Below are 72,089 nucleotides of genomic sequence, written 5' to 3'. Positions count from 1 at the left end.
TTCAAGATTAATTAAGCAATTTGTCCAAGTTCATTCAGCTCAAAAGTGGTACAACTGAGATTTGAACTCTGTGAGTCTGATATTTACATCTTCACCTACTATCTTAACCACGACGCTTTCCTACAACTTTTCAGGCTCATGAAAGCGTAATTGACCATACCCTCCTTTGTGCCAAGTCTATCTTAATGCAGCTGTGTTATAGCTCTATTAATCACTTTTTCACATGTCTCACTCCTCCACAACACTGTGAGGTCTTGAGAGCAGATATTTACCTGATACCTATCTCCAGTGCCTAGAACTACTACCATCACACACTAGAAAATCAGTAAGTGTTTGTGAATGTATTAATAAATGGATTAGTGGAGGATATTTGTAGAGGATCCACTATTTGAAACTCCACATAAGTCACTGTCAGGTACATTGTCTGAGAATGAACTATGAAGGTTCATGTTATACCCAGGCAACAAGGGTATGTGTCAACTGGCACCCATGGTGGCTAGGAGGGAATTGGGCAAAAAAGTGGACATGCTTCAATGTAAAGCCTACAGCACCACTCTGCTGGAGAGGGATGATCCTGGCATCACTTGCTTATTCTACCAAACCCACTCTGCCCCCTCATCCCTGGCTAGGAGATATCCAGGGCTGTCAGAAAAGGACCTGCCCTTTTCCTAATGTCTCCCCAACAAAGAGAAAGAGAGAGGGGTGGGAAGAGAGAGAGAAAAAGAGGACACTTATGTCCACACTGGAATATCCTGGCATTACTAGTTGTCTACAGTCAGTTGCCCTCCCAAAATCTAATCCTCACTCACATGTCTGTATTTTTAACCCAGGTCCTTCCACCCAGGCATTCCAAATCCCTGTAAAGAAATGGAAGCAGGTAAAAAACAAACAGAAAAAAAAATGCTTATTGCTCCTGCAGTGCTCTCTTCAGAGACATTTCTGTTCTGGGTTATGGGTGCTCTGTCTTTCTGCTGGTATTTTCCTGCTTTAATTTAGAGCTCAGGGTTCTGATTGGATTAACGGCCAGGGTACTTTGGAAGAGCTCTTGCTCAGCAATATGTGTCTGCCACTTGCAGGGACATTGTCCCCATATAGCATGTCCTCTCCTGAGCTATCTATTCCTTCACATTTTATACTCTGCACTAAAATTGGTCTTCAGTTCCCACACATCATTTTGCAGTACCTGTTGCATTAATAACTAGAAAACTCAGTTCAGCCCAGGGCCAGACATTCACCGAACATTGTTCTCATGCAGTAAATAATCAGGTAGCAAGGAGTTATCTTTGCAGATTTCACTTCCTGATATTAACTCCCAAATAGAGAGAATGTCTGTGAAAATATACTTTATCTGTACATAACAATAGAATGGCATTGCTTCATTGAAACAATTATACTGCACCTATCCTATAACACAAAAAGAGAAAAAGTATATTTAACAAACCTAGCAGAACATGGCAATCTGTTTGAAAGATGGCATGGAATTCTGCCTTGTCTTTCAATGACAAGACATTTTATAAGGACAAGAAGAAAAGTCTCTTCAAGTCCCAATTTGTTTTACTCTAGATAGTGTCAGGCACTATCTAGAATAGCTTTGAAATCAGATGCATCTGAGTTTAAATCCTGGCTCTGCCATTTAGCAGTAGTGTGAATCTTGACCAAATGACTTCACCTCTCTGAGTTCAGTTTCTTCATCTGTGAAATAAAGTTATCACTGACTAACTTATAGTATTGTGAAGGAATGATGAAGATAAGACACACAAAGTACATAGTAGCATTCCTGGCACAAGGAAGGTGTTCAGTAAATGGCAACTCTTTTACAAAGGAGATCACATGTAGGAAAGACCCCAGTTACTCTGTTTATCAGTTACTCTTCCTGCTATTCTGCTTTCCACCCCCCAACCTTTTTCCCTCTCAACAACCCCGTAGCAGTGGAAACATTACCCCCTTCCTTCTACTGACATACCAAAATATCAACTCAAATGCAAATTTTACCACAAATGAAGTTTTGCTTATCTTAGAATACACTCAGGCTTAGATTTGCTAACAATCTCTGGCCACTGAGGCAGTCAAAAGATACCACAGGTGTATTGCAACCCTTAAAAGGAGACTTTTAATACACCTTCTCCCTTCATTTTTCCAGTTCAAAATCCTGATTAAATTTCACCTCCATGCATAATCCTTGAGTTTGGGTAATTTTTCATTTCTCTATAAATTGCCACCTACCACACAATCCAGCCTTTATTTTTACTATCCAATGCCATATTTTTACTTCTTACATATAATTAGGACAGATTAAAAGTTATTAAACTTGTGAGTTTTCTCAACACTGTGCCACTAATGAGAACTTTGACTTGGACTCCTTCAAACTCTTCCTTGTTCTCTCCCTCCAAGAAGCAGATCAGCCTTTAAGTCTTTTAGGATGAACAATCAGAAAGAAAGAGGAGAGATAAGGAGACATTCAAGAAAAATGTAGAGAGACCTTTTGAGTGGCTGGAGGAGATTTTCAGGGGTGTTGAAGAAATGGAAGTGGGATCAGTTATTATATGAAGGGAGCAAAATGAAGGGAATTTTAAGGAGTATTTCTAGAGTGTCTGGGTGTACTAGACAGTATTCAAGAAATATAAGGAGACAACTTGAGTTATTTTTAAATTCATGTTGATGGCAAAAATTTTGTTCTTTAGAGCTCAGCTTTGTACTCAAATTGAACTATATGGGTTATGGCATTACAAGTCTTATTTCCCCAACTTGATTACCAGATTCACAAATGCAGGGATTTATCTTTATTTTATTGTATTCTCTAAGAACTAAGCTTTATGCAGCATATGGTTCAAACTCTTAAAAACACTTCGTTCTCTGATCTTGATTCACTTTGATATTGACCATCAAAACCAAACAGGACCTCAACTACAGTTTGTGCTAGTCAATTTTATATTTCTTTCTCAAATAGATGACAGATGTATTCTTAAATACAGTTGAGGAGATTAAAAGGTGCTACTTCAAATGAATCTTAGCCTCATAGTCCAGGAGTGTGTCTCTATGCCTTCAGAGAACTTGCAGATCTGGCTAAATCACTGTCAGTGAACTTGAGGAACCCCACTGTAGAAAATTGCTCCTGGAAAATTGGATACAGGCAAGTGTCATTTGGATTTATAAAAAGAGAAAGAATGTGTATTTGTGAACTACAGAGCACTGAGCTTAACATCGATCTGGGGCAAGATTCTAGAACAATTTTTTTAAACAATGCCTTTTGAGCAGTTAGAAAAGGGAGTGGTAAACTCAGCATGAGCCCACTAAGAATAGTCCTGTCAGACTAACCTTATTTCCTACTGGCAAGAGTTACTACACTGGGAGATCAGAGAAATAGAGTAGAAATAGCATATCTAGATTTTAGAAAAGCTTTTGACAGGTTCTCTCATGATACCCTTGAGGGCGAGATATGGGGAAAGCAAACTGAATGATATTACAATTGCACAGACTCATAGCCAATGGAATATTAGTACCGAAAGGAATTAATGAGTCATAAATTCAACAAAATGCTTTAATTCCATTAACAATTTTTTTCCAACCTCTATGCTAACGACTATGTTAAGGGCTAGTACTTCAATTGTATAGATAGAAAATTGAGGAAACCAGACTTGGCAGCAGCAACCTTCAAATGATCCATTTGTGTAATTTGATTTTCAAAAGTGTCAGTGTGAACCCGAATTTATATCAGACAAGTCAAGTGTCTAAAATGATGGAGGCAACACTTCCGCTCTCCTCTATGCAGACTGTGTTCACTTCGAGATCCATACACTAACTGGCACTCTGGATCATAGCTTGAAAAGAAAAAAAAAATGAATAAAATTACATTGAGAAGACAGAATAAAATGTTGAAAGGAGAGAACCTGCAGCTACCTCGATGCCTTCCAAGAAGTAGAAGTGGAACAGAATGGAATTCCACATGGGCTACTTGAAAGAGGCTAGGTTTTCTATAAATGGAGTTGCTTAAGTGTAGACTGGAACATAAATATGGAATGAGTGGTTAGAAACCCTAACTGGTAATCTTAAGTTTCTTTCTTTATCATGGATTCACCCAAAGCAAGGATCCGACAACCTCCATTGGTTATCTATCCCATGATTTCACTGTAAGCTACTATATTTTTTTTCAATTTATTTTACATCAGGAACTATATCGAACATATTTTTCAAAATAAAGAGAAAACTAGAACCAACACTCGTATACTCACTACCCAAGTTTATCTTATCGAACATTTTGCCATTTGGACTTCAAATTATTTTTTAAGAAATAAATCATTATAAATATAGTTGTGTTTTCTTCTTCCCCATCCAGAAATAGCTTATCTTAAAGATAGTGTGTGTATGTACCTTGCCCACATGTTTTATTTATATGCCATGTGAGTATACCCATAAATAATTTGGAATATTATAAGGAAACAAATTTGAAGGAGCCCAGTTTACTGGAGGAGGTAGAAAACCTTCACAAAAGGTACAATGCCTAGTGTTGAATGATGAGTATGAATTATCCGGGCTTTCTAGGGGAGGGGGTGGGGCATACCAGATAGAGGAAACAACAGCCTCTATCTCATAGAAGCAGGAAAAGTTCAAAAAAACTACAAATGAGTTTCCATGACTTTAGAAAAGAGGTAAGTTGGGACTGTGAGAAGATGAATATTGAGAAATCAACAAAGATCCAATTGTGAAAGGCTTTATCCCAGAGAAGGCCACTTCAGCATTTTTATTATGGGAATAATATGACTTATATGCATGTTAGAGAGATAAATCTGGTAGTGATGTTGTTGGAATGGAGTGGGGGGTATAAAGACAGAAAACTGGGAGTCAAGTTAGCAATTATATAGAAGTCCAAGAAAGAGATGATGGAAATTTAAAATAAATAAGGATTAGGAAGACAGATTAAGAATATATTTAATATTGTATATACAAGGGCATATTTTTAATAATGACGAGAGATATTTTAATAACTTAGAGACCCACTAGATTTGTAATTCTATTTCAGTGAGTGATTTGTAACATGATGTATCTAAATTATTATGATAATATGTTGGAATATTAACAACATTATTAAGTAAAATATAAAATAATATAGCATAATGTTTATGAAAATTATGAAAAACTCTCACATTACCATTGTACAATAAACAACTTTTGAGTTTTGTTTTTTAACATACTTATTTAATTTTCAAAGAATTCTTTATAAAGCAATTTACTAGTAGTTCTATATAAAAATAAGTATTTATTCTTATAAAAAATTATACCAAGTTTTACTTATAATGTAGAATTATAATTAAAAACATCACCTAATTAGTCCAGCTCTTATTGTTTAGTTGATTTCCTTTTCTCCCATTTGCCTTCATTCCCGTGGAGAAAAGGATATGGGGTAAGATGATAATAAATTCTACTCTTATTCCATAAGGATAAGAATGGAAAATTGGCTGCTCCATCTGCTCCCAGAAATAGTTCAGAAGAGTGCTCCAAAATATTGGGCACTAGGCACAGATGTTCTCACATTCACAAACCAAATGAAATTTCTAAAAACACTCATTTGATTAATTTGGTCAATCCAATCTATTTAGTTTTCAAAAGAAACGGGCTGTTATTGCTGTTGTTGTTAATGATATTGTTTTGCACTGTGTAACTCTACAGTAATTAGTTATTTGCCTTTTACCTTTAAACCATTTAAATGTGTGCTGGCTAGACAAAGGATAAGTAAGCAACATTTGTTAAAAATGGAAGCTATTTTGGGGGGGGCGGTTTAGAGATAAATAGAACAATGAGAGATCTTAGATGACTTAATTATCAAGAGGTATCAATTATGTAACTGAGCCTGCTGGTAAATAAAGCATCTTTTCTTTACAAAGTTGTTGCTTCTTCTGACACAGTGGTTATTAACTTGTGCATGTATCAGAATCACCTAGAAGGCTTGTCACAAAACAGACAGAAGACCCACTCCTAGAAGTTTTCATTTAGTAGGTCTGGAATAGGCCCTGAGAATTTGCATTTCTAATAAGTTCCCAGGTGATGATGCTGCTGCGGACCAGAGACCACACTTGGAGAACACACTGCTCTAGGGAGACCTCTCTGACTCCCAGGACTGGGTGCTTTGGTCTTCTATGAGCCTCCCTTCCCCTCTGTGTTGACTCCTCTCCTAGGATCATCATTCTGAAGTATGATGGCTGATTAACCTATCTAGCTCCTCTATCAGACTGTGTAACAAGCACATGTCTAATTTAGTACTGCATCATCCAGCACAGAGCCTAGCTAGTGAAGACTAGTGAATGGTTAATAATTATGTTGGATGATACTTGATTAATCACTAAATAAGTGAAAATGTAAGTCTGAGGAAGAAACAGAATGCGTGTGTGTGTGTGTGTGTGTGTGTGTATGTGATTTAAAGTACTCAGAACAGCGTATTTAAGGAAGAAAAGAACATTAAAGAGGAAAGATGTGTCCAACCAAAGGAAAAAAAAATAAGAAATTAGAATCTGAAATTCACTTTAGCTACTAAAGTATACAATGGGAATAAAATATTTTAGAAAGATCACAGTAATAAAAATGTACAAATGGTTTCATCTTTGTCAGATATATTCTTTGGCCTATGGACGCTTTTTAATACTCCATCCTGTGTAGCTGGTAAAACTGAGAATCACCTCAATTTACTTGCAGTATAACCAAGGGCACACCAAAGATTACAGAGGTCACCCACATTCTAAACAGAAAAAGGGAATTATAAGAAGAAAAAAAAGTGAAAAAGACCTAGCGGTTCATTCAGTCTTAGTCTCTGGAGTAGTGGAAGATTAAATAAAGTAACATAGAAAAAATTATGGAAATATACTCAAGAAAACTTAAGACTCTCTGATCCTCTAATAATTTTTAGTGCCTCCTGAAGTTCAAAGGTTTATTGTCAACTCATTGCTTAAACCCCTAGTCATCAAAAGAAAAATATTTCCTATAATCTGCATTAGAAATGGAAAAGAGAAAGGCAATGCAAAAAGTTGATTTTTGCAGCATTAAATGACTTGCTCTTTTCTTGTGTTCATGAATTTCTGGTTTGTAACTCTACTTATCCAAAATATTAAAATGACCTTCAGGCCAACCCCTTTACTTACAACTGAAGGGAGAAGAGAAAATTACTAGAAGTTGACCATTACGGAAATTACTTGCAAGGCATTTTTCTTTGATAGCTGCAGTTTCACTCATATTATCATCTTTTTCTGTTGACAAGTCTCCAAGATTTTAATCTTGGATTGGAAATGTTACCCTATCAGAAAAGGCTTATATTGTCAGGAGCGGTGCTGTCGTGGAATGCAGAATCATGTACGAGAGTGCTTGTTGTATTGAAAAATATACTATTGGTAGGAAAGGCATTTAAATGTTTAGTCAGCTTGCTCATAAATCACTTTCAATGTGCTCAAGTTCTTAGACAACATATTGAAAGCTTTCTTATTTCTTTTATTATAGCAGTGTCATTTGCATTGCTGAACTTGGGGTTATGTTGGCAATTCCAGATAAACCCATGCTTGCAGGGTTTATAACTTCGATTAAATTTCACCCTGGCTTGGAATTCAAAAGCACAATTTTTGTGAGTTATTTTTTTTAACCTAAAGTGTATCTCATATTTTAGAAAATGGTCAGATTGACAATTTGGGTTTACAAAAGGAAACAAGTAGCCTAAAGCACACAAAACTAATGTAGGCATTATGTGACCTGGGCATGTTTATCTAAATTCACAGATCTGCTTGGTTGTTTTTGAAACATATATTTAAGGCATTTTTTAAATTTCTATTAACTTTACTAAAAATTGTTATTGCTCTTTTTTTCTTTTCTTTTTCATTCTTTTAGAATTATATGGACAGCTTTTCTATTCCTTCTTAGTCAAAATATTTGAAACTCACTTAAATATTTAACCTTGAGCATACAAACACTCAGTGCTTTCATTTTTGTTGCCTTATACAAAGCTAACACCAGTATCACTGTCTTTTACCTACCACCTGGAGTTCTAGGAATGAAACAAAATATTAATTAGCTAAGATTGAAAAAAAGGAAGTTAAGTTAGAATACATTAACAGGAGGCCTTTGAATTGAGGATGAAACTAAGTTAGAAATATAAAGGATTTCTGAGAAGCAGAATTGGAAGAAAATTCAGAATAACAAAACAAAAAAAAAGATTAAACAAATTTTACTGAGTTTGAAAAATAATTCTTGTCTTCTTTTAGACTGGATAATGGGAGTAGGGAGCCTTAAGGCTAGCTAAGGAGAGATGTTCTTTTAAAACTTTCTAAGAGTTATCCTCCAATTAGCTCTACCTTTGTGAAAAACAGAAGTAACAGACAATACAGACTTACTTGTTTTGAAGAGAAATAGGTTAGCAGCAATAAACCTAAATAGTATTCTATAGCTAAGGGGAGAAATAATTCTTGCACAAAAGGAGATGTCTCTGTACAGAGGAGGAGAAATGTCGTTTCTGAGGACACTCAGCTCCGTGTGTTGGCTCACACACATAAGAAATGTAGGTATCAACAGATTGGCTTAAATTTCTACAATTGAATGCAAGGACGAAGATTTGAAGAGTAGTGAAGACCTGCCAATACCAGGCCATGCATGTGCAGGCCTGTGAAAACCACAAGGCAACCCAGGAATCCCAGTGGACACGGGGATTACTAGAGAGGATTGAGATGTGCCCAGCAACTTTCTCCAGCAGAGAGTACAGATGCTGACATCAGATGTCAGTTGAGGGAGGAGATACCAATCTCCAGTAATAGCTCTACCCCAGAGATTTAAAAAGACTTCTAATGTGATCTGATTTACATTTTGGAAAGAGCACTCCTGGAGGCAGTATGCACCTTTGGAGGCCCAGTGCAGATCTACTGGAAAGAGGGAGATCAGTTAGGAAGCTGTTGTAGAAATTCAAGAGACACAATGAGAGCCTATGTAAGAGTGTTGGAGTAGAAGTGAAAAAAAGGTATAATTTGAGACATATATGGGGAAAGAATTGACAGGAGCTGGTGACTGACAAGATGTAGAATGGGAATAAGAGAAAAGAGAAAATTAAGGAAAACTCTAACCCTAAGATATTAAAGAATCAAGGTAAATCAATTAGGGCAAACAGACAAAATAAGGTTGCACAAGTAAAGTATCAATCATCTCATAGCATGAGATGCGTAGACTGGTGAAAACAAGGTTGCAAGTGTTCATCGAGAAAACGGGATACCAAAATGAATACAGGGGCATAACAGTCTCGCTAATACACATAACCAAACTTCTCTTAGATAACTCCGCTCTCTGCACATAGAAGGAAATCGAGTATGGATCAAACAAACAGGCTGTGCCAATATTTGTTAACAAAGGTAGTAGGAAGCAAAATTACAAGGAGGATAAAAGGAATGGGAGGATCTTTAGAGTTCAAGGCTTAATCTGGCTTCTACAATGAGCTATGGTCAAAATGATTGTGCCAAGTGGAAAAAAACAAACACACTGTGCTGCACCTTTACAATGGCAATCTGCTCTCAAGAACCCCTAGAGAAATGATCTGTATGTGAAAAAGATGTTCTATTACTAACATAAGGTGTCTAGTTTAATGTCTGGCTAGACAGTGGTACCCCAAAACAAAGAAGAGAAGACAGGAAGAGAAGCAGGATCAGATGGAGATGAGTTTGGTTTGGAACATCTCTAATTACATAGTGATGTCCATCGGGTGAGTGAAAGTACAGGATTAGAGGTTGAGAGAGTAAGGAGGTCTGAGATCAGAGAAATAACTCTTTTGCTCATATTGAGAATCTCACAAATCATAAGCATCATTTTGATATATCATATATTTACAAAAATCTCCATCTCTTTACTGTCTATAAAAAGCCAGACTTCTTCTCCCACCTGGGGGAATAAAAAGAGCAATGAAGAGCAAGGTGACTTGGTCTTCACCGCACTGAAAAGCCAAGGAGAAAGCATTCTGAAAAGGAACAAGGAGCTTATGTTTCCAACAGATTCTCAGACTAGATGCCCTCATGGACTCTGACACTGGAGAAAAAAAAAAGAATGCTGGACACAATATAGCGTGTCCCAATGAGCTGGCAAAAAAATTAAGAATTTCTCAGGGGCCACAGGTTAAGTGAAAGAGAGAATGCAGGTAAGCAGAGCTCTGAGACAGCTCTCACCCCATGGGTGTGATAAATAATAGAAAGGTATTTGTTTTGTATTACTCTTTATATTTTACAGTTATTTTGTAAATATGCATTTACATATGTTTGCTCTGCTGGATATTTTCAGTGTATCACTTCAGCTAACCTCTATATATTTCTCAGCTATGCCCTGCGCCCTGGAGCAGTTAGTCTTTAGGGACTGCCTCAAACCATTGCCTTTCCTATAGCTTCTAATTGAGTATGGCCATGGCAGTAAGTAGAGGATCAAGGGAGGGGAATGAGGTTAGAGTATATAGGCCCCCTAGGTCTTTCTTCACCAGGTAGTCAGGGATTAGCCAAATTCCTTTGCCAAAGGCTACAACCCATATCAGGAGACCTTTTCTTACAGCTATACAACTTCTAATAAATGCTCCTCCCTGCCCCTTAAGCCCTGGTGTGGTGGAGGACAGTTAATTGTTTGAGCTTCACCATCCTTTGTTGTTTTCTCTTAACCCTGCTCACAGCTTTGTAAAGAGTCTCCCATTTAGTTACCCTACTTGACAGTGCCATCTGTTTCCTTGCAGGCCCCTAACCAATGTAGCTATGCAATATTTTATGGAGAAAATTATCCTTAAAAAGAGCAAGAAGAGTGATTCAAAGAGCACAAACTAGAGACTGTGTAAGTTTGGAGCTAAGAAAAAAAATAGCGCACGTGGCAATAAACAGTAACTGGTGACCTTGATAAGTAGGAGAAGTTTTTGCATAACAGTGGGGTCGGAAGCCATGTCTAGAGGAGTGGCTGAGCAGTTAGAACGTGGAGTTAGTGCAGGTAGATGTTTCTTTCAGAGAGTTTGACAGTGAAAGGTAGATAAAAGATTGACTAATGATTTAAAGGTGATAGTGTCAATATGTACACACGCACACACGCACACACACACTTTTCAGTTTAGACTTTGATAGACAGAGAAAGAGATCAAGCCAGAGAAGAGATTACAAATCAAACTGTCAAAAAGAATAACTGGTGGGTGCATGTCTGGAAGAAAGCAGGAAGGGACAGGATGATGGAGAAGTAAGAGCCTTTCTCCTCTGAAAAGAAGTAGAAAAAATAAAAGTAAATATAGATAGGGACAAGTCTGGAAGGGAGAAGGATGGAAGTTTCAGGCATTTGTTCTCGCCTGTTCCCTTTTTGAAGCAGGAGCAACAAGTTTTTCTTCTGAGGCAAGAAGCAGTGAGGCTGTAGGCTTGACAAAACTAGCAAATTTGGGAATAGCTATTGAAGGCATTGGAAGAGGTTGTTTTACTTTTTATAAACTAACTTTTTGGATTTGCTGTAGCCTACCCACCTTTAATTAGGGGGAGTTGGGGACGGCTACTAAAGTGTTCAACACATGTGTTTTCTCCGTTTTCTGGGAGGGGACTTAAATGAATTTCTGTTGGTTTCTATTGTTGTGGAGCTCAAAAAGTAAGCCAGGCTCTTGTAAATCTGACAAGGATTACAAATATTCATCAGGCATCCCAACAAAAGAAATGCAGCAGGAGCACAAAGCGATGGAACAAATGAGAGATAGCAACAGGAGGGGGAAAAACCTAGCAACCAGCAAATAACATCATCCAAATTCATCCCATGCAGTCACTGGTGGTTTAATAGGGAAGCAAAGAAAACTAGGTTTGATGAGGCTTTGTGGCTTAATAAAATGTCTTTGAGGACTGAGGAAACAATGTATACAGAGCGTTTTGTGTTCCTTCATCTTCAAAGGCATGAGATTAAGGGAAGCAACTTTTCTTTCTCATGTACGACAATGTATTTATCACTATTTGCTTATATTCTGAAACTCGAAGAGCACGTCTCCTTCCCGTTGCCCTGCCAACCCTTCTCAAGTACGAGAAGAGTTCAGACACCAATTTGTGTTTGATTTTTATACTTCCTATTGAAGCTGACCAAAATAGAAAAGCTACCCACTAATGACAGTGAATGTCAACAATGTCAACAACTCTTAGAAATGAGAAACAGGCTATGGAATTCAAGCTATCTAAATGCCAGGGATGTAAGCCTCAAAAGTTGTGGTAAGTAATTTTATAAATAAAAGCTCATTTTTAACATGCCTGTGGTACGTACGCCAAGTGCACCACTTGGAGACTTCATCACCAAAGTTGGAAAAGGCAGGAGTGAAGCTTCGGGTCCCCATTCTCCCTGCCTGTCCCTGCCTGACTAGAGGGGTTGGGCTTTTACATTTTGCAAATAGAGTCTTCAGGTAAGATTGTGTTTGAGCAAAGAATTTCACAACTAAAATTTTTGAAAACGACTGCACTAAGGAACAAACAATTTAAAGGAATCCTTTGGTGAATCCTCCCCTAAACCAAAGAACTGTTTTCATTTCTTGGACAAATGTTTATTGAATATCTCCTGTGTATGAGACTCTATTCTTTGCACTGTGATGTTATAAAGAGGTTAAAGGTAGAGGAGAGAAGGGGAGGGAGAATAAAGAGTGATTAATTGATGGAATTAGAGGGGTGAGGAAAAGGGGACAGTCTTATCTGGAGGAGTAAAGCCTGTCTACTACAATGAAAGAAAGGATACAAATGGTTTGGGGAGTGAGGAAGGTTGAATGGAGAGGTAAAAAGCTCAAAATGTGAGCATTTCCTGCCTGGTGGTTGTTATTTACTTCACAAATAGTTCTGCTGCATTTATTCTACATTCATCATTGATTACTTACCATGTGCCAGAGATTATGCTAAGTGAAGGATATGGAGATGCAGACACCTGAGCTTTCTTCTCGGAAGCTTACAATCTAGCTGAAGTAAATACATGGCTATAATTAGGATAGAACATGTGAAAACCTCTAATAAGTAGAATGGAAAATAGATACTCTGCATATACAGAAAAGACCAACTTTTACATAGTTGACCAGCCAAAATCAAGATGAGGTTTGCTCTAAATTTTGAGGATGATTAGGCTTTCACAGACAGAAGCAAGGCTAGGACATAGGAGAGTTCTGCTTAATGACATGGTGATGATCTTGTGTATATCACATACCATCACAGCCTATGCTTCTTAAAATAAGGCACAACTCTCTGCCAAACATATTATATCATTTATTGGCACAATAGTCTTACAAGCAAGAGATTACTGTCACCATTTAACAGATGAAGAAATCATCTCAAGGAAGGAAAATAACTTATTCAATGGCACATCCATAATAAAGGGTAGAACCAGGACTTGCATTTCGGTCCGTTTGAGTCCAAAGTCTATGTTCTATTCTCAGCACCGGACCGTTTCTCTTCATGGATCCCTCTCCATAATGCTCTTCCTGCCCTTCTTTCTCTGAATCTCTCAGCTCACTTGCACATGATCAGCATCAAAACAGCTTGTTTAAGAATAATTTCACAGTGCTATCAGACCTTTATCACTACAGCAAATGTGTACTGAAGGAGCATATATTCTCTTTCAAACTCTAATAGGTTTCCACTTGTCCAAACCAGTGATTACCAATTCTCTAACTGAAAAGGTCATGCTGGAGCCAAATTCCCACCAGGCTGTGATGTAGCTCTGAGCACCCAATGCCTAACACAGAGGAAGACTCTAGCTAATGCTAATTGAGATGAAATTAATAAAAAGTGGAATATTCCCTTTGCTTTGAATGAATGCTCTGATGAAATTAAGTGTAGAAAGATGTCCTGCCCAGCCAACTCCCTGTATCTTAATAATGTGATTCCACAGTACTAATAACTGATGGTGTTTGTATGTTTCTCTATAAATTGACCTGTTTGTGTTTTAAGCTCCAACTCAAGACCCACCTTTTCCATTTCCATTTAATTGGTATTTATTTCATTCTAATGACCACCTGTGAAATAAAATGCATTACCCTCATTTTTCAACTGAAGAAACAGAGGCTGAGATATTTTTATGATTTCTATCAATTCACTCAGCTAATAAATGTTGGAGACTAGATTTTACCTGAGGATGTTTGATTCTAAGACTGCAAAGAAAGTTTATAAAGAAATCTTAGAAGAAATCTATTTCAAGAGAAACTAACTGACCACTTCTTTTAAGAAAAGGGTACACATCTGTAAGACCGGCAGAGAAAGCCACTTTGCTCTTGGCTTTGCCCATGGAATATAAAGAGATGTGATCACAAAGACAATCTCTGCAAATAAAGTTGGAAGATCTAGGACACCTGATAAAATAAAATACCAAGATTTAATTTTCTACCAATACATCATTAATCTTTTAAATGGATTATATAAGAACTTTATTACACATAACTCTAGTCCTGAAACCTCAGATTTACAGAAGCTAAAATTTCCATAAAATATAAAATGTGAATAATTTAGATTACATCCTACTGTACAATAAATATAAATCCCAGACAGGAAGAGATCTATAACCTCATGACATTCGCAGAGCAGCTTTCCCTGGCAAAAACTTTGCTGACTCAAGCAATTCAGCCAGAATTCTAACAAAGCAAATGGTAGTTCTCTTTGGCTAAAATGTCTTTCTTACCAAAACAGTTTTTAGAGTAAGGCTATAGAGTCAGTCTGTCTGGTTTTAAATTCTGCAGCTGCCACTTGAAATCTGTGTGACCTTGGACAATTTAAGAAGCCTCTCTGTGTCTGTTTCCTCCTCTATAAATTGGGCTAGAATTGCTAATAGGCTCAAATGAAAATAATGTATATAAATTAATTCGCTTATTTCTAGGTATGTAGCAAGCACCTTATAAATATTAGTTTTCATCATCATATGTTAAATATATATTAGCATATCTTCATATTGTCCAAAACCTAGGCCAAATTCTTTATCTGTCCTTTCATTCTACTGGGCTAGTGGCAGGTGAGGCTCTATTTAAAGCTATGGCCTCCACAAAGATTATCCTTAGAATCAGAGGCAGGAATTCAGAGGACCCTCGCAATCCTAACATATATTTTCAGTTCTCTCAACAAAAGCAGCTCCACAACAAAGTTGCAAAATTAAAAGACACAGGTGTTTTTAAGGTTACCATTTATTGTATACTCACCATGTAGCATGTGCTTTGTATATATTATTGCAAAAGCTACGATCCTGCAATCCTGCGATTCAAAATAATTTAAATTTGACAACTGAGGAAACTGAATCATGATGATATTAAGTCTTAGGAGCCAGAAGGCTAACCCAGGCCAATCTCACTATATAGTCCATGTCGTTTCCACTCCATCATCACACGGTATGTGTTACTCCATCCTTCTATTCCCCTGTCCTACCTCTCTCTGATGACCCCACTTATCCCAGAGCCTATTCCTTCATGGAATCTCGTGGTAACGTGATCCTCTGGCAGGGATCTGACTTGCCTCTCTACAACGCATCTAAACTTGACTGCTCAGTGTTCTATTCTTCCTTCTACATTTCTTCTTGCAAAAAGAATAAATTCATTTTTTGCTGGGGTGTTAATAGATATGAATAACCTAATAATAACCTTTTCAGAATAATAAGAATGATAGCTAATATGTTCTTGTTCTTAAAATGTGCCAAGCATATTCTCAATACTTATATGTGATCTCGGCTTTCATGAAACCATTTTATGGTTGTTGAAACTAAGGTTTCTTAACTTACTGCAAATCAGAACTTAGTGACTGTCAGTCTAGAGGTTGCCAAGTACCGCCTCACTCCAAAACCCAAACTTATAGAGCATTTTACTTTTAATTGTTGAGGTGCCAGTCAAAACTTGGACAGAGGCCAATGTTGTTTGGAAAATGGAGATGTAAGGGTGACTTCTTGGCCCATGCTTAAATCCACACAGTCAGCAGTGAAATTGGTTTTATCATAAGTATCATTTGAGTTTTCGTTTGGTCATTTCCTTCCCATTCTCAAATATTAACTCAAGCATCAAGCTCCCAAAACATATGCTTTTCAAGATGACAACACTCCTGAAACCAAGGAAAGAGTCAACACCTCTCAGAACTTCTGACAATTCCAAATGTCCAGAGCAAAGGTTAAAGAGGGACATGTGTCCTTGGGATGATGGAAGGACTTTGGATAAAGATCGAATGATGAGTTCTCACAGAATTTGTCTGATTTGTTAACATTTTCTTAACCAGATTCTTTGCCTAAATATAAAAAGTAAAAAGATGGGGAATTTAAAAAAAACTATATGGAATGAAGTTAGAACCTTAAATCAACAGTGCAAATTGTGCAGCTCCCCAAAGAACATGATGATGATGTTGCAGGTTATGTCGGCGAACAAGAGCTACTGTTTGGAGAGACTCATGGACATGGACTATAGACTAGTGGTTACCAGAGGGTAGGGGGTCGGGGAGGAGAGGGTGGTAGATGGGATAAAGGGAAAAATATAGGGGGGCAGGGTGAAGTGGGATCAAATATATGGTAGCTGAAGGAAACTAGACTTTGAGTGGTAAACACACAATAGAATATACAGATGTCAAATTATAATGTACACCTGAAAATTATATAATTGCATTAACCAATGTTACCCTAATAAACTTAATAAAAACTGAAAAAAATAAATAAATAAAATAGCATATCTCAAAAAAAAAAAAGAGCTACTGTTTGGGCTCTTTGAAGCAATTGAAATGATTCAGTTGATGATGTTTAGGTGTTTATTTATATAAGCTATGGCACCTACTTGAGATAGACCTACAAAGACATTTTGATAGGTGACAAATTTTGTATTATGAATTTGGATCTGATGTAATAGAACAAACGCAATCCTGAATTTGTAAACCCTAAGAATCTTCTCTTAAGAATCTTCTCTTCACTCTACAACCATCTGTAGTATGAATTCGGTCTTGATTTCTTCATTTGTCCCCAACTCACAGGGTCACTGAGAGACTCAAATAAGATGAGGTATAAAGGGTGACTTCTTGGCCCATAGTTAAGTCCACATAGTCAGCAATTTGGGTGCACTGAGAGTGCTTTGTAAACTCTAAAACATCACAGAGATGTAAGGGATTATCATTGTTGTTATTGTAGTAGATACTGTAGACTCTTCCTAGCTAGCAACCTTCAGAGTCAGAGAAGAGTGCCTGGGGAGGATGGAGAAATACAGGTTTTTATTAATTCATTTAGGCTTTGTGCCAATTAAAGTTTAACTCTAGAACTACTTCCTATAATTATGATTTAGCAATGCCAGAAACAAATACAGCTATCAAATTGAACCACTTGTACGGAAAACAAATTAGTTCATAAAATGTAGCAGATTTTATCTCCAAATTGAAAATTTGGCCTCAGTCAATAACAAACACTAAGTCATTTGACTTTTTTCTCAGTAGGGCAATTTTGGTTAGCTGGCATTTTTCAGAGGAAAAGTAGCCATTAAGAGAAAAGTAACAAAATTAGGAGGAAAAACATATTCCTATATAGTATCCAAACAAGAGACTGTTTAAGGTATTAACATTTTCATCTGTTTTTTAAAGACCGTAATTCTATCTGGTCACTGATGCCAGTGATTCCAACAACTGTAATTTGTAAAAGAATCACCATGCCTTCCATCATGCATTTTTATTCTTTAGTACTTGGCAGCAACCCACGGGTCTCCATTTTACATAAGAACCTCAAAACTTTTGATCCAGGAGACCTTCAGAATCACTGTTGGAGATCCCAGTTCTGCCAACTCAAACTAGGTTCCTGTCTAGACCAGGGTAAGGCAGCTATCAGAAATGAATGAAGCAAGTTTGGTGGGGACTTTGGTGAATGAAGGAAGCCATGCTTCTCCTTCAGGATCATAAGTCAGTTTTTGCCCCAAAGAAATATATGTTCAGTTTTCAGGTGTTTCAATATTTTAGAAAATGCCAAAAGCCTAAATTATTATGGGTGCAAAATACTATGATTCTTAAAATGTTAGCTCAACACTTAAAATAATATGTGGATTAAACATATTTGCAACCTACACTTAACCAGGGAGAGGCTTTCATACCACTATTTTAGGCTGGAATTCTTGGCAGGTTATAGAGTATGGGAATGAATGAATGAATGAATGAATGACATGCTAACTCTTCAGGATTTCTGAACTTATCATGCTTCTAAAGCAAAGATATATCTAATACTTAAAGTAATTAAAAATGACTATCCCATTGTTTTCAGTGAAGGGAACTATCCAATAAAATAGCTGTACACTTGCTCATTGTAGACACGTCCTTTCCTCAACAGTAACATTTTATTTTGTTTCGGGTGCAGTTGTCTACCTATCTTTCATGGTGCAGCTCATTGCATTTTTAAAAGATGTTTTTTCCAGGAGCTAATTGAGCTTTATCTATGTGAGTGAGCTAGAATCTGTCACTGACAGCCTGCAGAAGGCCATTTCTTCAATTGCTTGAAAGAACTAAAGAGTCAGACATGACAAACTGCGGCTCGGAATACCTGGCAGCAAGCCCATTAGTGCTGCTGTGCCAAGATGCACTAATAAATTACAGAGAGAACACAGACTCACTTTATTTCCATCATGAAACTCACCACCCTAAAACCAAGAAAAAGCTTTGATTTTTTTTTTTTCTATCATAGTTTGTCAGGGCCTTTTGGAAACAGAATGCATTATTTATTTTTTACAAAACATAATTGCTGGCAAAACCACTGTAGTCTGTAAAAACAGCTTTCTTTTGTTTCTTGTATGACTTCTTGAGAAACAGACCTTAGGCTTTCTTTATATCCCTTACTCTCTGCCAAGAAGCAACTGTTAACATAGCAGCAACTGTAGCAAATAAAAAATCAAACTGTGCATTTCTTTCCAACCCTGTTTTATAAACTAAATCCTATTGCCTCAGCAGTCCTTGTACATAATCTATGAGACAATTGACTTTTTCCTAAGGTGTGGAGCAAAAGTACCCATTTTACTGGAATATTCTTATCAACCATTGATTTAAAAGATTAAGAATAAGTGGTGAAAGGTATCTGCCAGTATCCTGGAGATCTGTTCTGTTTAGCTTAGATTAAATCCTCCCATAGGCAAAGCAGGCCAGATGGGATTCTAGGTCTTCAATTGGTGAGTTTCTGTCTAGATAATTTTCTGAAGTGACTGATTCTGCTGTCCTCATCCCAGTTCTAATATTCATTTCTGATTCTAGAGCATTACTATCTCACAGATTTTGGTGTTTAACTTTGTTTGGTCCTAGTTGGTTGAGACAGTCCTTTGCATCATGAAATCACTATGGCCAGGAGGAGGGAATTCTCTGATTGGCCAGCCCAAGTGGAGCAGCTTTTTGAGGGACAATGGTGCAGTGGGGAAGGGTTGGTTTCCTAAATGAAAAGTAGGTTTCTATTGTAGGATAGCAGGGAATGGAATGTAAGCAATGAACAGTTCAATTTAAGTCCACTAAAAATCAGTTTGGGGTCCAAAATGTGAATGTGACTTTCAGACATTCCGAAGTCCAGTCCAAAGTAAAAGTTTACGCAAATGTTTCTGAGAAATGGAAGCCTCAAAGGAATGGATGTAGATTTCCAAGAGATCTTTGGCATAGTTAAGAATATTCATTTGGAGATAAGATTTCTTGTAACAATTGCAGACACAGCCTCAGTTATTATTTGCTCAGATGCTATAAATATTATCAAGCTGAAAGAGATGGGTGGGCAATCAGAGGACTTGAAGCTTCTTCTCCAGCTCATTCATCACCAGTCATTCATTTGATGTAGTCCTCCAAGAAAATCATCTTGACAGTGAAAGAAGTAGCTGTTCAGCTAACAGCCTAAATCACAGGGATAGTGTAAAAGTGGAAATTCTCCAGTTTCAGGGAGGTAATATCTCCAGGCGCCAATCCCCAGGGAGAGCAGTAACTCAGTTACAGGGAGGTGATATCTCCAGGCGCCAGCCCCAGGAGAAGCGCAACATTCCAAGCTGCAGATGATAAAACTGTCTACTAGGCCCTGTTTGATCTGAGAGTTCCCCGGAAGCACAGCATTTATCTTTGTACAAAATGTTAACGGCTAACTTCTGCTTCTTGTAATCTGCTTATTCAAGGATGTAGTAGGAGGCTTTATAAGCTGCCTCCTCTGGAAGCTCGGGGCTGATCTCCTCTAACCCTGCGTGGTAGAGAGTCAGTCGCCGGCCGGCCGGCTAATAAAGGCTCATAATTAATCTCAATTGGCTCCGGGGGTCTTAGAATAGTTTGCGCCATAACAATAGGAGGTAAAGATTCTGCGGGTGTTCCTGCGCTCACCGCTTACCGCACTGACAGCTCGCCCCGTGGAGTCACTGATTTGGACTGGCCACAACTTTGGACTGGCCACACTGAGATTATTATTAGCAAGTTCAGTGTGAGTGTTCTGAGCTGCTCTGGGTTGAGACTGGGATGGAAAGGAAATTTTAAAAAAACATGATTCTGGTACTCATACTTTTTGACACACTCATAGTTCAGAATATGTGCCCTTTATCATTTATTTCCATCACATACAAGACTTTTCAGATTACTTTTGCTGCAGCGTTGAGAGAGAACAGCTCAACCTACTCCCTAGGCAAGGTTACTCAAATACATTTCCATTAAAATGAGACCTTCACTCCTTGCTACCTGGTTGCCTTTTTTTTCACTTGGCTGTTCCTCCTCTGAGAAACGCTTACTCTCCTATGGTGTGTGTAAGTCTGAATTGGCAGCTAGAGGAATACAATCAAAATCTAGTATTGTATATGTTCTTCCAGTCATCTCTATTCACAGCTGCTCCTTTTATCATCTGTTATCAATTTTTCCCTAAATGAGTGCCTCTAAATACTGTTACCCTCTTAACTATGTTTTTCTAGCTGATTCAGTCTTTCCTTCAAAAAAACATTTATTTTTCACCTTCTTTGCATCGGAACTACACTGGGCATTGAGAATAAACAATATATTGTTTAAGTCAACCAACACGTATGCGCAAGGCATAGTTTCAATATCCTGAAGATCTCATGGTCTGATAGGGAAGATAGGCAAACCAGAAGATAATATAGCAGAGAAAGGAAAGTGATATTATGCTGAGCACAGTGTGTTTTGGGAACACAGAGTGGATGCGGGATCTAAGCACACCCAGAGACAGCGATGGAGAAGAGTTGTATTTTTTCGCTTTGACTAAACCATATTCACTGTGTGGCTGTTTTCCAAGCATCTGTTTAGAGTGGAATGGAACATTTTATACTGGAAAAACTCTTCAGAATAGAGGTAACTCTTATTCTGAAGAAACCTAATTAACTCAAACCCGTCACAGTGTTCTCTTTCACCTCATACCTGCCATCCCTTTCACCCCCAGCACTAACAGTATCTATGGTGAGATTTGTTCCTCTGGGTCCCTCTCCTGTATCACCTTCCAGGATGACAATTTAGGCTACAACACTCAGAAAAAGTAAAATAAAATTATTTGGTTTGTTATCATAGAAATAGTTGAAATAAAATATGAAAAATATCAAAATCTCATTGCACCTGTTTTTACAACTAAGATTCATAGCTTATCCTGTGAGAACTTGAACATGGAAATCTTGTTTCTCTTGCTTCAAGCTCTAATGCCACATGATTCTGGTCTATTGCAATCGCTGAAGTAGAGGACAATGCAAGTGTCAATCTGACTGTTGTAAATTTCTTATAGTCTCCTTTTCTCCCAAGAACTGAGTCATAGCAGGATAGAGCGAGGGTTACCTATTCTTGCTCAATATCTATACAATCCAGGAAACTCCAAGCCACACTAGGAAACATGAACTTGCAGATTTAATGGTTTATCATTCTGGCACATCCCCATGCTACCCGGGCAATCTCGGGCCAGATAGTAAAATTCTCTAAGATTTAGTTTCCTTTCCTATAAAATGTGGATTGTACTGAGCTGAATGTGGCCCCCAAAAAGATATGTCCTCACCCTAATCTCTGGAACCAGTGAATATTACCTTACATAGAAAAAGAGTGACTATTATATAGCAAAAGATGTGGCTAAGTTAAGGGTCTTGAGAGAGGGAACTTATCATGGATAATCTGGGTGGGCCCTACATTAATTACATGTATTTTTATACGAAAGAAGCAAAGAGATTTGGTAGGGACAGACACACGGAGGAGAAGACACACAGAAGAGGAGGAACCAGCGTAACCACAGAGGCAAAGATTGGAATGATATGGCCATAAGCCAAAGAACTCCTGGATCTACAACAAGCTAGAAGAGACAAGGAATGCATTCTCCCTTAGAACCTTCATAGGGAGTATGGCCCTGTTCACACTTTGATTTTAAGTGGCCAGAAACTATAAGAAAATAAATTTCTGTTTTTTTCAGCCACCAAGCTTGTGGCAATTCATGACAGCAGCCACAAGAAATGAGTATAGGGTTAATAGCCACCTAGCAGAGATAATGTGAAGATCATTGAGAATGTCCATACAGACCTGAAATAAAATGGTCACTCCATAGATAGTGATTAGTAGCAGTAGTAGTAGTAGTAGTAGTAGTAACAGTAGTAGTAATTTTTCCTGTCCAGGTGGCAAACATTCAAGTGTCAAAATTTTAAATACTGACAAAATAAGCCTAACTTTTTTAATGCTTGTAATAGTTGAATAATAAACAAGTGACCCCAATTCACTTTCCCTGCTTCATCTTCTACAACATATCTTATACTTAGGATAACTACACATCCAGTTTGCCTGACATGTCTTGGGTTATGACTATTGTCTTACTGTAATTACAGATAGCTTCCTGTTTCATTCTCAAAGCGGCCTGAGTTATATAATAAATCATACGGTCAGTCTATCTATACACCAAGCATGCTGGAATAATAATTACTAACAATTGTTATATGTGTATCATGAGCCAGGAACCATTCTAAGCATTTACCTTGTATTTATTCACTTAATTCTCACAAATTTCTATAGATAAAAATACTAACTTTATTCCCACTTTACCCAAGAACACATAAATAGTGGGCAGTACGGTTGATATTGGTTCCTAGACCAACAGAATTTACACTTATATTTAGTCATAACCACACTAATTTCGTGCCACTTTATTTCTTGACAATGATCTAAAAGGTATTTTACTCTCACACCACTTTGCATTTACTGATAGGTTCTCACCTATCAGTAAAGGGCTAAGTCATTGCTATACATTCCAATCAATGATGATAAATCCCATATGCTGTTTATGATTAACAATAGTATGAGTGCTATGTTCTCAAATTATTTTCTAAATAAATTAAAGCAGAGTCAAGGTTATCCCTACAATCACACAACACTAGCTTAAGATCTGAGTGATAAAAGAAAGAAAGAGGCTAGAGCTGTAGTGACAATGAACACACCCATAATAATACATGGGAACACCAATGAATCACGTAATTTTCAGTGGGAAAAAAGGTTGAAAATTTTCCTCATCCTATTTCCTTTGTCTAAGACATCTCTCTCTATGAATCTTCTGTTGGATGACTACTGTTCTCTTCAGTCTAAGATATGTATGTCCATGATCACCTCCCTAAACACCTGTGAAGCATAAACAGTTCTCTCTTCAGAGTATTCATTGTTAATAAGTCATGTTTGCCATACATCATACCATCTATGTTGCATAGGGATCTAGATGCTGTCCTGTCTCCCTAGCTTCCCTGCAGGGATTTTATCTTCCTCTTTTCAGCACCCCAAACATTAACAAAGTTCTTTGCACATAGAAGAGGCTCCCAAGATGTTAGTTTGTGGGTTGGACTGTGTCCTACTGCAGCATGCACATTTCTTTGGCCTAGGCTGCCATTCCATAAACACTTTGCCCACTAAATGAACAGTCAGCATTCATTGGTGAGAATGTGTTGAATGCCCACTGTGTTCCATCCAGGTAGGGAGCTAGAACCTGAGACTACAGAGAGGAACATTATCATCTCTTCCTAATATATGAGGAGTCATCAGTAATACCTGGAAGAGGTGATACCTGTATTCAGTGTACAAGTTTAGAAGGACTTACTCTAGATCTATGACACTTGAGATGTGATCCGCAGATCAGCAGCAGCAGCATCGCCATCACCAGGGAGCTTGTTAGAACTGCAGAATGTCAGACTGCAACTTAACCAGGCTGCCAAGTATTTCATAAGCACATTAAAGCTTGACAAACGCTAATGGAGACAGTGAGATAGTGTGTGAAAAGGCAAGAAAGAATGATTACAGGTGGCTTTTAGGTGGGCGCCATAAGTTGTTCCATGCAGCTATAGAGAAAAGTGCAAATTCAGGAATGGGAAGAGGTGAGGCTGGAAGAGTAGGCAAGGTCAGGTCTTCAGGGGCACTATCTGTCATTCTGGGAGTTTGAATTTTATTGTGAAAGCTGTGAGGGTTCGCGGAAGATTGCACACAGGAGAGTAAATGATCACACATGTTGTGGAAACATCACTTGGATAGCTGAGTGGAGAGTGGTTTGAAGGGAGCAGTCTACAGGAAAATATTAATTAGAAAGCTGTTAAAATTTAATTAACAATAGCAGTTGTTAGGGGGGCCGAGAAAAAGAAGAAAAGTATCAATACATACTAAGAGAGTTGGGGGTTTTTATGTTCATATTCATTTGCTCTTTAGGCTTAAATATTTTAATTTTATAGCCTTTGCTGTGATTGTTACTATGCTGAAGAACCGTACTCAATTTTGGGGTTACAAAAATGGAGAAGCTATTACCCCAGCCTTGGAAAGTTTACAGACTCTCAAAGGAGAAGGTAGACAAAGAGACCATTAGCAAACTATCTATCAGTCAAGAACAAGTACTGTAGAATCACAGAGGTGGTGATTCTAAGAAGTACTAAGTCCTGACTGAGCCAATAAAGGAAAGCTGCGGAGAGTAAGTTTCATATGGGCAACTGAATAAAACATGTTAAGAGGGAGGCAGCATATCTATCATGGTTCAAAGCATGCATTCTGGAGTCAGACTGCTCGGGTTTGGATAAACTGGCTCTCCCATCTAAATGTATCTGCCATATATGACCTTATGCAAAGTACTTAATCTTTCTTGTTTTGTCTTTAGAATAGGGAAGATAATAAAAGGCCCATCTCATAGAGTTGTCATGAGGCTAAATGAGACATGTCAAGTTTATAGCACAGTGCCCAGAATCTGGTAAGCAGTCAAAAAATGTTACCTATTACTGCTAATACATATGAGCTGAATTTTGAATGATAAGGTGGTGTTTTTCAGAGAGAGCAGAGCTGAAAATAATTCATGACAGTGGGAAGTGTCTGTGCACAGGCAGGGAGACATAAAAAAGAGTCTATCAAGACTGGAGAATGGATAAGACATTCACAGTAGTTGGAGTAGATGGAGGGTGGTCAAGGAAAGATGCTGGAGCATTAAGTTTGGGGAATATGCAAAAAGCCTAGGATGATATTCTCAGAAGCTTCCATTTCATCTCAAGGATAACAGAGACATGGATATTAAAGAGTGCTATGATGGTGTTAATTTATTAGGGAGTATTGAAAATGGAATAAAATGAGAAGAACCTGGAAGCAGAGTGAACTATTCAGAGTGTACAACAACAATCATGACAAGAGATGATGATCAAAATAATGTTAGTGATAAAGTGGGGTATGGCCAGATTCAAGCGACATCCCTGAATTAGAACTCCTGGGCTATAGTGAGCAATTGGTAACAGTATGACTATGAATTTTCTGTCCAGTGTGACAAGAATGATGATGGTGAAGCATCTCACCATGTGTCAGTTAAGCTTAGGGGTCAGCTACAGATAACAGAAAACCAATAATGGCAGTATTAGCAACATAGAAGTTGATTTTTCTCTCTCAAGTAGCCATCCAGAGCTTATAATTCAGGACTGAAACGATGCCCCACGATGTGAGGGACCAATCCTGCTTTTATCTTGTTGATTTCGTGCAAGGACTCCCTTCCCAAGGTCACCCCATGATTCAGTTTCCTGCACCAGCTCCAGCTTCAGCCATCACCTCCTCATTCCAGCTGTCAGGAAAAAAGAAACGGATGAAGAAGGAAGAGTGCTTTCAATGGTAGTCATTTCAAAGGGGTTTCTAGAAGCTTTCACATGACACTTTTGCTTACATTTTGTTAGAAAGAATTAGTGAGAAAGCCTGAAAAAAATAGGTAGAAATTATTTGGGGTGGCCATTTGCCCAGTTAATAGACATTCTATTGCTATGTTAGAAAAATATAGTAGATCCTGAGAAATAAGAAGCAATCTCTATCTCAACAAAACATGGAATGGGGAAGCAGAAGCAAATTTAGCTGAGGAGAAAATAAAAATTGAGGTAGTAATGGGAACACTCCATGAGAAATACCCAGGAGACAGTGGGAGACATGTCTCTAGAGATGAGGAGAGAGATATGAAGATGTACATAGGAGGTTTACATTCTTTTCCTACCGCTTCCAGTTGTTTCGTGGTACCTAGAAAGCAAGGGTACACCCACCCTGTCCCACAGTGTGACACCCTCAGAACAAAGATCAATAAAGTCCTCGAGTTGACCTTATATTCCTAATGGACTCTTCACTGTATTTCTTGAGTTAAGAATTTAGGACCTCAGAGATAAAGCTATATACTCATTCCAGGAAAGAAAATAATAGACCCAGAGTTGATTAGTTATAAGTAAAAGAGACATTGGCAACTCGAGAAAGTCCAGAGAATAATTCATATGGTGAAAGGTCTAAAAATCAAGTGAATGTGGCACAGTTAGAGGAATCCTGAGAAGAGGGTAGCTTAGCAAGATTACAAGTTTCACATATCAGAAATATGGACGAGAAATACATTTATCTATAAAATGGAATCAAAAGGAAGAAGTTACAAGGAAGCAGATTGAGCCTAAAATGAGGCAACATTTCTAATACTTGAAAAATAACCTATTGAAAGTGTTTTTTTTTGTTTGTTTGTTTGTTTGGTAAAGTAGGAAAATAGGAAAGCCACGCTTAATGTAATAAAAACTACATAGCATCAATCAACATCTTTCATAACAATAAAACACTAGAGGCATTTTTATTCAAGTCAGAAATAAAACAAGGATGCTTATTGTTGATACTGCTGTTTGACATTTATTCTGTGAATTGTAGAGACTGAAATATGACAATAAAATAAGATGTATAATCACTGGAAAGGAGGTGACAAAAGTCATTATCTGCAGATGATATGATTTATATTTTACTCAGAAACCCCAAGCAAATCAACTGAAAAGCTATTTAAACTAATAAGAGTTTAGGAAGATAGCCAAGTCCAAAAAATGTAGAAAATCAAGAGCTTGCCTATATATCAGTAGCAGTGAATTAGAATATATAATGGAAAATGATCCCATTAGTAATGAAATGATCGATATCAATTTCCTGTAATATACCTAACAGTTTGCTGTGTTAAGCACGAGGGCACTTAAGCAGAGTGAAAAGAATCCATCTGATGCCCCAAGTTCTCATTATCCCAATGAGAGTTATGCTTAGACTGGGCTAGGCTCCAGGAGAGAGCCCCTGGCCCCATATCACCTCACTTATTTATAAGGAGGAGGAGGGAACAGGGAAACACCAACTGACTGTGAGATGATGTGAGTTACATGTGTTCTGGGAAAGTCTTATTAGAAAAGGCAACAAATTGAGTTATCCTAAGCTCAGCCAGGAGATCTTAAAAATAAACACTGTCTTTACCAGCTAGAGATATTGCTGTCCTATTGTTGATCCAGCAGAGGCTTGCTAATAGCAATAGCAAAACCACCAGAAAGGAGAATGAGACTGCCTCAAAGGCCATACAAGGGACAAGAATTTTGTCCTTCCTCACAAGTAACTTGTAAGACCTCCATTAAGGAGAAGAAAATTTTTTCTATGAGATATTAAAAATATTTTAATAAACATATTCATGCTATTTACTCACTCATTCACTGAAAAATATTTTTTGAGAATCTACTCCACTGGTCACTGTCACAAATGCTGAGTGTATGTACAATGGAGAACTCTCATGGGGCTTGCAGTTTGGTGGGAAAGACAGTCAATAAACAAATAAAAACTATGGCAAGCATTAGAAATCAAATAAATGAAGAGCAATGCTAAAGAATAACCCAGGGATGGGGCAGGGAGGTGGGCTACTTTAGATAGTCTGGTTAAGTAAGAGAAGGCAACATTTATGGTAGGACTTGAAGCATCATCAAAAGAGCCAGGAAAACAGTATTTGAGGAATAAGAGAAAATGCAAGCAAAGGCTCTGAGTTCAAAAAGAGCTAGAAGTGTTTCTCGAATAGAAAAAAAAAAAGGCCAATTTTATTAGAGATCAGTGGGCAAGGAGGACGGTGGTACAAGATGTAACTGGAGACATAAATGAGGATAGCCTTGGAGACTGTATTAAACACTTTGGATTTTATTTGAAGAGCAATGGGAAGTCATTGATGAATAACAGACGAATGAGTTACATTATCAGATTTATGCTTTTAAAAAATTACTCAGGCTGCCGCATGCATGATGGAACGGAGGCCATTAAGGACAGGATCAGTAGAGAACAGGAAATAAACAGGCATCGCTTAAACTAAGTGCAAGCAAGGGAGACAGAGAGAGAATAGATTCAAAAACTTGCTGGACATAGAGTCAAAGGAATTCTTCAGAATTAAACATGCATGGTGAGAGAGAAAAAGAAGTCGGGAAGATGCCCAGATTCCTGGCTTGAACAGCACAAATCTTGCTGAAGTGGCTAAGATTAGACAAGGAAGAGCTTAGGGGAGGGAGCTCAAGAATTCCATTTTGAACATAATATATTTAAGGAGGTTGTGAGATGTCTAGTACACATTCAATAGTGAGAGCCTAAACTTCAAGGAGAGGTTTAAGCCAAAGATACAAACGGAGTTCTCAGGGTATCTATGGTTTAAGCCAGGAAAAGAATTAAATCACCTAAGACAGTGGCACCGAACTGAATCATGGCATTTGCCATATCTGTGTAGCACATCTATGTACTTTATTGACTTAATACTTTTTCTAGAAGTCTGCTAAAATGTTCGTTTAAATTCTCACTTGAATCTCTTTCAAAGAAATAATATCTGTGAAATCTCCCGTTTAATATGGTAGCTATGTTCTGGTTAAACAAACATCTAAGATCAACTTTCATTCCATCAGAAGAATGAAGATCGTAATTCAGGAAATGTTGACATGAAGAAGAGGAAATGTTGGGACAGAATATAGGAGAACCTAGGACTGAATAGAAGAACTTGAATATTTAGAGCTGGGGAGAGGGAGAAAAACCTGCAAAAAGTCTGCTAGGACTGAGCAGCCAGAGAGTAAGGACATAAACCAGAAGAGTGGGTATAGTAGATAATGTGTAATGTGTGTCACCCAGAGCCCCATTGAGGACTGAAGGTCTTATTCCTTTCACTCAAGAAATTGCCCAGGGCTGCTGTTTTCTAGTGAGAGGCAGCAAATTTAAAAGTCTGCCACAGAACTAGACAGGAAATGTAAATGAATGAAGCAGGCCAACAAGGAGAATGGCAAGCACGTACCAAGCACTTGTAAATGAGACTGCCACAGTTCAGTCACGTGAGTCTTCCCAGTTCCGAAAGAAGCTGGATGTAGAGATTGGTTTTCTGTGAAATTAATCACTTTTAAAAGTTAGCAACTGTCGGGGGAGGGGGGAGGCAGATGGGTTAAAGGGGGTCAAATAAGTGGTAACAGAAAGAAATCTAACTATGGGAGGTGAACTCACAAGTGTAAAAATATATATATTTGCCTTACTGTTAAAGTGTATAGCTGAAACTTATTGGATTTTGTTAACCGATGGCAACATAAAAAATAAATTAATTAATTTTAAAAAAAGTTAGCAATTAATTCACTAAACACACACACACACACACACACACACACACACACACACACACACACAGTCCAATGTAGAAACAACAAAACTTGCCTGTGCTCTTACCTGGGGCTAATCCATTCTCTTGCATACCTGAGGGCAGGCCAGGTTGTGCTGTTTAGCTTTAGATCAGTGATTTCTAACCTGTGGCCTTTAAATCTATGGCTGCCGTTGTATGTTTATCTGTTACATTTGTTGAAAAGAATTAACTATAAGAAATAAAAATTAAAGCTGTTAGCAAGAGCAAGAACACTAAACTTGTAGGACAGAAAATAGAGGAACAAAGAAGATGATAGAAAAATGCCTAGTAATAAACAAAGAGTGTGTGAACAGATAAAGAAATTAACTTGTAAACATATTTTTGCTCCAAGTTGACATTTTTTTTATGTAAACGGTTATCTTTATTGAGATTGACATACTGGGCTGTCTAATTGGAATATCACCCAAACAAGACCAAAAGTCTTACGAAGGAGAACAACTTACCACCATGACAGTTCACTAAAAAGCTCTTCTAATTGAACTCCTGTGTCTCTCTGCTAGAAGAGACGGGAGGGAGTGGCCACAGCCTTGGGAGATGGCAGGGCAGGGGACAAAAGTACAGCATCTCGAGGACTCTGGAGCGACGTGGACAGAGTCTAGGCCTTCTCCCTTGCTGTTCCCCCTGTGCTTTGCTTAAGGGCATGTGGCAAATGATGGTCTTTCTAGCCATGATTATTATTAGTTACTCAATATTACTCTTACTGGTTATTAATCCCAACCCTCTTGCTGGATATTTAAAATAGGTTCTAACCAGCTCAACAAATTTGTGATTGACGTTAAATTACCTACTTGTGTTTTTAGAGGTGACCAGATAAAGAAAAAAAGGACTCGCCAGGTGCCAGTGTATACCAAGCACTGGATACATGGATATCTGGAGACTCAAAATTATGAAGACACGCCCCTGTCCAGGAGAGCTTCCATTCTAGTGGCAGGGTATTCATTTAAGCATGACGACAGAGAGGTTTTTATCTCCCACCTCATCCTTCCCCCAGTTTCTATGTCCTTCCGGTAAGAACATTCCATGGCACCAAGCCTGGTATTAGTTATACATTTGTGATTTTCAAGCTCTGGAACTGGAAATATAGTTAATTTAGTATCTGCCTCCCCATCATGCCCCAAGGAGTTCAGATTCCAAAAGGGTACAAAAACTCCTGGCGGGTTTCTTATGATCACCCTGGATAGAGCGCCCTGCCTCTTACCCCTCCTCACTTTACTCTCCATCCCCAAAGCCTGACTTTTTTTAGTCACTGAACTATCAGCCTCAGGGCCTGAAAATCATAACCCTGGCCCTGACACAAAGCTCTGTTCACAAAGACTGTTCAAAGCCATGGAACGCATTGGCTCTTTCATAATTGTAATAGATATTGAAATGAAGCACATTCTATTCTCTCCACAGGGAGAGTTTTTTCTTTTTTTCCCTTCAGTTCAAAGACTTCTCCTGGTACTCTGATAGCATAATAATTTGCTTTTCTTTCTTATTTATGCATGCTTGTGGACACAAACCCCTCTGTTTTTGTCCTATTTCAATAAAAATTATTGACACAAACCTTACAATGAATGGCTCTGATATAACTGATTGTTCTCCCGTTGAGTAATAATACTCATAAAAAGAAATGGAATGCACAAGAAGAATCAGAGAGTGGGCAGAAATTGGAATCGTGGAGGGAAACTGTTTAGCATTTATAACTTCCATAAACTTAACCTTGTATTGGTGTCAGCTACTTTATAGTTTTCCAATTTACTTTTTAATTGAGTCCTTTTTTTTAGCCATGTTTGGAAGATATAACTCTAAGTCGTCTTTCAAACCCATACCACTTTAGTTCAGTTCAATTGATCGTTCCTTGTATTTATTATTCTTGTACCCAACATCTATCACTTTCTATTTGGCCAACTGCAAATGCAATTTACCATGCATCAAGCCACTTACACAGCAGATCTGCATTAGTTAATATTTTATTTAGAGTGATTCTTTCCATGCTGGCTGTTAGCCCTGATCACTGCCATCTACCATATTATTAAAGTTATAAAGATAGAAGGAGTGACTCAAGTAAACTGATTTATTTGCTGACTGTAAAGTTTAAGTATGTGATGTGAGGCTGTTGTTAGAGGAACAGAAATGTGAGTTAATTGAAATAACTTTGGTCCCAGACTCTGCAAAAACTCTACAGATATGTAAAAATTGTCCTTTCGGGCTTCCTTTCACTGTGGTCTCCTGGAGAAACCCTGGAGCAGAGAGATCCAGTTCAGGCTCTGCTACCCACATGCTCTGTGACCTAAGGCTCTTTTATCTAACATTGCCTTCTGTCCATTTCCTGGTCCTGGGATGCCCAGAGAATGCTTCCTGAAGAGAAGTTTTACTGTCATTTTCTGAGTAGGTGAATAAGAAAAATTGCTCCATCCACAAGGAGGGGAATCAAGTGAATTGTAGAAAGGGAGATGTGTAGAGCCAGGGAACAGGGAGTCTTAAAATTCAGGAAAAGACAGTTCAAGAAACTGAGGGTGGTAACAGGCAAACTGGAAGTGGTTTAATTTAGACACATAAGTACTTAGCTCTATTTAAAGAGAATAGGCATCTGTTGATTCTGAGTGTAGCGGCTGCATTCAGAGGACTGGGTGAAAGCTAAATGGGAAGAAATTTTCATTCAGTATTTAGTTGGGTGCCGAAGACACACTGGTGAACACAGCAGACACGTTCCCTCCCCTCTTGGCACTCACTGTCAAAGGTTTTCTATGCAAAGGAACCATGGAGATGCAAGTTATTACCATTGTTGTTGGTGTAGTTGAAACGACCTCAGTCCTCATTATTCCAGCTAGAAAACACTAAATTCATTTGAGGTTCTTAAATAAGTGCCACTAAAATAGGCTTTGCTACTAGGAAGGTGCTATTTGACCAGTCTCATTTTCGGAGATTTTATTCAGCTATTCATTCAGCTTATAATTTTAATTCTAATGTGCTCACTCAGAACATGCCACTATTCAATATTTTTAATTCTCAGTTAATTTCTACACAGATTAAATAAATATATTTTTAAAAAAATAAATATTTATCTGAAGACACCGCTAATTTCTGGTTATATTGGCAAAGTCCCACTTAGACTTATTCATTCTTCCTGTATGTCCATAGCACTATCCATATGTACCTATTATACAGATTATCGGATTGTATTAGTTATTTCTACTAGCTCTTTGAGGACAACAATTGTCTTAATTGTTTTTACGTCACTGGCACCATATGTAATTACCAAACACCTATCATGTGACAGGCTCTGTGGAAACCACTGGAGATACAGAGATATACAGATGAGTTTTTTCCCCAGCTCATAATCAAAGGAGACAGACATGTAAACAAATAAATGCATTAATGTATTATGAGTGGCATCATTTAGCATGTGCAAGGCAGCAAGTATTAGAAAAGTCAACACAAATCGACTTTAAAAATAAAGAAATTCTCTGCCTTTTCTATCTTTATTTCCCTTCCATCTCATGTTCCCTTCACCTCCCATGCCAGGACAGAAATGCTGGCATCTGAAGAAGCAGAGTGATGAGAGAGCATGGTGTGGAAGGGGCAGGAGGAAATTGAGCAAATAAATTAATTGACAGAGCGAATAAGTAACTACATTGAGGATAATGAGAAGGCAGGTTTCTCACTGTGTGAGAAGGTATTTTACAAACATGAGAAAAAGAAAGCTAGAAAAAACTCAAGTTTTAAGCCCCAGTGTGAACTTATATGCTTTTTAGTATACACGTTCAGGTAAATATAGGAATAGTTAATGATATAATGATAGAATAATGATATAGATAAATAGATATAAACATACATTTCTAACTCTATCCTGTGAGAGAGTCTAGATGCAGGAGCATTCTGGTAGCAATGATCACTTTGAATACCTAGATGGTAGTTTCTAAATTCTACCTTCCACTAAAGTCTACTCACAAGGAAACATGAGGCAGAGCCACAGTAAGGGTCATACTATAAAATGAAAGATATTTATTCTTTAAAAATAGTAAGGACATGAGAGACAGGAAAAGAATGAGGAACTGTTCAAAATTGAAGGAAACTGATGAGACATGACAATTAAATGCAAACATGTTCTTATATGAGATCCTGTACCAGAAAAGAACAAGAAGCATTACTGGGACAGTTAACCTGTATTAAAGCTTGATCCTTATTGCTATTTAAAGATCCAAAATTAGAAGACTACTAACTTAACTATTTTTCAAACTTGCAAAAGTCTAGTTACAAAACTTACATTTTACCCAAACATTTTGTTGCCTTCATATAGATGAACAGCCAATAAAGGATTCTTAACTGACACATCTGATTTTAAAAAGACTGCTCTCTGGACATTATCAAAGCCTCACTGTTAATGACAATAAAATGAGGTCATATTTATATTGACACCCAAATTACAAAGGCTTAGTACCTCCATCTGCCACATTTCAGCCCAAAATACATACAGCTGCCATTCCTTCAGTTTTTCATCAGGTACCCAGGCTATGGCCCTTGGACATGATTGGCTGTAGCTCTAGGACCACACTGGAGGTTTGAGAAGTTGTGTTTGTCTATTTCACTCAAGCCTAAGTCTCACAGAGAATCATCCTTTGATTCTCTATAGCATTCAAAGTTTAGGCATAAGAGAAGGAAATAACATTACACTTAGCAATGGATTCTTACTACTAGATGTCATACTCTAAAACCCATAGGCCCCACGCTTATTCCCAAAGGTGTCATCTAGAGTGTCACCCTGCCTTGCTCCCAGCCTGCTTCCAAAAGGCAGACTTCACCTCTTCCTCACCACTATGTGTTCCATACTTCCCTACAACCAAAGTCCAGGTCCGTCTGCCCTAAAGCTCAGAGGAAAATGAGATTTCCCTCCCTCCAGCTGTTGGCCTAACTTCTCAATTTTCTTTTCTGTCTCTGGATTAGTCAATTCCAGAATAATAGAACTAACTACATGAGAAAACTGATCCTAGCCTTAACCTACGACCCCAAAATAATATGCCCTGAAATCTCAGTAAATTCCAGGTTATTATTACATGTGAAATAATGTGTAGGACTTTGTTATGGGCTGAATCGTTATTAATATGTTAAAAAATATTTATATGTTGAAGTTCTAATGGCCCAGTACCTCAGAATGTGGCTCTATTTGGAGATAGGGTCTTTAAAGAGGTACTTAAGTTCAAACATCATCATTAGGGTGTGTCTTAATCCAATATGATTAGTGTCCTTACAAAAGGAGGAAATTTGGATATAGATGCATACAGAGGAAAGATGATGTGAAGACATGGAGAGGAGACAGCCTCCTACAAACCAAGAGAGGTCTGGAACAGATCCTTCTTTCAAGGCCTTCAGAAGGAATCAACCCTGGTGACACCTCCATCTCAAACTTGTAGTCTCCGGAACTGTGAGAACATAAATTCCTGTTTTTTAAGCCACCCGGTCTGTGGTACTTTATTACAACAGCTGTAGAAAACTAATACAGACATTAAGTTTGAATCGTGTCAGGCTAAGTCCAATTTCTTCATGGTCTTTCTTCCACTGGTAGGTAAAAGATAAACCCTTGAGTCTCAGTAGTTTCACATTTTCTGCCAGTAAGTACTAACAGAAATGTGGAATTTTCCACAAAAATAGTTCAGAGACACAAATTATTCTAAATATAAAATTTACATATAGAAAAAAATCATTTTCCTAACCCCTCTCCCATTCTCCACCAGGAAAATAAAAGCCAACAAAGCTTTCAAGAAATGCTGGCTCAACCATAAACAGCCATTTGTATTTCTAGACAAAATACTATGCTTCTCAGTGTAAAAAAAATCTACCGCATAATTTTAAGCAAGTACTTTTACAAATATGTAAAACATATCAAAGGAGTAATATGCCCCAAAGAGGAACTCAGATCTCCATCTCTTGACAAAAAGAAAAGCAATTTCAAACTTTAAAATAACAACTAAGCTCACTTTCCCCTATCAGGGAAGAGCTGAACTTTATTCAGGGTGACAGCCTCTCCTTCCATGGGATATTACTTGTATCCAAATTATTGATGAATGAAATAAATGAAACAAAAAGAAAAAGGAGGGAATATATTTCCTTCTCTGCTAAGAGAGAAAAGTCACACATCCTCAGAACCCAGCTTTCCCAAGGACCAGTTTATTTCTATCTGAGGCCATTCTTGTTCCTTGTGTCTTCCCCTCCTATCATGTTGCATCACTTCTATTTACTCAGTCACCCACATCTTTCCCACTTCTCTCCCCTCTCTTGCATCATTGTCTTTTCCTTTCCTGCTACTATGTAAATGACATTCTTCTGTTCTGAGTTGGAATGCTCTATTTTTATGGATTCAAAATGACAGAAAAGCCATCAACAGTGTTCAGAGGCTGGTAGGTGGACCAATGGTGGCAAATAAGGTCATGTTAGGGAGTCTACAAATAAATTTTTAAATTGTAATAGATTTTTAAAGTTTAAATGTACATTAGAAAAAATAGAACTGGCACATCAAATCTTTAAATCCTGACATAAATGAGCAGACGGAGGAAGAATTCTGAAGCTTAAGAGAGTCTTCCAGGTGACCTTGAAATCAAACCACATTAGGTTTTATAAACCTAAGTGCTTTTTCTGACACACTCAACCATTGAAATAGTACAGGTCTCCTTGCTATAAAGTCTCACAGCACTGTGTACCTCTCCTTTACAGCACTTAGCCCAATTATAGCTCGTTCTTTGTGCAACTGTTTGTCAAGTGATCATCTTTACTACTGGACTATTAGCTCTAGACAGTCCCGCGACTGCTTGTTTATTACTGTATCTTTAGCTCTCAACACAGTCTTGGTACATATTAGCATTCCTTAAGTATTTGTAGAGTAAATTAGTAAGAAATAAATGGATAAACAAAGCTGGCCCTGATTAGATGATATATCCATCACTTTCCTAAGAAGATTTCTGAACAAAAGAAGAAAACCATAATCTGAGAATTGGGCTCACCAAAAAACAAAAAGTAAACGAATAAAAAAATAAATAAAATAGATAAAAAGAATGAGTTAGTGCATAGTATAAGGAAAAGAATAATGGGTGCAGAGTTGCAAGACCACAGTCTGAGCCTTAACTCTACCAATAACCAACTGGTTGAGTAACCTTTTATTTTAATCTCCCAAGTTATTTCTCCTTTAGGGACCCTGTTTCCTCATGTGCAGAATGAGTGGGTGTTCCCTAAGACATGTCCCTGCTCTAGGTGCTCTGCAATGAAGTCGGCATAGTTAAAGAGTTTCCTTAAGGCTGTGCCTTTCTTTTCCTGTGATGCATGTGTTCAATGACTATTATTTAGGATTAAACAATTCAGTCAAACAATGCTATTATTGGTAGAGAAATTTTCAAATATCTGGCTAAACAAGGAACATTTAAAGTCTAACCAATGGGTTCTGCTGGTAGGAATATAAATGGAGCAGCCACGTGGAAAACAGTTTGCTCTTCCTCAAAAAGTTAAACATACAACTAATCATCACATGACCCGGAGATTCTATTCCTAGGTATATACCCCAAAGAACTGAAAACAGTACTCAAACGAAAACAAGTACATTAATGTTCAAAGTAGCAATATTCACAATTGCCAGAGGTGGAAACTATCCAACTGATAAATGGATAAATGCAATGTGATTATACCCATACAAGGGAATATTTTTCAGTCATAAAAAGAATAAAGTACTGATACATGCTACAATATGAATGAACCTCAAAAACACGCTAAGTGAAAATAGCTATATATACACGAGGTCACATATTGTATGACTCCATTTATAAAAATATCCAGAATAGCGAAATCCATAGAGACAGATTATAGGTTAATATGAAGGACGGAAGATGAAGGACTGACTCCTTTACTGGATACAGAATTTCTTTTTGGGGTAATGAAAATGTTTTAAAACTAGGCAGAGGTGATGATTACACAGCCACTGAATCACACACTTAAAAATAGTTAATTTTATATTATGTAAATTGTACCTCAAATTTTTAAATCCTATGGATTCTATTTTTTCATAGACAGTAATCTTTCTAAAAATAGTCACTTGATATCAAATAAAAGCTTTTATAAATCTATAAAAATTGATGGTAATAATTTTAGGTAAGGATGAGTAATCTTCTACCCTTTCCTATAGCCTTCTGAGCTTTCATTTAAGTTGTGGTCCTTTATATCATTACAGCCACCAAAATCTAAAAATATTCAAGTACTGCTCATGTGCTCAGATGCATGAACTTAGAAAACCCTTCCTTACCTGAGTAATTCCAGCTAAGTCCAATGAAGTTCTCAATGAATTTCAAATGCTTTATTCTACGAATGCGACTAACATTAACAAGATTAAAAACTAAGTTAAAAGGATCCAAGAAACTCATTACTTCTTGCACAAACATAATAAATAAATAGTTCAAAACTCCAAATTGGTCCCATATTCCTCTAGTTGGACACACAGGAGGTCTGCATGCAGAGCTCTAAAAAAGTACACGTAAAATCTCCAAACTTAGAAAAGTCATGCTTCTGACTGTGAAAAGAGTTTTGCCTAAAAATAGTAGCATACACAGAAATTTCCCGCAGTTTCCTTCCCTTTGACATCACCACACAATTCTCTTGGGATTAGAGCTGCCATGATTTCCACATGCCAAGAAACTACACCAGTGTGAAGAAGACAGGTATGCATGAACAGGCTTGCTTATCAGCTTACCAAGCCCTTCAAGATTGGCGTCAAAGAGAAGCTTCGAGCTTTATAGAACTTGAAGACAAAATCTCCTTTGAACTTGTTTTCCAAAAGCTTGGTAAAATTCAGCTTGAGAGTGTCTGGAAACATTGACATTTTGCCACATTGTATATGTCACAATGTGGTACTTATGGATCAGTTCATGATATATACCTATATTAAAGAATAGCACCTATACTATACTCCATAGTTTTCCCTTTTCTCTTCCTCCTTTGCTTTTTTCCTAACTATAAAAACAATGCAGGTTCCTGTCAGAAAAATTGGAAAAAATAGAAGTGTAGAAAAAGAAAAATCACCCAGAACAATCCAAAATGAATCTCTATTAACGTTTTAACCACTAATTTCTAATCGTCTAAATGCTAGTAAAGTTTTGATGTGTGTTTTCCATTTTACTGTCTTTCTTTGAAATTGAGGTTAGTTTTCTCAGATAATAAATCAGAAGTGTTTTCATTATCAGACACTAGAGTTTCTCTTAAACACTCAAGAAAATATTTTGGGGATAGTGCAATTTCTATTTAGAGAAAAAACAGCCTTCTCTTATAATCACTTCTTTACAAGTCCCAGCTTATATGTCGTCTCCACAGAAAAACCTTCCTAATTCTTCAGATCAGGTTAGATCCCCACTTAAATGTGCATCCTTTGCTTTTCCTCCATAAAATCTATCACAATTAACCATATGGATCATTATTAGCTAATTTTCCCAACCAGAACATAGGCTTTCAGAAGGAATTTATTGAGTCTGTCTTATTTTCTCCTGTTCTCCAATAATTAAGTGACTCCTATTATGTAAAAGGAATTTAGTCAATAGTGGATGGATAGATGGATGGATAGATGGATTCATAGATGAATTAACTAATGAACCAAGGAACAAAGTTGGGAGATACAATCTGCAACCATGACCGACTGAGGAGATGAAACCAGTATGGCAATATTTGCATGAATAAGAGTTAAATGTATACTGGATGAGTTTATACATCTTTAATCTTCCTTCTTAGACACAAGGACCCTGAGGCAAGATCCCTGTTTCGTTAGAGACCTTGCTCAGGGAACTTAACTGCTATGATACATCAAGCAATAGGTCTTCTGCTTCTGGACAAGACAGTCACAGTGATTGGATTTACCTTTCCACTTGAAACAACTACAAAAAAAGAAAACAGACAAAATATGGTTTTCAGCCATTGGACTTCAGGCAGCATGGGACAGTGACTCCTGAGATAGAGAAACAAGATGAGGCCTGTGAGTGACCCACTTTATTGCCATGAGAGAGTTTTCAGGCTGCAGTACAAGAAGGGAGAAGCCAGGAAGTACTGATGTTCTCCCTGAGTTTGTTAGATTGCAACCCCTGGAGTTCCTCAAGTGAAATTCAAAACTGGCCCCTATACACAGAGAATAAGAAGAGACCAAACAAAGAGGCAGGCCACCCCAGATTGGTAGGTTGCAGGTTTAATAAGCAAGGGAACTTACATATAGTTTTGTCTTGGTAAGCCACAAGACAAATAGATCTCCCACCACCCAACAGAATCTTAGAGTTTATGTAGAGACCTTAATGCGGTTCAATCATGTATACCATCCAGATGGTCTCACAACACATTGCTTTCTTAAGACTATGTTCTTGAAGTGATCCTTTTACAGGAACAGTGGGCAGAATGTACATTCCAAGGACAGAGAAGGAGGCAAGGAACCTCTGATTGCCTGGGTTCAGCTTTCAGGTCAAGCGGCACTCATGTGCTCTCAATGAACTTCTCCAGCAGATTTGAGGAGAGAAAACTCTGTTGTCTGGAAAGGTCACAAAAGTCAGTGTTTACAGGGCAGAATGCCAGAGAAGAGAGAGCTAGATAGAGAAAGAACCCCAAAGATCTATAAATGGCCCGCCTTAAGATTTTTGTTTTGTTTTGTTTTGTTTTGTTGGGGTTTTTTATGCCTGCAGCACCCAGTATTCCTAGGTGGTCTCACATTCAAGTACTAACCAGGCCCAACCCTGCTTAGCTTCCAAGATCAGTCAGGATTGGGCACATTCAGAGTGGCATGGCCGTAGACCTCGCTCCCCCTTAAGTTTTTAGTTGAGTTTTTACAAGTGAAAAAAACTACTTGGGGCCGTGGGAAAAAAATCACCTAAAGGGATCAGAGGGAACAATTTAGGGTGCTCATACAGGACTATAAATCATTCTGTTTAAATGTGTCAAAGTAGAAAATCTTCAAAATTAATGGGCATGAGTAGAATATTCAGAAAAGTAATGCCTAGTAATGGCAGAAAATAGCTCTAGTCTAAAGGCTACTCTGGTCCCACCATACCCAAAATGATCAAACCATTTCCAAGTAACTTCACTGTATACCATAAACAAGCTCAACAATATTTATAAGAATACAAAATTATCCAGCACTCAGCGAGGTAAAATTCATAATATCTGGTACCCAATGTAAAATGACTTAAGCATGTATGGAAGCAGGAACATATGACCCATAACGAGGAGAAAAGAACAAAGGAGAGATAGTATTTGAGAGATGAAAGAAAGTGAAATCCTGGAGAGCATCTAATACCATCATTAAAAAGAAAATATGGTATATACACTAGAACAAATATCCAGATTTATAAACCATCTGTATCATTTATTAGGTAAATCTGATTCAAAAAAACTTTTTCATAACCACTGGTTCCTCTTCTGTTTATTTATACTCTTTTAAGGACTGAAAGAATTGAGATGTGTGTACATAGAGAACTGCTTAAATAAAGGCAACCCTAGGTTTTCTATTTTGGATGACCATAAGGCTCCTTCTATAAACTGAATAATGTAAAAACTTCCACCACTTTAAGGGAAGGGGCTAATATTTTGAAAGAATTGCTACAGTCTAATCAGTATTTGCCTTCAAAGTTTCCACCCATCTTTCCTGAATTTTGCACTTTTTTTCTTTGCTAGCAGTTTTCATAACATGATTGAAGTAGGATGGATTTTTCATCAATTAAGTGACACATCACATTGCCCTAGCATGTCATAAATTTCATGGATTTCTCAATATCTTGTCATGATGAACCCAAATTTAGCAATATTTTCAGACTGTGGCTCTACATATCAAGATACTTAATGTTTGTGCCAATAACTGAAATTTATTGTTTCTTGAATTTAATGGACCTAGTGCTATTGCTTCTTTCATATTGTTTCAGCAGGGACTAAGCTTTTTGAAGTCAATAAACCATTTCCTGCCTTTAAAATAAGCTCTAAATGTTCTCTCTCAGGTTGCTTTCATAGCCAAAATATTTCTTCTTACCTCTTGCAACTTGCTCTTTGGAAAAAAAAAAAAATAGTCCTTGGATTTTACTCACTGAGCAACAGTTGAGTCCCTGAAACAGTCCTAAGTGTGATAAAAGAATTACTAAAGCCAAGGGTCCAAAAATAAGGATATAATGACAAAACCTCTTTGACTGAATGAAAAATATCACACAAAGATCTAGTGCCTATTAAAGTACCATTCTTTTGGGGGTCAGATAGCCCAAGAATTTGGTCAAAGGAAACCATGCCTTTGACACCTGGGCTATTGTCAAGCCCAGATGAAAATCATTACAATCATAGGCATGACCAGCAAAATAGGAGATATAACGTAATAGAGGAGGGCTTGAATGAAGAAAGATTGAAAGATTGAAAGTGAAGAAATGAGTAAACCAAAAGCATGAGGAGTTATGGGAAAGGTGCCTCTACACATCCAAAATTACAACATCAGTGAGAGAAAACAAGGGGACAAATCAAAGTGTGAATCTCCCATGGCTCTGAAGACCCACACAGCCAACAGAGTCAAAAAAAAGGACAAGGCTCACAGCTTCTGCAGTGGTCCTAACTGATACCTCGAGTGAGAGAGTAGTCTTAGGCCATCATTCCAATAACCTATAGGTTAGGTAATACCTAATTAGAAAAGCTACAAAATGGTTGAGGGCCATTTTTAAAAGCATTTAAAGAACAAATATGGGTTTTAACAGAAGAAGGGTGAAAAACCAAAACAACAAAACAATCCTAGCATTTGTTAAATTATAAAGGCAGCAAAGAAACCAGAACTTATATATGTGCACATATGCACACATTATATAGGGAAGACAGTTCTCAAATTGGAGACCTACTGGTTGCCAAAACTGGTATTTCATATAGGATTTTCTATGTGAAAATCTTATGTGAAAAAAAGTAGCCACGTTAGAAAAGTTATTATTTTGAAAATCATATGTGCCAACGTGTTTATAGCTCAAGAAATGACGTTGTATGGCCCTTTCCTCCGACTGTAAGACACAGATTGATAAAGAATAATTCAATGTAGTTAAGAGAGAAAAGAAGTTATAAAAGTAGAAAACAAAAGATTATTTTTCACATTTTATTGTCTGTCTCCTCCAAAAGACTGTAAGCTCTACATGGTAGAGACTATGTTTATTTTGTTAACCACTGGATATATAGTACCTAATACAATGCCTGGTATATAGTAGACATTCAATGAGTACTTATTAAATAAATAAAGATGTAATGCTAGTGAGCAATAGAAAGACATAATAAAAGCCTAGATCTTCAAGGTAGAAGTAATATTTAAAGTTGAATTAGAATTATTTTGGCTCCGAGTAACAAAGAAATCCAAAATATGGGTGGCTTAAACAAGACAGAATTTCATTTTTCACTCACATTTTTAAAAAAGTCTGGAGGGAGTCAAACCTGGGGGTGGTATCATGTTTCCACAGAGTGGTCAGGGACCACTTCGACACTCTCCTCTGCTATCCCTAATTTCTGGCCCTTATCCTCAGGTCAAGATGGCTGTTAGAGCTCCTGTCACCACATCATTTCAGGGAGCAGAAGGACAGAAGGAAGAGAAGAGACAAGAAAGGCACATTCCTTTTTTTTTTTTTTTTTTTTTATGTTCCACACAATACTTTTAATTACACTGATTAGTCAAAGCTAGGTCACACATAATGACAAAGGAAGGTTAGTCTTTTAGATGGAAAGCAATGTTCCAGTTTAAATCTGTAATCTTTTATTAAGGAAAAGAGGGATAATAGATACTGGGCAGTTTCCACCATAATTTGAGTATTAATTAAAATCTTCTCTAGAATGGAGAGAAAAAAATAGAAATTATTTGGCATTAAGACTTCCCTTTTGTTCAATATTTTTGAGAAGGATAAGCAAATTCTCTTGAAATACTTAAGAACTATAAAATAATTAACCAATTGACATACGTCTGGACTAACAAAAGATGGGAGAAAAGGAATAGTTTTTTTTCTTTGTTCCATTTTTTTCAAAATCCTAAGCAAGGACTGCTTGAGCTCAAGAATTTGGCTTTCTCCATGTTTTTGTTTCCAGTGATCTGGAAGTATGACAATTTGGTGGAAGCTGGAACTAAACTATCTATCCCCGTCCTCACCCAGTCCTACGCCCCTTCCAAATGACTCCACTTTCCCATAACTGCCTCCTACAGCCCAAAATGGTTTTTTCACTGCTTCGGGGGAAAAAGAGATAATTCCAGCCCACAATAAGATGAGTGTCCTCTAATGCCATATTTACTATTGACTAGTAAAGGACCAAACTAATTATTATAGTTAAAAAAAAGAAAAAAACTGAACTAGAAAAGAAATTATAACCGCTTCCAGCTACTATTTGTTTGTTTATTCATTTTCCACACAGGATTTTAACTGATGGCTAAATAACTAAATAGAAATATTGAAAGTGAAGGTCTGATCAGTGAAGAAATAACTAAATATTTCTTAGAAAATAAAACCACAGAAAAACCATTGAGGTGGTACCATATGTCTGAAGTTTTAATTAATATATGAGGGTTATTTGAAATGTGAAGTCATGAATCAAAGAGAACTGAAAGGACTTTTTTAATGCTGATAAGATACATTGTCCTTGAATCTTTGCCTGGTCATGGCTGGTGACAGAGATAAGAGGGTAAAAATTTTAAAGTGATGTTCTTCGATCTACTCCCCTTTGTCCTCAGCCTACTGGTAAGGGAAAATGGAAATGCTAGGTGGCATAGAGTAAACCAATCTTGATGTAAAAACTGTAAAACCATAAGAGACTTACAAACTCTCTGCTTAGATTAGAGGTCAAAACTTGATATCCTAAATACTAGGGTGGTTGGGTGGAATGACACAAATGATGGATGGACTTCCTAATTTGGGAATACATAAACTCAGGGTTAGGATGGGAGACACAGGTCTTAAAGATTCAATCCTGGGGGATCCTATCCAGAGATGATATTTAATTCATTTAGCAAGTGGTACTACTCAGGCAGCAAGCCATCAGAAATAGCACTGGCCAGGGCACTAACTCAGAGCCCTACAGCCTCCCTGCTATGCCTTGCATTAACGCTTTAGTTTCTGGATTGTGAGGAGGGTCACAGGACAGGGGAGAAACTGAGGTCATCACATATTTGCCAATCAGTATTTTAATAACACGAATGACTGTCCTGGGCAAACCAGCTGAATATCAGCCTCACTTCCACTCTTCTAGGAACTGATGCGGCCAGACCCATGACCATTATGCCCACACTCTTGCACTTCAGTATCATCCAATTTCAGAAGGTCACTGAGTTGTTGCTACTGTGCAAATGGCCTCCCAGTCCTGGAGAAAAGATTTAGGAAGACACACACTCCACCTCTCGTTAGACCATTAACCACAGTCACACTGGAAACATCAGGCAGATAGTTCCTTTTAGCCTTCCGTGTCCCATATTTACTCAGGACTAAACAGAAATATACAGAAAATAGATTTGTAAGTAAATGCAGAAAATTGAAACATTTAGTCTTATTTAATCATGTCCTTCTCTAATTACACCTTGGTCTCCTCTAGGGAGGTAAATTAGATTGGAATATGCTCTATGTCTTCAATGTGCACATTTAAATCAGTGTCACTTTAATTCTCACTTGTGAATCTGTGTGAATAAGATCATGAAATTATTAAAAGGAGAAAAACACTTAACAAAGGAAGGTTCGTTGATGACACAAATCACAATACCAGGATAGAGTGGCTTATTTAATCTCAAAAAAAGCAGATTCCCTTTAATAGCCTTTTGATATTGTTGTTTTATAATATATAGTAAATCTTTTTCTTTTTGTCTTTGTGGATTTTCATTTTTAATAAAAGTTTTCTTATTTGAAGCTTTTGGAAAGGACTGCTAAAGAAATTTAGTTTCACTTTCTGTTTTATAATCAATTAGGTTCTTGTCTTACTCTTCCATTCCTCACATTACCCCCTCTTATTTGGTTTAAATATCTGTTTTATCTGACTGTGCCCCCTGTTAATCATTTGGTTTTTTATTGAGGTAAAATTTATATAACACAAAATTCACCATTTTAACCATTTTTAAGTGGTACAATCAAGGACATTTAGTATATTCACAGTGTAGAGTACTCATCACCACTGTCTAATTCCAAAATATTTTTATTACCTCCCCAAAAAACCCTGTACCCATTAAGCATTACTCCCCATTGCTCTCCCCCGTCTCTCAGGCCCTAGCAACCACTAATCTGCTTTCTGTCTCTATGCTGTTGCCAATACTGGACATTTCATATAAATAGAATCATATAAGATATAGCTTTTGTGTCTGGCTTCTTTCATTTAGCACAATGTTTACAAGTACATCCATGTATCATTACCTTTTTGTGACTAAATAGTATTCCATTGTTTGTATATACCATGTTTGTTTATCCATTCATCAGTTGCTGGACATTCATGTTGTTACCACTTTTTGGATACTATGAATAATGCTACTGTGGACATTCATGTAGAAGTTTTTGTTTGACATTGATTATCTTGAATATATACCTAGATGTGGAATTGCTGAGTCATATGGTAATTCTATGTTTAATATTCTGAGGAATTGCCAAACTATTTTCTACAGCTGTACCATTTTATATTTCTCCCAAAAATTCACAAGGTTCAAATTTCTCAACATCCTCACCAACATTTGTTATTTTTCTTTGTTTTTTAAATTATAGCTATCCTAGAAGGTGTAAAATGTTATCTCATTGTGGTTTTAATTTGCGTTTCCTTGATGACTAATGACACTAAGCATCTTTTCATGCAGTTATTTGCTATTGGTATATCTTCTTTGGAGTAATGTCTATTCAAGTCCTTTGCCCATTTTCTAAATTGTTTGCCTTTTTGTTGTTGAGTTGTACCTCCCAATCAATCGTTTCAAGTCAAAGTGTTGGTCATTGACTTTTCAAACCAATAATAAAGTTACAAAATGGACTATATAAAATAAATGAAACAAGACTAGACTACTTACCATACTCTCTAAAACACACACACACACACACACACACACACACACACACCCCCTTAGATTTTGATTTTTGTGTTCTAATATTCCCAGCAAGATTAACAGAAAGGTAAGTTATTTCTGGGGAAAATAAAACTATTTTTCAAATTGACAGAAAGGAAGATAATTTACTCATGTATATATTTATTCGATAAATATTTACTGATCACTCTGCTCGGCATTAAGATAATGCACAGGAAGATGCATCATAAAGGAGGTTAGTATCTAGAAAACATGTGGAGTGTGAGGAAAAGTAATGGCAGGAAAAATTTAGTTCACTTTACTTAGAGTTTACAAGAAAATGAAATTCCCAAACAGCCTAGAGATAGATGATCTATGTTTTATCTTCCCTTGCAAAAGATACTTTGTTAAAGAGGAACAATCTTTCCTGTGCCACATACACAAGGATACATCATCCAAACTCGCTCACTCAATGCCTTTGAGTTGGTAGGTGTTTTTACAAGGAGGTGCTGTGTACTGTTCCTTTCAGTTGTCAAGGACAGCCTAGAAGAAGTTGTAGAAACTTGGACTATCGAGGAGATTTCGAACTCAGGTTAAAAAGTGTGATTACAAGTTGGCGTTTTTAGATGGAAATCTAAGGAAGAAATCTACGAAACAAAGGATGAGCCTCCAAAGGGTGAAAATAGTATTTTCTGATTCTCAATGCCTGAGTTTATAGAAAACTGAAGGATTCAACTTTTGAAATGTACAGATGTTTGGAACTCAATAAGTGAGAGGTAGAATATAAACATAAAATTAGTAGTATGCAGTAGTGGTTTAGAACATGAACTTTAAAATCAGACAGATCTGGATTTTAGAACCTTACGTCACTTACTAAATTGTTGATCTCAGTTTCAAATCATTCTTCTAAATCAGCTTTGCGATGCTAGGGTGGGACTCTGTGAACCATCTTTCTGCTTTGTTTTCTGCTCTCTGTTAAACTCTGCCAACAGGAGGTACCAGAGGAAGACTGAAAACCTAGAAAAGAAAGAAGAAAACTGTCTTCCTGCTTCCTTTTGATTTTCTATTACTGTCAGCATCATCCTAGCAACACTTTTGAACCTCAGAAGTAGCGGTTGTTCCCAGAGCGGAAGTTGAATGCAGTTGAATCCAGTTTGCAGTTTTTCGAACACAAGGTTAGCTGTCTGCCACCTTCTCCTCAGAGGCTTGCATTTGAGCCCCAGAAAGACCCATCTTCAACTTGTAATTTTTAATAACTCCAATATTTTCCTTTATTACCCAACCCAAAAGCTGGTAACTGATTCCTGCTCTTGCCCCTTTCTGTGGTATCTTAGTGCTTGGTTTGCCTTTTCAATTCTTTAACAACCTCTAATAATTGTTCGTATTAAATTCTCTCTGTTAAAATAACTGGAGTGGCTTCTGTTTTCTGACTGGACCCTGACTGAAATAGTACCCCAGCTAGTTGCCTCTGGTCCCATTTCTCTCCAAGAGGACTTAGAGTTTTCAGAGGAGCAGCCAAGAAGTTGTTTGCCATCACTGAGAAGCCAGCAGCAACAACAGTGTCAGTATACTAAGGAATCTGATCTTGTGCTTATTTCAACACTTGCGTAAATCAGAGTGACTCAAGTCTCCAGAAAAACCGTCCTGTGAAAAAAGCAAATAAAAAAAGACAGAAAGTAGATTAATGTTATCCTGGGGCTAGGGCCAGGAGCAAGGACTGACTGCAAACAGGTACAAAGGATGTCTGGGGAGTAATGGATTGTAATGATGGTCCCGTAAATTTACTAAAAAATCATTGGATTGTACACCTCAAATAGGTGAATTTTATTATATAAATTATACTTCAATAAAGCTGTTTTGTAAAAGTCAACCTCTGAAGACTAACAAAGGATCTTTGTGATCAAGGCCTACCATAGAGCAAGCAAGAGGGTCATTTAGGCTAGAATTCTCATTTACAATATACCTCAAATTTAGACTTCAAGTGTTATCTTCAAATGAGGTACTATTTCCAGTCACAGAGATACACTGAGAAGATTGAAATAACATGTTCATCACCAACATTAATTATTAAAATATAATCATGGTTTTTGAAACTCTTGGCTTCTTCACATTTGAGGTATTTGTCTCCAATGTCTGGTAGATCCATATTGATGGAACAGGACTTCTCTCTTTAGTATCTGAGCTTATCTCTGAAATGTTTCAAATTCAAAATCACAGGAGGGGAGTTAGAAGAGTGAACACTTGCTAAGCATCTCCTATGGAACAGGCATCATATATATATTTTTTTATTATTTTTTTTTATTTTTTTTGCTTTCCACCATAATTCAAGCTCATTTTTACAATAAATGTGATGGGCATTCCAACCCAAACATTTTATTGTGAAGAAAATTGAAGCACTCAAAAGTGAAATAACTTGCCTAAGATCACATACTCAGTATGTAGGATAAGTTACATTTAAAATCCCACTTTTCTAACATAAAATGATATTTCTCTTAAAACCTTGGCACTTCTTTTAGTGAAGCATATCTGAGAGCCAAGAGAGAATTCTACAGGGTTATGCCTTTGAATATAAAGGCTATAAGTTAAATAAAGTTAAATAGCACATTCCCGTTTATGGTTGCATAAATTATGAAGGTAGAAGCTGTCAAAGGATAGGTGACCCGCACTGTATCGTACACAGGTATAGAATGTAGATATTTTTTCCCTTGTTTCTTTAGGTTCTCATGATTCAAATCCTTGGCAACACTTTGCATTAAGTTGTTTTATACTGTTCCATGCTAAGAAGTGATAAACTCTGAGAAAGTACAATCCTTTTGTTCCAAACCTATGGGAGCAACATTGTACATTCTGACTTTGGTAGTCTCTATGGTTATGCTTACACGTTTAAAGCTGGTGTTCCCCTGGAGCCACCCAAGCCAAGGTTATCAACTTAAAAAATATATCTGAAGAGCAAAATGCATCTTTTCTATTGAGAAAACTAACAAAAAGCAGAAATAGTGTGTTTTAAAAACACATACAATTTTTAAAAATTATTAAAGGAAACATCAGAGCTTGTTTGTCTTTTTTTCCCCTCGAAATGAACTTCGTCATCTTTTAAAAGAGAAGAGGAAAAAAATCAGCTAAAATTGTTTGTTGATGTTCAGGTCCAACCATGACAAAATTTTAAACAGAAATGTGAATACAGGTCCTCGATCCCAATATTTTACAATAATATGAATGGTTTAAATATTTTACCACCAAAAATGATATTCATCTTGTTAGTATATATCCTATAATTTGATTAAAAACTGACATTAAAACTAAATTCCCATCCTGTGGCAACAGCATAAAGGCCAAATCTACTCAGTGCTTTGGTTCTTGAAAAGGTCACTATGACAGAATTCCAGTGACATACAATACAAAAGTTCACATTTTCCACCTTGAGTGAGGAACATAACGGCATAACTGTAGTTAAAGGGTTTAACTAAGGCTATTTCCATTGAAAAATAAATAATTTTTTAAGTGAAAATACTTTCCTTGGTTACATCAGAGGAGTTTGAGAGATAAATACTAAGGAGTTTGAGAAATAAATAAAGGAATTTTTACTTTTCATATTGTATTATCCTGTGCTTAAACTTTAATGAAAATGCTGAAACTTTTATTTTATCATGATCATGCATTGCTTTGTTAATAAAAGAAGTAATTGCTTTTAAAAAGGAATCTTTCAAAAGAAGAAACAAAAATGACTTTTAAAAAATCACATAATTTTAAAACAAATTTTTCCATTACAGATGGATAATGCAACCCCAGGAGACATATGCTCCCTAGGGTAAAATTGCAATTATCAATAAAAACAAAACAAGAAGCAGTTTTAATGCCTAGAGGAAGAAAATACAGAGTGTGTGTCCTGTGGCCTTTGAGTAAACCAGAGGTACTCAAAGTATCCATCCACAATAAGATCAGGAGTCTGTGCCAGAATATAAATTCAAATACTGCTCCCTTCTATGAAAAAGCCTCCCTACCAAAAATAAATAAGTCAGATGAACTGAAATGTGTGCTTACTGTAAACTGATTCACATTCTGATGCAAATTGGTCACAAATGGTTAGACAACCAGAGACTACACTCCCAGTAGCACTGAAGCCTACTTACTCCTTTCAAAGGAATACTGAAAGGAGAAAGTTGCAAATTGTAAATCAGTCAGGGGTCAGTGTAGGCAATAGAAATCACTCTACATATTTTAAGCAGAAAAGGAATTAAAACAAGGAATTCAGTGCTTGCAGAAATATCAGAAGGCTAGGATCAGGGGCACCAAGTCAAGAAGGCGTCGCCTAGCCAAGCTGAAGAATTTCCACCATAACCACAATCCAGAGATCAGGAAGTTATTACTCTCATTGCCACCGCTGCTGCTGCTTTTTTTTTTTTTTAAATTATAAAATAAGCCATACCGTAGCAGGCAAATCATTTTAATATGTTTCAAGAATCGAATACTCTGTATGGAATAGTAACTAAGGAAAAAATCAAGACAGAGAAAATTAATAAAAAAGAAGACACAGAAAAACTTTGAGGGTCATAAAATTACCAATACAAAAGCAACAAATTAAAAAAACAAACATATGCAATTACAGATTTCAGTAACACTAGTAGCCAGAACATACCCAATGAATTATTTAATCATCAAGTAGTTTATTAATTTTGACAAAAGGCTGGCCATTACTGCTTCTTAACATTCCTTAAGCTGGTAAGTAGGCAAAGGAATTCTGAGTCTGGTCAATGTAATAGCCCCTAACGCTCATGAGCTTGCTTGCCAACTGAAAATGGACTCCACCTCCTTTTGACCTTCCAAATATCATACTAGTACAGCCCATTCAAACAATCTATCTTGCAACCAAAATCCTAGCTTCAAGGAAGTCTAACGAATGTAGTCATTAGCTTTTCAGCTCCTGAAGAACAAGACTTACAGAAGAATGCGAGAATAGAGTTAAATACTAATTGATTATATCTAACCTGAAAAAGAGATGTCTTATACGAAAGAGTCTTCAGATGAAGGACTTTCTTACAGAAGAATAATTAGACTTATTCTGAGTAATACCTTAGAGCAGGCTAGAACACTTGATCTGCCCTGGTTTATCTCCTTAAAGGGGTGTTCACTGAGATCTCTGCCTTTGCGTTGAGTTCACTTCTGCTTTATGTATGTTCATTCTGCGACCCAGGCTGAAAAAAACAGTGGCTACCCAGGGCATGATCTCCTCATGGTGATCAAGCCAAACTACACAAGCACATACAAGGTCTCTGCTTACATAGCTTCTATCAACATCTCATTGTCAAAAGCAAGTCATATGACCAAGTCTAATATCAATGGAATGTACATTCCACCAAAATAGAAAGGCACTGCAATATTACATAGCAATGGGCATAGATGTACCATCACAGGGAAGACAAGAGTTGGGACCCATAACCCAATCTATAACAACTTCCAAAATCTTTCTCAATGCTGCAGTATTGCATTCTGTAATTCTACAGCAAATTCGTGAGAATGTGTGAACTCCTTCAACTCTCCAGTCATTTACTTTCTTGCCTCCCTCAACTCCCTCAAAAGACCACAGACCTTTAACTTCAGACACAGCTATCCTTTTCTAAGCCCTTTTTATCTCAAAGGAAGAGTTACCCCTCTCTCCAACCAAGACCCATTCCCAAACTCTGTCATAAATTTCAACCTCAGTCTCAAAGACTTTGATTCATCTCGATTCCCTTTCTTCTCTCCTAGATCTTGATCTTGCCCCCTTTCCCAACTTATAATCAAGCATTTGGCCACAATATTAAAAATAAAAGCTCTCCTATAGCATTACATCTCCATCACTCTGCAGCACTTCGAAATCTGGCCAAAATGGCATAATACAAAAAATGAGGAGATCATATTTGCCGAGTTTACTGTTTATTGTTATAGGGTTTAGTGAGAAAAAATATATGGCACTCTTCCTCTTTGAAGTAACAGCTAAATGCACCTATCAACTTCCTATGCCCTCAGGACCAGCCAATCTGAGCATAATTTTGAGTCTTCAGGGCAGATACACTTAACCCAGCTTTCTGCGTCACTATCTAGGTAGAAGAGGCAGAAAAAAAAGTTCAAATCCCATTATACTCCCGTGATCGGTTTTGTTCATAAATAAGTTCTAATCAAGAAAAATGGACCAATAGCAACTACCTAGGACCCCATGAAGACATGTGGAAACAGATGTGTATGGATAACTTATCTCTCATGGAAACTAGAGGACTGGAAAAGAGGTACTCCCCTCCAAGAATTACTTTACAGGTCTTTAATTTGCCTGAGCTCTCTGGGATATTTACACTATTGTGCCTTCTTCAATATTTGCACTTCCCTTTCTCTGGAAAGCTTTTTTTCCTTTAACTTACAAGAAACCCCCTTTTCTAGGTCTTCTTTTTAATAGCCTGATTTGTTCTATTTTATCTTCTTAATGGAGTGATTATGAGGATAATGTGACTATTTTCCCATTCTGCAGTGTCCCTTGGAAATCCCATTTGCTCCTGCAACTTTCACTGTCACTCATGTGCTCTATATCCATATAAGGAGATATTTATCTGCCTACCAAGCATTTCATCTCAAAGACGCCCATACACATCTCAAATGTGAAATAGATTTGCGATATTTTTCCCAAAGCAAGTTTTCTCCTCTCTTGTCTCTGCCTTTGTGAATGGCACTAACATTCACCCAGTCTCCTGAAAGAAACATCCTTACTCCTCTCTCGTCTCTCCCTCTCTGCCCTCTCTATCACATTATTAGATCTGCGAATTTCATTCCCTAAATATTTTTCAAATCAGTTTCCTCATTTCCACTCCTACAGTTTTTGCCTTGGTTTGAACCCTTATTATCTATTCAAATTTAGTTTACTACCAATAGTTTCTCCACTACTATAACCCAATTTAACTCCCTTATAGTGGACATCTTTTGTTTGTGATTGTTATTTTTTTATCTAACATAAATTCTTTTGTTAGCAGCACTGTAATTATGCTGAATGAATATAAAATCCCAGTGTGTATTTTCTTTTAAAAAAAATCATTTTCAATTGACGATCTGTGTGTGATGTATATGGCAGGTCCCCATGGACTGGAATATTTGAGTAACCAAAACTGCCTATTGCTTGATAATGATGGTGAGCAGAATAATTACAAGATGTGTTGAAGGTCAGGGAATTAGAGAATGATAAAAGATTTCATAATAAAATTAAATCCATCAAAACAGAGAATCAATGATTCTTCGATTTCTCCTTCCTGGTCACTAATAATGTTTTAATATCTTAGAAGCTCAACTGTGTAGCTTCCACGGGTTTTGTTTTAATTGAACATGGTTCTTTTGAGTAGTATTGCTTCTGAAATAATATCCAAGTTAGTGAAACATACTCCATAAGCTTATGCTATACAAATTTGTGCTTTCATCTCTGTAACTCCCCCTAAAACACTTTTCTATCAAAGTAACAGTTACCTTAGATGTGTTCAAACCCACCTAAACATAAAGTATTCACTTTAGTCTGTCACACACTCTTTTCTCCACCTTATATACTAGAAGGAATCCTTTGGTTTGAAAGCTTTGCCAGTGTTTGAGAAAGTAAATCACTTTCAAGTTCAGGGTGAATATTTTCAAAAAGATTTTACAAAGTATTTTAATGACAACAAGGTCTCTTTTCCCCCACCCTCAGCTCAATCCTGATTTTGAACTCTAAATTTAAACACCAAGCTTAGATTCTTAGACAGTAAGAGCTGAAAATTATTTTTGTTTCTATCTCAATCCTACGTACTTATTTTACAGCCAAAGAGACAGAGACCTGGAGAGAGGGAAGCATTTGTTCAAGGCCTTGATATCTTTGACATGATTGAGATTTGTTTCCCTAAAAGTCTCAGGATTTTGAACAGCAGAGATTTCAGTAACTCTCAAACTGTGACACCTGTCTTGCCTGATTCCCTGGCTTCTGGCTTTAACTCGGGTGCCATTCATGGTTCCCCATGAAAGGTCAACTTTGGCCTCTTTTTCCTTAAACCTGAATAGGCTTCTTCAAGCCCTTCTCAGAGGGAGGGCAGAATCATTGAGGTTGGGGTCAGAGATTTCTACTAAGTCTGAACAATCAGCCACTGCTTCTGGTGGCTTATACTCCCTCTCAGAACAAACAGCCCTGGTGTAGATGCTGTGTCTGGCTCACAGAAGCAGCTGGGTAACCAAAATGAAAGACAAGAGATGACTCTGGCTTCCCAATATAACTGGCGGCTGGGGGAGGGGAAATGGGAAGGCAGTGGCAGCAGAATTTTCTCTTCTCCAGTTACAAAATTACAATAGTTGGAGTTTCCCCCTTGCTGTTTGCAATCCCCCTACACACACATACATACACACACAATGACAACCAAAACCACTACCTGTCCTAGCCTTGAGATTTTGCTGTATATTTATACCTGTTAATCTGGAGGTGGAGTGGGAAAAAATGATACAATATATTTTCTCCATGTATCTTACTCTCATAGAATATCCTGTATTTTATAACCTCTTTGAAGCCCAGATTTAAATTTTTCCACTCTTTCCAGAGTCTTCATCTTCACTTAGTATCCTATGTATGAGGAATATAAAGAAACAATTGATATTACAATAAATGGCTTTCAACTTTCAGCAAAAAGAAGGTGCAAGTGTTCATTTTTCTATTTTTTTTTGTAACCCAAGAAGACAAAAAAGCAACAGATTCTAACTCAAAATAAAGAATATGTATACTATTATACCATAAAATGTGAAATCAGATGTACATTAAAGTGATGATATACCCATCACTGGAAGTATTCAAGCAAGGATCGAAGTATTCAAGCCATGTTGATCAAGATTTTGTTAAAAGGGGTTCTGGCATCTAGCTAAAGGGTGGAAGATGTGGTCTTTAAGTCACCTTCTAACATTGAATTCTTTGAGCCCATTTTGTGGATATGCACTGTTATAGAACTAATGGGAAAGTAGATTGTAAGTAGGAATAAAGGAAGTGCAGAAGCAGCCTTCATGGAAGCTAGTGAGGTAGATTTCAAGGAGACACCAGTTCTACAAATCAAAACATCAAGGCAATAAGTCCTTGCTTTAGTCAATGTTTATCTTTCGGGTTAATCTGTCTAGAAGTTGAACAAAAACAAGAATGAAATGCTCTGGCTATCTTCTCCATATACATAATCGCTTAAGCAATGCAAGTTAGACTGGTTACTGGCTGGGAAAAAAAAATTGACTATTGGGAATGTTCTTTTTGCAAAGAACATTTTAAAGGCAAAATGGCCTAAAGAGCTTGTAAAAAGTCATTATTCTCTGAGAATTGAGTAGAATTGTAGTTAAGACAAACAATAGTTGTCATTGAACTCAGCAGTAGCCAATGGAGAGAACCCATTCGTAAATGTGAATTAACTAGTTAATACAATTGTGAAGTGCCATTGATCCTACACAGTATGAATGATAACGAGGCTGACTACTTTTACTTCTTTTTCCTTTCCGATCACAAACCCACAGATTGTTGCTGTTACTGTTTTTAAAGGTAGAAACTCCACATTCTTCGAAAAGTGTCCCTCCCACTGCACAGCTTCCTCTTTCAGAGAAGGAACCAGGCAGACAAAATTGGTTCAGAATCAAGTACTAGAAGAAAAAAAACCCATGATCCAAAAGAAGAGGCCACTTAATGTAACAAGGACAAAACTATCAATGCAGTACGGGAACAAGAGTTACAGATTTGTGAGCAGTGGTGTATCAAGGATGGGGGTGAGTATTTTATCACTGACATTGTTTAGAATTACTGATACATGATGATAAGACAAAGAGGACCAACTTTTAGTCAGTTTTATTGTTTTTCAATTTTACCACCTGAGGTAAGGCACTATTTATGAACATTTCCTAGCTTTTTTCCTTCATAGTCTTTCTCTAACACACCTCCTTTTGGAGTAATATTTCATGCTTGCTGGTCCTCATGGCCTCTTTTATACAAATCAGGATAAGGAATAAAAATATTCAAGAAATGGGGAAATGGAAATAAGAACAAAGAGCCAAAGATAATCTAGGAGATTTTTTTCTAATTCCAAGGGAGATATTTAAAAGAACAGAAAAAGAATAGGTCATCTAAAAAGGTACAAATGAGTGTAAGACTACTCCTGTTCTACTACCATCATAACCACCATAACCACCTCAGTGGAATTGAACGTGCAGACAGGATTCAAGAGGCAAGAACCTCTTGAACTGAACTTCGAGAAGGGGTGGGAAAAGGAAGTGAGAAAGGTTCGAAGGTAACGATGGCTCAGAAGCCGTTCAGTTCAAACGAAACTGGAGAGATTGGAAAAAGAAGAAAGAGACTACAAGTGAACAACCTGGCCTTGTTTGTTTAATAAAACTAAAAGCAGATTCTTTTGGGCTCAAATTGTAATGGTCAAAACGCTATCTTTATTGTCTTTAACCTGGGGAGTTCAATATGTTTTAAAACTCTTAACGTACAAACCTCTTTCTAATTTCTCTAAGAGTCATTTCTACTCCTGTTTCAACTAGGGAAAAAAACAGACACAGAGGCTTAATTAATTGAATTCAGGTCACACAGCAAATGTAGAATGCCTCAGAAGGTAATGCACAGGCTTCACGAATCCCATTTCATTACCCCCTTCACTAAGCCTTTCCCTTTTCTTCCCCTCTTGACATCAATTGTCAAAGTCAGCCAACTCCAGCACACATACAGTAAAATTTCACGTTTCCATGGTTTAACTATCCCAGAAAGATTGTGACTTTAAGAATATTACTGAAGTTAGCATAAAAATCTGTGGTTTCTCTCTGCTGTCTTTAGAATGGAAACATGTGACAGTCAACCTGAGAAATGCTGAGCCAGACTCCTCTTTTTCTAACCCCTTTTTCCTTTCTCTATTGCGAAAATTCAGCTAACTCATCTGCAGCCTTATTTTTATTTTTATTTTTTTAGAAAAATTGATGAAAATCTATCTTGGGAGATGGATCAGTATATACTCCAGATGAGTAGGTGTTATGTAAAGTTGTTTTATGAAGATGTACAACTGTGTGTACTTAGACACGTGTAATTACTCATGCATAGATGCACACACACTTAGACGTACTTCCTTTGCTATTTATTTTTGCCTCAATAACTGAAAAATAATCTCCTTTATGCCTTACCCTGGGTACTCTTCATTCCTCTTCAAATTAGTTTTGAATTGTTCTGGAAACAATCAAAGGAAATTTCAGGTGTCAGAAACCTGATTGGAGTTGTTGGATTTCTAGTTATCTTCAGCTTCACAGTCAAACAACCATAATACAGTCTAAGAGGTGTGTGTAAAAATATTCTTCCTCTCAATCACTGTCTTGCCTTTTCCAATTTCTCACTACCAGCGTTGGGAGGAATTCTTCCAGGGAACTGGTACTCTGTGGGCATATTTCTTATACGTAACCATTAATGACGGCCTCATCCTAGCCACTCTTCTCTTATCTTTTCCTCGTTATAAGGAAAGAATTTATTTTTCTCTTTCTTTCTCTGCCCTCCACCCCTCATATGAAAACTTTCTGCATTTGCCAGGGAACCATTATATGTCTGAAAAGTGTATTTGACAAAGAGAATAAATAAGTCTAGACTCTCAATGTGACATAGGAGGAATGTGTCATCTGCAAGATAAAGTCCACGTTCCTGAAGGTAGCACATATCTGGCTCTTGTTTACTTCTCCAACCATATCCAGTGCCAATCGTCTGCATGACAGCTGCACCAAATTACATATTTTTCTCAAGAAGCACCCTGTCATTTCTCATCTCTATGTCTTTTGTCACACATGCACTTGACCTGCCTTGAATGCCTGTTTCCAGCTTATCTGCCTGATGATGTCCTACTCATTCCTCTAGAGACAGCTCAAGGGGCTATTCTGTAAAGGCACCACCCAAAAAGTATTCATCATCAGTTTTTTGTGTGTAGTCTCTTGCTCTTTTATCATTATATTGAAATTTCATACATATTTTTTCTTACTATGTTATGTTTTCCAAATGACATTTTGTCTTGTTTTTTCAATAGCCAGAACCTACTGCAGCATCTACTCATATAACAGGCTTTCACTAAATGTGGCTGAATGAATGAATAAATGAATCTGAATCTATCTTTTCTTTAGATCCAAATGAAATTTTAAAATTACTTTAGGACTTTTTCATGAGACCTAGCAGGCTAGCACCGTTGCATCATTATTATTGAAGGCACGTAGGCTATCTGACTCCATGCAGAGAAAATTAAAATAACAAAAGCAGAGATCTTATCCATTAGGAAATGTGTGTAGTGCTGACTCTCTGATATTTATCTTGCTCACTCCTAATTTCTTCAGATCCCTCACATCAGAGAAGTTAAGATCTTCCTATGCCTTATCTCTGAATAAATTAAATTTCTGCTTGGAGCCAGAGGACAGTTTTACATAAAGGAGGTTTTAAAAATGAGAAAATTCTTGCAGAAGTGATTTCAGAGCTGGGTCCTCAATTGCAACAGGACAGTATGTCAGTGACCTTTAAATTCAATAAAGGACTCACAGCCTAGACTCTTATTGTTTTTCTCAGGGTGATGGGGTCAAAGTGTTCTGGGAATCTTGCCAAATGTCCCATCTCTAACATCCAGGATTTAAAAAAAGAGTATGTGATTTTCTACCATTTTAAGCATTCAAATTATTATTACTCAGTAAGAACTGGTCTTGGGTTCTCTTTGACCCGGAAACTTAACCAGTATTTCTATACTTTCGTAGTTAACTCACATGTAATAGATCAGGGAAGAGTTAAAAGATTTAGAAGAGATAAAAATAATTTCCCTTTTGGGATAACAGCAGTTTGAGGGTGAGCCATAGGTTTGACAAGTTAAGTATAGCTCTTCTCCTAGTTTCTGGGATAAAGGGAAGTTTTCCAGCTAAGAACCAAGACGATAGAAAGGTATCTTTAGAGAAACAGACTTCCTAGTGGCACTGGGCCAGACACAGTTTCTTTCGGCTTCAGTTCTGAAGGGCTAGACAAATAATCCCTCACTGATCCCTAAGATTTAGGGATCATCAATATCCAAAGATCAAAAACAGCTTGCTCACAGATCTGTCTGGAGTGTGGTCAGTGTGGCTTAGGCAGTTGGACCAAAGTCACCAGAAAGCCCCAAAAAATTATCTTAGTAAATGGCACCAAATCCTTTCTTGAACAGTAGAGATTATAATAAGCAAATTAATTAAACACCAGAAATATTGATCAGTGAGGTCATTAACTCAATACCCATGAAGCCAAACATAGGCTTCCATAGACAACTGAGAGTTCTGAGCAAATAGTCAATAAAATAGCACAACCTTATTGAAAGAGATGCAAATAGCAGCACAAGGATGGAACACAAAGACTAGAAAGCCCTTTTCAGGTAATTGGAGAGCTTAGGTATTTGGCCCTCTAAGACAGGTTGTTCATACTGATATGTAAGCAATATAGACATGTAAATTCACTGTAAAAGCAATATAGAAATGTAATGACTTGAAAAAGAATGAATAAGAAAAAGAAAAAAGAGCAATATTAATAAAGGCAGAGAAACTTCACATATTAAATTAAGTGTAAATATATAGGAAATGTAATGAGCCTTTAAAACATTGCTAGAGACCTATGAACCAAAGATTTTACCAAGTTCTATAAGAGGAACCAGTAGTTTAAAAGAGTCATTCCTCTAGATAAACCTAAGTAAACAATTTGAAAAACTGTTTATAGTTTACCCTTTGTGTCAGTCTATCTTTGTTCAATTAATTTCTTTGTGTCTACAGTCCAAAGTCGAAGTTAAAGTATCCTATTCAGCTCTGAGATTAGAAACATTAGGGGGAAAAATAATTCAATCCGATATATATGACTTTGGTGACTTGACAGCAATAAAGGAGACAAGATCTTTCAAAACAGTTCTACTGGTAAATTTCTTGTGCCCGAACTAAAACCAAGGTTCCTCAATCCCAGTACTTTTGACTTTTTAGACTCGATAATTTTTGCTCTGGAGGGCTGATCTGTGTATTGTACGATATTTAGCAGTATCTCTGGCCAATAGCACACACACACTTACACTAGTTCTGTCAACCAAAAATGTCTTGGAGGCAGGGGAGTGGGGAGGACAAGCAGGCAGCAAAATTGTCCCTGGTGGAGAAACACTAAGGCTAAAATCTAAATCTAAATCTAAATTGAACATTGCAATTAAATTGAACAAAGCAAACAATGATGATAATTGCTACTCCACGTCATGATCATGGAGCATTTCAAGTTTAAATTTTTGGGCTTAATAAATTCTTTAGATCAAATTTCCAGCAGACTCTATGATTTTTGCAAATGTCATTACATATTTACATGCAGGCAGTTAATTGAAGTCAAATTTAAACTATCGGTGTTGAACTAAAATCTCCAAATTTCCCTCCCATAAAATGGAAATATGTGTGGGCACAAGAAAGGAAAAGAAGTACATGACCTTTTGTTTGCTCTTTTTTAAAAATATATGCATCTTTTTTAAAAAATAAACATTTCTGTTCACTTTTTAGGGCACATTACAATCTACCCTTGTCACTCTGACAAATGTTTCCTTCATTGTTAGAAATAATTCAAACTAACAAAGGAGGAGATGGGCTGGCACTCTTACAAGCATCTTGAATCTATGTAAAGTTGGGTTTAATCACTTATCGATTCATACAGGTTCTCTGCATTGCTTTCCCTGAGCAGTTTCTAAAGGAGAGGGAAAAAAAGAAATATAACAAAGTTCTTGTCCTAATGGCAGAGTCATTTGCAGTGATCAACTGCCAGTCATATGATTTTGACGAAAAATGGCTCATAAAGAGGGATTCCTGCAAAAAGAGAGAATACCAGTAGTTACCTTTTGACATTCGGAAGACAAATTGGAATATGATTGTGGTTCCCAGTACTGCAGAATCTGTGGAGTAATTAGCCATTCACACTCCCTCTAGGGTTCCCCTGACACTACCGCCTGTCCAGGAGTTTTTTAACAGATTCTAAATGATTCTCAAGGTTATTTTACTATCCCTATTCTGACACTTAATGTGGACTCACATAAGAGGCTCTTTGTGTCTTAGATGACACAAGCGAGTAACATAGTTTTATGATGTCGAAGCCTGGATATTTTAAGGTTCTTCTCTAATTCAAATGTTCTTGTCCACCTGGCCTCTTATATGACCACACCTCACACACTGACCAACCAATGAAGTTTGAATTATTTATTCTACAGCCTGAGGTTAATGGTGCACCTCAGTCTTGGAAACGACATTTGTAATTGGTCTCCTTGGCTGCCTTCTTTCCCAAATGCCTTTTGACTTGTGTTGCCTCACACATTCTCTTTGCCTCATGAGACCCTCAGGGAGAATCTTGACCATGTTTCTGTTGTAGAGTCCAAATTTTTTACTGACTACCCCGTGAACACACGAATATTTACCTTTCCTTTATAAAGAATAAAAATGAAGGAACCTGCTATCGATAATAAAATATGCAGAGGTATATGGTCTAGATTTATTCAAAATGCTAAATCTTAAATCATCTTTTTACTGTACTTCAGGGTGTATTGTATTTTTCCAAAGTTGGCAGCAATATCTCCCATACCACATGTTCTTCTAAAACTTTGCAACTTCCCCCATCAAGAAATGAAGCCTATACCCTCTCCTCTTGAACATGTAACTGCCCCAACCAACCAAGTATAACAGAAGAGAGACCTTGTGACTTTTGAGGGTAGGTCATAAAAATGCCATATATTTCTGCCTTGTTCTCTTAGGATACTCAGTGTTGGAACCCAGTTACCATGCTGTGAAGAAGCCCAAAAGATCTGTGGAGAGGGGTATGTGGAGAAAAACTAAGGACCCTGAGCCACAGAACTGTCTGAGCTCCCAGTTGACAATCAGTATCAACTGTTGGCCAGATAGGTGACTGTGCCATCTTGAAAGTTAATCCTCCATTCCCTGAGTGAACCTACTCAACTGACCCCATTAGAGTAGAGACAAGCTTGAGACGCAGTAATTTGAATTCTACCCACATTGCAGATTTCTAAGCAAAATAACCAATTGTTGCCTAAAGCCACTAAATTTTTGGTTAGTTTTTTATGCAGCAATAGATAGCTGATATGAACTTTATTATTTCAAGAGATAGTAAGTACATTTCAAACAATGAGTTCTAGGAATTTCTCTAAGTAAAACTCTTGGACAAGTGGCAAGGTAAATATTTTTAAATGGTGTTTATTAGATTGTTTACATTAAAAAATTTTTAATCTAAATGTCTAATCATTTGGTATTGTTTAAATAACATATGGCACATTTGCACAATTGTGCGATTGCACAATTGTTGGGCCATTGTTTGAAAGGGTGGAATTTGAAGTACAATGAGATAGAAAATTTTCAATAATGACTAAAATAGCAATTTTTAAACAGTATGTATACAATGATTCACATTTCATGATATGTGTTTCTGTGTGGACATGCATCTTTATATATGGGACAATCTTAAAATATATACTCCAAAATATGTATAAAGGTTACCTCTGCGTGAGGGGCTAAAGGGAGATTTATATTTTTTCTTGCTCTTCTGAATATTCTAACTTTTCTCCACTAAACATATAAGGCTGAAATAATTTCTAAAGTATTTAACAAAACAAATCGAAGGATTCTCTTTATAATTTTGGTATGAAAGAAAAAATTATGTCAGGCCATTTCTGTTAGTAGTTGTGTTTCTGGAAAATGGACTAACCTGCAGCACATTCAAACACACACCATGGTGGCTTATATCATCACAAGACTTATCTTCAATTCCTACTTTCTTATTTCCCCTATTTGCGTCAGGAGGATACAAATTTCTCTTCTTTCCAGTGTCAATGAAAACTCAATCTCTGTAAATTTAAGGACTTTTATTTGGGCCTTACTGAGGTCTAGAGCCCTGGAACATAAATTCAAGAATCAAAAAAAATGCTCTGTCTTTGTAAAAGTGTTTATATAGACAGAAAAGCAAGGAAAAAAGTATATCTGGTACATCAAAAGTTTCAATTAGAATACATATATTTCAAAGATTAACAGTTTTACATCAAATAAAAGGAATGCATAGATAAAGTTGGGTCATCGTGCCCTCTGGTTTCAGAGAGTCCGGGAACAGGGTCTGCAAACAACTAAATTGCCTGGAGACTCTTTGAGATGCATTTTTATCAGGATGTAGAAAGAACGGGCACTGTTTTCTGTCATCACTGACCTTTAGTTTTGAAATTCTGCAGAAGGTGTACTTGACTAGCTAGTCCCCAGGATTCATGCCTTAGTGAAAAATTTAGGGAGGCTCATGGCTCTTTCTTGGTTACTGACTTAGCTTAAGCACTCTTTCCTTTCCTCACCAGAGTAGCCATCAATCAGCCAGGGCCTTAAATGCACTCAAAAAAAACTGCATGACAAATTAGAATCTGGCAACAGCAGCAATAACATCGGCATCTAGAATGATTTTTTAAAATATCAGTCGCTATGGGAAGAGTGATTCAAGAAACTGTTTCATGGGGAAGGGAAAGTTAATACCATGGGTCTGAAAGGGCAAGTTTGGATGAAACCCTAGATGAAGGCAAAGAGAAGAAATTAGTCCCCAAAACAAGGCAACTTTGCCATCCTGATCTAAAACATTTGAAACTGGCTATCAGAAGGAGTTTTTCCCACTTAAGTATATACACTCTGCCTATGCTCTGTTCCTTTTCCTACACTAAGAGCTCATATTATTAATGTATCAGCACATCGTACAACTCCAGGCTTTGAACACATGTGTGTAGGGGGCGGGAGGGTGGCGGTAGAGGAATGTCCTATCACCAGTCCTGTCATTTGAACTTGAAACTTAAGCTCTTCAAGAAAAGGACTTCAGCTGCATAATTTAAATGGTTGTCATGGAAGTGGCAAGCTCATTCACTTTGGAATAAAAAGAAAAGTCTGCTGCTATATTTTCCTCTATTCTCTCTCTTTTTCTTCCTCCAAAAGAGAATTTTTATTGAAGTGACTTGCTGTAGAACACAGCAAAATTTCATTTTACCACATGGGCTGTGGTTTAACTGAAACCATCTAACCCGGTGTCAAAGCCCAACCTCAAAGACTCTGAACTCTAGGTCTGTAAATAAAGTTGGTTCTCAGTGCCTGTTATAGGTCACCAAGGAATAAAAGAGAGGAGCTGGGGGGTTAGATAAAATATATTACTGGAGTAGGTTACCTTCCTGGGTGGTTATCCCAGTAGAAGGTAAAATGCAAATATCTCCAAGAAGCTAACCCAGGTTCTCCCAACCACATGTAGGAGTCCATGGTCTCTCTCTGATTTAGAGAGGCAAGGTAGGAGAGATCAGAGAATGCCAACTGTGAATTGCTTATTGATTTCTAAGTAGCTTAAGTCATAACCAAGTACAAGCCAAGGGATATATAAATTTTACAAGGAAGATTTGGAATGCTCCAGTCTTAGGGGTTTATTCTTGCGCTCCCACTTACTGATGTGCATTGACTTGGCTGGACTACTGAGTGCCCAGACATTTGGTCAAACGTTTTTCTGGTTGTCTTTGTGAGGGTGTTTCTAAGTGAGATTAACATTTGAATCAGTTGATTGAGTAAAGCACATTGCTCTCTCTAATGAGGGTGGGGCCCATCCAATCAACTGAAGACCTGAATAGAACAAAAAGGCTTTGTAAGAAGGATCTCTTCCTGCCTGACTACACGGCATAGAACACTGGTCTTTTCCTGCCTTCCGATCCTGACTTAGACCATCGGCTTTCCTGGTTCTTGGGCTTTTAGACATACGCTGGAACTACACCATCGGCTATCCTGAGTCTCCAATTGCCTTGCTGACTGTAGGTGTTGGGACTTCTCAGTCTCCATAATCATGTGAGCTAGTTCCTTAATATATCTAGATATCTAGATGATAGTTAGACAGATAGATTGACAGATGATAGATAAATGATGATAATGATAGATAGATACATGATAGATAGATAGATGATAGATGATAGATAGATAAATAGATAGATAGATAGATAGATAGATAGATAGATAGATAGATAGATAGTTAGATAGATTCTATTTCTCTGGAGAGCCGTAATACAACATACTTCCTCAGCTGTGATATGAGGGTAAGGCCCTCTGCAAATGAAATTAATTAAATGCAGTATATCAGCCCTGGTACATAGTAGGCATGTGATACATATTGGCTTTCTTCCTAACCCTTAATAAGTTTCCTGCAATAACATTTGCTTGCAAGTTCTCCTCTTTTTAGTAAATCGATATTCTAAAAGATATTCATATTAAGTTCATTGGGTATGGATCATGGTCCACAAATCCAGGTATATAACAAACATCATTATATTTCCTTCATAGCAAAACTCGATTCAGACCCCCAAGCACTCATTCTACCAGACAGAAGGCAAATTCTCTGTCACTACTGAGATTTCCTCCACTGTCACTGGAAGAATTCAAGATATTCAAATGTAGTGCCCAGAAAAAAGAAAAGGGAACATCTAATCTCTAGTCATAGCTGACAATCACATCGGCCAAGTCATTCCTTGATGTTCAGACAGATCTGCTTCTGTGCCATGCACAGTTTCCTGGAATCTGGGTGGAGGCTGGACTTCCTGGTGCCCAGGGCCCCACCCCGCAAGTCGCCTAACCCTACCTTGCACAGCACCCATGATCTTCAAGACTCTTTAGGTACTGCCACCTCAGACGGGATCTAGTCATAGGAAACTTCTCATATTTATATCAAAGTTCTCTTGATTTGAGAAAATTTAAAATGTATTGACCTACTATTTAGCTAAGTAAGCGTTACAGAGTATAAAAGCACATCAGACCACCTGAAGAAATGAAGGAGCAGTAATTTCTATTATTATCCTGTGTTTTTGGTAAACCTAATTTTTGGAGCCAACTCCAGGAAAAATCTGGAGTGTAAATAAATTATACTCACTTTCGAAGGTTGAAATATATTTTATTATCCTATCATTCATAAAGCAATGCCATTGAGAATGTATATTCATAGTTTTGAACTTTATGCTATTTTAAACTTTGTACTATTTGTGCATCCAAAGAAGTCAGTGGCGTGCTTATGCAGGTGAATATAACTATGGTGAAAGCACGGAAAAAATAAAAGAACAAATCATTTTTCAAAAAATTAAACATTTAATATTTTTTTTTAAAGGCAGAATATAAGACTAGAGATCACCAATAATGTTTTTGTATTTTAAAAGAAAATACTTGAGGAGTACCAGATTTTAAAAAAATCATTCAGTGTATCACTTGCAGCATGCTAATAACTTCAGTTAATTTGAAACCTAAGATTGGCAAAATTTGGCAAAATTTCAGATGACACAAAGCTGGCCAAGATGACAGGTGACAGGATCAAAGGTCAAAACCATCTTGTCAGTATGTAACAAGTTTCTAAAAGTAAAAAATATATATAATATATACAATAATTAAAATATTCAAATAACCTAGACATGTGTTGGGATTTTAAAAATCAACTGCTCTAGTACACTGTGCTTAGCAGTCTTTCTCAATGAGAGAGAGAGAGAGATTTGGATTCATAACAGTAAAATGGAAGAATGTAATTAGTTTAAGTGGCTACAGGTAAAAGATAAATATTGTCTTATATTAAAGAAATATAGTATAGAGTTATAGAAGCAACAATAGCACAAATCATTAAGCATACGCCAGTTACATCTTACCTGAAGTGCCATGTTCAGTTCACAATGCCAGATTTTAAGAATAATACAGACCAAAACAGAAGGTTACTCTGGTGAGAATGGCTTATATGCCGACCCAGTGCTGCTGCAGGATTAAGCCATCATTTTCTTCAGTCCCTGTCTCAACCCACCCAACAGTCAAACATCCTAGCAGAAAGTCAAAATCCAACTTAGTGACTGAGCTGAGAGCCTTTCAGCTACCCTTTGGTGAGCCAGAGTGGTGAAAGGATCTGTGAAGAAGGGAAAAAAAAAAAAAGTTTCCCAAATCCCCTTTCACTTCTGTAGTAAAAGTGCAAGTGCACACATCTGGATACATTGCGCTGCCAAGACAACTCACAGAATAGAAAAGAAGTAACTTCTCAAAAAGAAATTGGGGGAAGAGCTGCTGAGTGACCAAAAATATATGTTACTAAATGTAATGTGAAACACTTAGGTTAAGATAGGGAAAATGAATTCCTACTTGACTTATGGGTTAGCTATTTGTCTTTCCTGACAGTGTATAGAATGACTTTTGAAAATGGTTAGACTGCCCAAACTCTGATTTGTTGTTTCATTTTGAGTTATATGTTTGACTAAAATCCAGGAGGAGTACAGGAATTTTGGCTTGAGAAACCTAAGTTAGATTCCCTCTCAGAAACAGACACTGCTAGACAGGCCTACTAATGAGCCTCATGGGGAATAATTTGTCCTAAAGGAAGAGAGAGTCAAGAGACACAAGGACAATAGGCCAGAAACATAGGTAAAAGGCAATTTTAAGTAAAGCACAATATCTACCTCTAAAGTTATCCTCCAGGCCAGCTCAGCTGCTACAGGCTTAGTCCTGAATCTTAGCAGGGAAAGCTGAAATAAGGTATAAAAAAGTAAAGGGGCACCTTCTGGCTAAGATGGTATTATAAATTTACAGTCTAAGCCTCCCTCTATCCACCATGCTTTGCTCCAAACAAATAGCAATGATGATATTTTTAAAAAAGAAAATCTAAAATACGTAGCCATATCATTGTAGATAAAGTAAACTAAAACATAAAGCAGTTAAGTAAGGCTGAAGGTACAGACTTCTGGGCTCTGAAGTCTGTCAGAGGCTGAGAGGAGATAGAGTAAAACCCCCTCTTCTCCATACACCACAAGGGACCTAGGCTAGTCTTTGCTTGAAATCAATAGCTTTGATGGAACTCTCTGGTCATGAAATAAGCTAAAAAAGTTTAGCTGAACTGTTATGTAGAGTCGAGCTACGTGCCATACAATGCAGCTATATAACCAAGAAGGGAAGGGAAAGTTGAGGCAAATACAGCCTCTCACTCATGATCTGGGCCAACTCACCTCCTGTGAAGAAGAGAGTTAACATAGCAAGTCTGAGGCTGCCAACTTTAGAAATGCCTACATGCAAGTTTGGCCCTTGGCTGAATCTGGGAATTTGGCCCCCAAATCATTCCCTAACTGATAAGGAAGGCTCGCTGTAGTTAGGATGTTCATACAAACAATGTGATTTATGATTAACATCTATCTTCCTTCTTGGAGCCTGGAACTTTGGTACAAAGATGCTAAGCAAAAGATGCCTATGAGACTAGTCCTAATAAAAGTCTTAAACTCTGATTCTCTAATAGGCTCTCCTGGCAGAAATATTGCACACATATTTCTACATTTTTTGCTGCTGAAAAAAAGAAATATATTTGGGAAAAAGTAAGGGAGTTTATCCATAGATTTCTCCAGAATCCACTCGTGTCTTTTTCCCTTGATGATCCTTCTCATATACCCTTTCACTGTAAGAGGCTTCGTCATGAGTCCAGCTATGTGCTGAGTTCCATGAGTGTTTTCTAAAGATTCTCCAAAAGCGTGTGGCCTTGAAGATCCCCAAAGCAGTGCTGGCATGGGATTCACTAGAACAATTACAACTCACTGAACTATAGTTACAGTGTTATTTTGGAAAAAAGAAGGGCCTGGAATGATGAAATCCTTGAGCCTGAGTGATTATGAAGTTACCTGGGGTACAAAAGAGCAGTTGAACTGCTATCCATTGTGAGGGCCAAAAGTTACCTACGGAATTTGAAAATAGATTCAAGCCCAGGGGATTTGGCTCATTGGATTCCCCTAGCTTCTTTGGCCATAATAGCTAAAATGAAGAAAAATGAGAAGCCCTGGTGATGTCTTTGCTTGTTGTGCTCTCCACAAAAGGGATCAAATATTTCCAAACGTGGGTTTGAATGGGCCAGATTAGCTGCTTAGTTGCTCTCTTCTTCAGGCAAAAGAAAAAAAGGCGGGGCAGGGGCGAGGGGGATGGGGGAATCACTCAAGCCTTTTCTGCAGCTTAGCTATAGCACCTGCCCTCCTGGATCCCAGGTGGGATCTCCCAGTGGCTATAATTTTAATGCTGCAAATGCTGAATTTACTGAATTTACTGCTAGGGCTTGAAACAAAACTTGCAATGAAAAAAAAATGATTTTTTTTAATGGCTTTGTATTTTGTGGCTATTTCATCTATGTACGATTAAAATTTATGTTTAAATGATCATATGCTTTGTCAACAAAAAAATTCCAAACCTAAAGAAAGGTTTAAACAGTTTGAGCCAGAGCTGAAAGCCAGACCTGAAAAGATTGAGAAAATGCTCTGAGGAATAGCAGTTTTGCAGTTCATTTTATACGTTAGAATTAAAGGAGAAGATGCAAGGAAGGGTACACGAAATCCATTTGTGGCAGATTACGGAGGCTGGAGAAGGTAAAGCAGGGAAATCTCTAGGATTGGATAAAAAGTAAAATGGAGTGGTACATCTTTCTTTTACATTGGTAGGTGCAGGATAGTTAATATTTAACATACGTGGTTTACAGAGGTATGTAGGTAAAAAACAACAATGAGGAATGTTGAGATCATCTCACTTGGTACCAGGGTGTTTATCTCCGGAGATCTGGAGAAGAGGTCATTCTGACATTTTAAGTATGTTATCCTAGATGCACAAAAACAATGCACGAGGCTTGCTCAAGGTAAAGATTAATCTATCATATAGGCCTTAAGATGTGACTTCCCATTATAACTTGCTCAGTTAGGAATTTTTGTGATCAGAACATCCTGTGTGGTTACTTTCAGTTCTTGGTTTGTCAGGCCTCCCAGGTAGTTCCCTGCGCTCATCAGGTCTGCCAGGTAGCCCCCTTTTTGTTCACAACTTATAATTTCATAAATACTAGAGAGGGATCATCACAATCAGGGAGAGCTGCAAAGAAAAAAAAATGTTAGTAGGACACAATTTCCTTGCTTTTTGCCATGGTGAGTGAATTGAAATTTAAACTCTTAAGTATCAAAAACAGAGCAAATCTCCATAATTGATGATCTTTATGATTTTTGCTTATTGAAGCATCTTTAAAAAAGGAGACAACATGAAAATAGAGGCAACCTCCAGTTGAAAATATACTTTTGTTTTAGTTTTAAAAAGCACTTTTTCATTTCCTAATGAGCTCTTATTGAAATCAAATGCCTGACCTTTAAAGGCTGATGATTTTTCCTGTCTGATCTGCGTATTTTAGAGTGAGTCAATTTCGATTCTCAGACAAGGTAAAAAGGTCTTTGGAAAGCCTTGTTATTTGAACTTTGACCATAGCTGTCTAGCCCTGCATTGTTTTGAGTTTGCTACTGCAGAAGAAAATCGGTTGCTGGCATTTGGGGATCCTGAATTCAAGATCCTAAGTGCCTAGACCTGACGTGAAGCTGAAATCTTATACTGTGTGCTATGGGCTGTTTTAGCCTTAGTATTAGCTGTGCTAAGTTGAAATCAGACAAGATCTTGCTACTCAGTGAATAGGACTCAAGACCTAGGGACTGTTACAGATTTAGAACAGCCCTCAGTGGCATGGGACCACCTGAAATTGAGCTGACCAGCTCTAGACTGCAGATACAGAGACTAACTGGGTTCATAGCTTGTGGTTTCTGCCAAAAGCTACAAACTGAGGAAGGCATATCACTTGAGGAAGCCACCAACCTTTCTAGGACAGATCTTTATAGTTAATGGGATTTGTTTTAACTGGCTAAATCCAGGACTCTTGGAAGGCATGACTGAAGTCAACACTGCAGGTTGCTCTCTGCATTATATAGGGTTCTAATGATAATAATTTTGCTGTTGAGATGCCTTAGGTAAAGGTGCATTGGATAGACAGTACAGAAAAGAGCTAATATAGCAGGTCTGAGGTTGTTATCTTGCTTGCAAGGTTGACCCTGAGCTGGCATCTGGGAACTTGGCACTCAAACAGTTCCTTTACTGATAAAGGAGTCTCACTGTGCCTAGACTGGTCCTACAAAAAATGTAATTTATAATCAACATCTGCTTTTCTTCTGGGAGTCTGGAATTTGGGTACGTGCTAGGCAGAGGGTACCTATGTGATCAGACCCCAATAAAAACCTTGGGCACTATAGTGGGTTGAATAGTGGCCCCCAAGAAATTCGTGTCCAAGTACTAAACCCCAGAACTTGTAAATGTAATTTATTTAGCGGAGGTAAGGGGGAGTGTCTTTGTAGATGGAATTAACTCTAGACAATAACAA

General features: G+C 37.3%; 1 long non-coding RNA gene and 1 pseudogene across 1 annotated transcript; both read right to left on the bottom strand.

Moving 5' to 3' along the window:
• Positions 1 to 23,189: 23,189 nt before the first annotated feature.
• Positions 23,190 to 67,762, bottom strand: LOC120617107 (uncharacterized). Its single transcript, XR_005656772.1, has 3 exons — positions 67,552 to 67,762; positions 47,724 to 47,866; positions 23,190 to 25,965 (listed from the first exon to the last, which is right to left on the bottom strand). It is a non-coding gene; the product is annotated as an uncharacterized LOC120617107 (long non-coding RNA).
• On the bottom strand, positions 40,521 to 40,639 carry LOC120617179 (uncharacterized; annotated as a pseudogene).
• Positions 67,763 to 72,089: the final 4,327 nt, after the last annotated feature.

This window comes from Pteropus medius, unplaced genomic scaffold (assembly GCF_902729225.1).
Source record: "Pteropus medius unplaced genomic scaffold, Ma_sr-lr_union100, whole genome shotgun sequence".
Lineage (NCBI taxonomy): Eukaryota > Metazoa > Chordata > Mammalia > Chiroptera > Pteropodidae > Pteropus > Pteropus medius.
The sequence above is the reverse complement of the archived record's forward strand: the minus strand, read 5'-3'. Positions and strand labels throughout refer to the sequence as shown.